This window comes from Alosa alosa, chromosome 1 (genome assembly GCF_017589495.1).
Source record: "Alosa alosa isolate M-15738 ecotype Scorff River chromosome 1, AALO_Geno_1.1, whole genome shotgun sequence".
NCBI classification, from domain to species: Eukaryota; Metazoa; Chordata; class Actinopteri; order Clupeiformes; family Clupeidae; genus Alosa; species Alosa alosa.
Genome location: NC_063189.1, coordinates 23,404,967 through 23,477,055, shown reverse-complemented (window position 1 = coordinate 23,477,055; position 72,089 = coordinate 23,404,967). Strand labels below are relative to the sequence as shown.

General features: G+C 40.5%; 3 protein-coding genes across 5 annotated transcripts; 1 reads left to right on the top strand and 2 right to left on the bottom strand.

Annotated features, from left to right (window-relative positions):
- The first annotated feature begins 3,467 nt into the window (after positions 1-3,467).
- On the top strand, positions 3,468-12,449 carry LOC125299306 (N-acyl-aromatic-L-amino acid amidohydrolase (carboxylate-forming) B-like). 2 transcript variants are annotated; one of them, XM_048250544.1, is made up of 7 exons: positions 3,468-3,591; positions 10,187-10,422; positions 10,696-10,891; positions 11,080-11,173; positions 11,280-11,387; positions 11,549-11,661; positions 12,071-12,449. In XM_048250544.1, exons 2-7 carry the CDS (start codon positions 10,187-10,189, stop codon positions 12,281-12,283), a joined length of 960 nt encoding a protein of 319 aa, XP_048106501.1. In that variant the 5' UTR covers positions 3,468-3,591; the 3' UTR covers positions 12,284-12,449. The 2 variants fall into 2 exon arrangements, with proteins under 2 accessions (XP_048106501.1, XP_048106506.1); XM_048250549.1 differs by lacking the exon at positions 3,468-3,591 and adding an exon at positions 3,598-3,662.
- A 243-nt stretch (positions 12,450-12,692) lies between these two features.
- On the bottom strand, positions 12,693-20,766 carry cldnd1b (claudin domain containing 1b). Of its 2 annotated transcripts, none has more exons than XM_048250560.1 (5): positions 20,432-20,766; positions 19,368-19,743; positions 19,006-19,113; positions 18,519-18,656; positions 12,693-15,450 (listed from the first exon to the last, which is right to left on the bottom strand). In XM_048250560.1, exons 2-5 carry the CDS (start codon positions 19,660-19,662, stop codon positions 15,230-15,232), a joined length of 762 nt encoding a protein of 253 aa, XP_048106517.1. In that variant the 5' UTR covers positions 19,663-19,743; positions 20,432-20,766; the 3' UTR covers positions 12,693-15,229. The 2 variants fall into 2 exon arrangements, with proteins under 2 accessions (XP_048106517.1, XP_048106525.1); XM_048250568.1 differs by having other exon boundaries at positions 20,321-20,435.
- Positions 20,767-31,440: 10,674 nt separating this feature from the next.
- LOC125295569 (oxysterol binding protein) lies at positions 31,441-60,869 on the bottom strand. The gene is given in 17 exon segments (XM_048244895.1): positions 31,441-33,022; positions 33,025-33,108; positions 40,271-40,500; positions 45,999-46,186; positions 46,437-46,532; positions 47,351-47,454; positions 47,996-48,116; positions 48,459-48,704; positions 49,538-49,705; positions 49,806-49,863; positions 50,118-50,232; positions 51,290-51,488; positions 52,028-52,139; positions 52,824-52,986; positions 55,880-56,088; positions 59,371-59,541; positions 60,642-60,869. Coding segments are annotated over 16 exon segments (2,283 nt in total). The 5' UTR covers positions 59,505-59,541; positions 60,642-60,869; the 3' UTR covers positions 31,441-32,966.
- Positions 60,870-72,089: the final 11,220 nt, after the last annotated feature.

The window sequence follows — 72,089 nt, the reverse complement described above, 5'->3', positions numbered from 1 at the left end:
CAGGACCACATCCTGAGGACGCACAATAAATTTAGTCAACATTGACCACAAGGGGCGCTATAATTAGTCACACTTTCTCGTATCAACATCAAACTTGGTACGTAGACTCGGGACCACATCCTGAGACGCACAATAAATGTAGTCACCGTTGACCACAAGGGGCGCTATAATTAGCCACACATTCTCGTATCAACACCAAACATGGTACGTAGACCACATCCTGAGGACGCACAGTACATATAGTAATGTTTGACCACTAGGGTGGCGCTAGAGGAACAGAAAGTGCTGATGCATGTCAGTTGCAGTGCAGTGCAGTTGAGAGAACCTGGGCAATGGGCAGGTGCTGCAGTAGAGACCTTTAGGCAATTTGCAGGCGAAGCAGTTGAGACCTCGGCAATGTCAAATTTATCTCCCATCTCGGCGGCTCAAGTATCTGCAACAACCTTGGCCCCCTCATTGCTGCTTGGCAGCTATATTCACACTTAAAACAATAATTAGGAAGTTTGAATCAAGTGGAAATGTGAAAAAGTTGCTTGGACAAATGTCCATGTTAATCTTGTCCCCATGCACAGTGGAAGAACAAATTCCATAACTGTATGTATACACCGCCACCGAAATAAGCTGCAAAATAAGCTCTGGCAGCCCCGTTTTGGCTGCTTGAACCTAGGAGGTATTCCAGATGCCCACTGGAATGTTCAGTTATATGTTACCTTTTAAAAGAACCGTTGGGAGAACATATCCCTATAAACAAATTAACTTCATTTGATTACACATTACTTTATCAAGAAGCGATAAAAAAAAAAAAATTGGGCTTGCCTCTGTTTTCAATGATGACAGTTTGTTACTGTTAGATGACAATTAATTACAAATATAAACGGCTTGAGTTTTTGAATGCTACAGGAACTTTGGAATCAGGTGCTATTATCAGATGAAATGAAAATTGACCTCTTTGGCAACAAACACCCAAGACAGGTTTGGCAGACAAAGAAGAATGACTCTACCAAAAAGAACCCCATGCCTAATGATAACTGTGGTGGAGGGTCTGTGATATTGTGGGCCTGTTTTTATTCCAAAGGCCCAAGGAACCTCATTAGGGGGAAGGTATCATGAACTCCCAGAGTACACTAAAAGTGGGTCATGACTAGATCATCCAGCAGGTTATTGAACCAAAATATGTCTGTCCAGATCACAACAGAAATGAACAACAGAAACTGAAGACGCTTCTGCCATAGCCATTTCTGGCCCCTGATCAGAACCCCATAGAAAAAAATGGATATGAATGCATGTACGAATCTACGATCTTGAGAGACTTTGAGAAGTCTCAAGAAGTCTCGGTAACACTTTACGGTAAGGGTACATGAATGCATGCATTAATTAATTCATGATTTATGTATTACTTAATTCCTTAATATCTCATGAATCAACAGAATTCATATTCATATTCTGTCATTTGTAACCTGAACAACACATAAACTAAAGCATTAAGCATGGTGGGAACATCATTATGATTTATGATTTATGAAGAATGATCATGATGATTTCTTTTTCTGCCAAAAATGTTGTCATCGCTACTCAAATTATGACAAGCGATTGAACACTTTAGTTGAGGGGCCACAAACATGATGAACTCATGAGCAATTAACCTTACATTCATGTAATCATGATGATCATGCTTAATAAATCATAATGATGTACCCATGCATGAGGTCATGAATGAGAGACTATGAACTCATGTCAATTCCTGGTGATTCATTAGATATAAAGTAATGCATAACTCATGAATTAATTCATGCATGAATTCATGATAATTCATGTACCCTTACCGTAAAGTGTTACCGAAGTCTCTTCTCTTCTTTATGGAATGGCATAGGACATTACGAACTGTTTTACTGGCAAAGACAGGCTTTTCCTAAGAACAACTTTAAGAAAACACTTTGAAAGATATTGGTGAATGAGGCCCATCATACTTAGAATCGTACATAGAATGTGACTACTTACAATAATACAGAGAGGAAACAGAGGTTGAAGAATATGGTCATTTTTCAAATAAATTTAGGAAAATAAATGTGTGCTCAAGACTATAGGAACAACAGCCCTATATAGACATCACTTACACACTGACATTTACCAGAGCACAATAGCTCCCCTACATCTGCAGTAAATAGTGCGGTGGGCAAAATGGAATATGGACTACCTTTCTTTCAAGACTCCACAGATAGGCTAATTTGATTTTAAAGGCCTGTGTCAGAGAACACGATGTGAGGAAGATAAACAAAAACTTGTGTTTGTTTAATCATTCAAGGGGGTTACTTAAAGGTAAACGACAACCCTGCTGCAAACACATTAGTTACAGTTGAAAAATCGGCAGACTTTAAACCCAATTTGGAACTCAGTCACATATTGTTAAACATTTGACCAACAAATTTGCTGAATTTAAAACACTGCTTGTTTGGTGTGAAAAAAAGCAAATCATTGAAAGCATTTATTTGGTTTCCACACTAAACTAGAATTTGTGGAGCAATAAGCTTTATAACTGCCATCAGTCTTTAATGTTGGCACCCCAATGCTTTGTACCAATCCAGCTTAACCAGGAAACCACTGACATTTAGTTATCTGGCAGAACCTCCTATCCAAAGCCATCTGGAGTCCTCTGAAAGAGCCATTTAAACAGACAAGCACTCAGAGGAAATAGAATCCTTGCGTTTGGCACTGTTATTGATACACTTTGCCAAACGAGTTGTCAGGATACAATGTCGATTAATTATACCATGAAGTGGTTGGGCCCAAATTAATTTACACAGGGATTTCCATCTGAATGGTTGTAGGGACATCTCAAATTCAACCTCTATGTTTCAACTGTCCTTTTTATTTGATATGGATTAGGTGAATGTGCAATTTTCTTTTATTGAGACTAATTTTATTTTATTAATTGAACAGAAACCCAGAGCAGTGGGCAGCTCCCAAAGAGCAGTTGGGGTTTAGGTGTCTTTCTTAAGAGCAAGGTTCAACCACTCCCCACGCCCACATTTTTCCTACCAGGAAGGGATTGAACTGGCTGCCCTTTTTATCACAAGTCTGATTACCAAACATTTAGGTCACGGCTGCCCCATTATGGAAACATTCAAATATACAAAGTCAAATGATAGACTTTTTTTTACATGCCTGCGTAAATAAGTATCAAGTAAAGTATCAAGTCTTTAGAGTGTCATCAAAGTCTATGTATATCTTTCGCACAAACATCCGAAATGAAACTATATGAGGTCTCACAGATCTCTCTGAGAGAGTCCCATAGTCCATTTGGTAACTTGTGATTCCATGACCCAAGAGAAAAAGTACCGCCACTGATCTTCTTCGAGTTGTTTATTAATAATCCCTGTGCCTCAGGATCTCTCTTGTCCCCTTGTTGGAATGACTCAGCAGACTGGCCAGTGTTTGCTGACAGGAAGCATGCTGGTTAATGTTACATCACAAATCTTGAATGGCCTGAAATCTGACCTGGGGCAGTATGGGGAGAAAGGAGGTGCTTGGGAGAGGACTGGGAAGTGAACACACGGAGGTGGAGACGTGGAGACACTTGGGACAGAGAGGAAGGTAAGTGCAGTGGGTGAGCTGAGGTTGCCTTGGATGTTGTCAGACACGTTACTGTGTGCTGCAGTGTCTGGGTATGCATTGTACAGTGTGGGTCTGCATGCACTTGTTTGTCTGGGTGAATATGGAGTTACAGCTGTTCCACTTTTATGAGCGAGCAATAGCACAATTTGAGCGCAGAAAAATATTTTGACCGAGCACACAAATTATATTTTGAGGAAAAATGAAACACGAGCACAAAAAAAACTTGTAGTTAGGCAAACAGGAATCTATGTTGTGCTCCACAAAAAAGAGAGAAAGAGAAAGAAAAAGAAAGAGAGAGAGAGAGAGCATTTACTTTAGTGCAGTATGGCAACATGCAAGCTCGGAGGGTGCTGTTTGAGGTCAAAGTTTGGTTTGTAAAATAGATAAGCAGTACAGACAGAGACAGAAAAAGAGTGTAGGACAGAAAGGTTGACATAATGAGAAGAAAGAAATGACATTCTGCGTATTAGGTCCTTTAATATGGTGAGGCAGTTTACTGACCAACCTTTTGTTTTCTTAGTCTGTCTTGGGTCAGTCTGCAGTATAAATAAATGGTTACTAATACATGTCACCAGCAGACATTAATAATATGGTGTTCAGTCAAAGATGATAATTCTCCATAGAAATGTGCCATTATGATACAGAACAATTCAAACAAACCTTGGATGTTAAGTGGCATGAACTGAGGGATAATTAGGGGACTAGATGACTATAATTTACAATTGAGTAAATTATGGGAGTCCATTTGCAAAGGTGCAAAGAGATGTTACAGGGTGTCATGGGAAATTACAATAATACCAGTATATTTGAAATATCGAATGTTTCCTAGTCTTTGGAGTGTGATCAAGTTAATTAACTCCACAAAACTGAAGTGGAAATCAGACGCTGCTGGAAGTAACCTATTCACTAGCCAGTGAGACATGAGTTGGTATTAACAGTGAATGTATGTTTTGTGCTGCTGCATAGCTGTAGAGAGGACTGCTGGCCATAAGAGTAAGGGAGAATGTGTTTGTTGATGTTGAGAAATAAGGAAAAACATCTCCAGATAACACATGCAATTAATTTCAAGTTCTGTTATTTTACAAACAACACCTTGATGAGCAGTGAATCTAATGCCAAATCCACAGCCCAAGGTAGAATATGCTGAAACGTAAATCAGGTTTCTGTAAATCAGGTTTCTGTCAATCAGGTTTGTAGGCCAAGTATACTTGCGTACGGTAGAGTATACCACATTATGCTCCAAAGATGCTATGGGGAAGCGAGGTGGCAACACTAAAGCACTTTTCTTCTGTCCCACGCACGCTATTTGTTTATCCAGCCCCGGCTTTGGAAATAACAATGTCCACAGACAAGGTAGAGTATGTTGTATGATTTTATGAAAGTATTGCGACATCAGAAGCAAGTCAAATTTGTAGTTTCTTATGTCTCATTCCATCGAACTACAGATCCGCTACCCGATCTAGCAAACTTGCAGCGTGGTTATAGCCGATAGAGCAGTGGCGATTCTAGACATTTTTTAACAAGGGTGGCACTGGTGAGGCACTGATTAATTTAAGGGTGGCATGAGGCAAAACATCCAGATAAACAGAAACAGGCTCAAGATGTGAAATTAGCACAAACACATTAGGGAAACCAGACGCAAACACCATGCTCATAAATTGAAAGAAAAAAAAAAAACATACCTCACTCACATAAAATTTCTTTGTATTTGAATAAAATAATACAAATATATTAAAGTGAATTATCTAAGTTGTCTGTCCATGGGCTATGCTGTGCTAAAACAAATTCCATCATGGGGACATTAAAATATAATCCATTTTATTCTATTCTATTAAATTAAGACATACAAATATACTGATCCAAGACATTTCCCCCCACAATGACTTATATCTATATGCGCATCTATTTTTGTAGCTGTTAAAATAATTTGACCTGCTTTTTTGTCTATTTGTTTATTTTCTTTAAAGTTCTCAAGAAACTTGAGGGTGGTATGAAGGAGTGTATTGTGTATGTGAGCAATTTCATCTTCCTAAATCTCAATATTATGATCACAACAAGTGTGGGCAAAATATTAATTAAATTTGTAAATTTGTATTTGCCAGTATTTTTAAACTACAAACCTATACAGTATTTTGATACAATTGTTTTCCAACTAAATAAAAAACAAATGACAACATACTATTTTGTATTTTAAATACATTTATCAGACATGCCTATCCCTGGCTTTTGACTACAGCAACTCAAGCTAGGTAGTACTGATTGTTTTGTGTTTATGTTAGTTTTGATCCAATTTGACAGCTTTGCTATGTTGCCCACCCAAAATGTCTACCAGCCCACCCAAATATAGTAGCCTAGGTTAGAACCAGCCCTGCCCTGCATGGAGACATATTTTACGATAATAATGGAGAAAATGTTAGCAAAACTTTAGGTTTTTGTTAACGGAATCTCCCTCCCTCATTCATCTATTTGCACAACAGCCCACATTCTGCGTTCAATCCAGGGAGACAAGTGAAATAAATGTTTTTTTTTTTAAAGCGGACATCGCCATAGGCACGATATTTAGGCTACCTCTGTTAGGCCTACAAAAAGTTGTGAATTAAGGAGTATTTCCTGATCAGGGAAACCTTTCGGTCCGCGGTTCTATAATATCATTCAATTGTGCCGCAAATTAACAGGCAGAAGTGGGGCGTAATTTAAATTCATGGCTCTGTAGACCAGCAATTTACTCGTCGAGGAGGCTCATAATTTGAGAAACGCTGCAGATCATAGACAGAGAAAGCTCTGGGAACAGAACGCAGGCATATGATTTTGTTGTCACACGCTACTATGGAAAATTAACTTTATAAAGTCCGGCTCGGCCAAAAAAAAAAAGATATATATATTTTTTAAATTATTTTGTAATTATTTAAGCAAAAGTGGAACGTGCGAAATGTTTCATTTATCGCTCATGATTGGGACGAATAAAACAGACATGGGGGACGAAAGAAACAGTTTAGCCTAAGCTATGTAAACTTCCCATAATTTCAATATTTTACAACAAATGCTTGTCTGGTTGAATGATCATACACGTCATCAGAATGTCGCTACCTGTAGCCTCGATGCAACGAGTGTTTAGTGAGTAGGCCTAAGCTTGATGAACCATAAATGAAAAGTTTTCTAGACATTACATTAGGACATTATTGCCATTAAACACTTTTACAAAAGTATAGGCCTAGCCTACAGTTAACACTTAATGACGTAGCAAATGTCGGCGACTTAAGTGTGTGATTAGATAGATATGCACTGGCAGATGCAATAAATAGATATCTCTGCGTGTTAGCACAAGCAGTAGCCTGTAGGCCAGTAAAGGGAAGCGTGTTTGCCACTTACATTTCTGACGTCTGATACTTCAAACTGCTGCAAGTGCATCAAGAACGGTCCTGCCTTAGACCATGTTAATGGCCAATCTAAGACTAAGATTTGGGGGTGGTACCTGGGGTGGCCAATCGAATCTCAAGGGTGGCCTGTGCCACACGGAGCCACCCCTCTGGCTCCGCCCCTGCGATAGAGGGTTGCAAAGCGAATGCAGAAGTGCCGTTCACCCTGTTACGAGTTGATGAACCACTGAAACAATTTCAGAAACATTATTTTACGGTTAAAAAAAAAGACTCTTTGGTGTTGCTTTAAAGTGAAACTATGCAGTTTTGGCAATTTCTTTGCTATTTTCTCACTTTTCGCTCGCAGGTTTCTCTGCAGAGCTCCCCCTACAGCCTCAGAGTATATGATTCACGACACTCCTCAATCGGTCAGTCTGCCGTTTTCCTCTTTCCCTGTTCCTCAGACAACGGTTCACTCACTGCCTGCTTCTTTTCGCTGGCTCTGGCATGACGAATGTCTGAGAAACTCCATCGCTACCTTATTCTAGTTGGTGCCTGCCGTGCATGTGTGTAGTGCAGTAAAGCAATTCGTTACATTGCGAGGCTGCAAGCTATGCCTGCGAGACTTTCTGTCTCTGAGGCCGCCGGCCCGCCCGCCGGCCTAAAGTTGCAAGGGTGGTTTTTCTGCTCACAGGCACTAGTGGGAAGCGAGACGGCCACCATTCATCCTGAAAAAAGTCATATAATCATTCCAATGACTTCGAAGCTGTTCAGTAAGGTAAATTAAGCTAAAAAAACCTGCATAGTTCCCCTTTAAGTTAACGTAAATTAACCTAAAAAAATGGCATAGTTCCCCTTTAGAAATAACAACTTCAAACCAATTTTGTTTTCATGTATGTGTGTCTATACACTATAATGAGTCAAGTAGAGTCAAGTTAAGTTTATTTATATAGCGCATTTCATACACTGAGGTCATTCAATGTGCTTTACATAAACAAAAGCAAATAATAATAACAAACAAAAGCATAGAAGGGCAACATAGTCAAAGAATAGTTCAAAAGGTAAAGATCATAATAAAAAGAAAACATAAAACACACAAGGTAAAATCATTTAAAAATAAAAGACACAAGGTAGAATAATTGTCAAGACAGATTCAGAAATTATAACTCAGTGCAGTTAGCAGAAAGCGTCTGAGAACAGTTTGGTCTTAAGTCTAGATTTAAAACTGGCTACAGTTGGGGCCTTTTTAATGTCATCCGAAAGTTGGTCAATTTTACCTTTGAAAAAAGATAAGAACTCAATGCTTTTATTAGCTGAGAGAAGTTCTGGCGCTAATTGTGATTTGTTAACTTATCAACAGTTGTGGGATTTGTTAACTTATCAACAGTGACTTGGTTGTGTGTGTGTGTGTATCTGTGTGTGTGTGTGTCTTTGTGTATACTGGGTGATAACATCGATATATGGTCTTTTGGGCCCCCACCGTCAACTTCAAGGCAGCACTGCCTGGAAGGCCCTAGGGGAGAGGTGGGCACAAATACATCAAAAACTATTTTGTTACAAACTACAAATACTGGCTCATGAAATGTAATATTAAAATAAAATACAAAATACTGAGGTGAAAAATACAAAAATACATAAAATACCCACACAATAATTGTGGTATTCCAACTTAACTACAAGAAACTACAAGGTGTATTACTGAGAACGTATCCCCAAGAGACAAGAAATACTATTTTCTGATTGGCTGGCAGAGGGCTAATAATTCTGTAGTTAGGGTTAGGGTCAGGGTTAGGGTTAGGCAAGGCAGCGCTGCCTTGAAGTCGATGGTGGGGCCCAAAACACCATCAATCAATAACATCCTTCAGCTCAACTGGTAGAATTTGTGCTAACAATATGAAGGTAATGGGTTTATAGGGAACAGAATAAGTCTGAACTGAAGGCCCCAAGAGGGAGGGAGGAAGTGTAAGGGAGAAAGAGGGAGAAAGGGTGTGTATGCAACCAAGACCTATTTGTATTTAATGTTAATTATTTATCCTGTGAATATGTTGTGTCTTAATGAACTCTGTTTAAAATTGTGTCTCTACTGTCTGTTCTATTAGTGAGACAGAAGACATTTTTCATGCCATGACAATAAAGTAAAGTCTATTCTATTCTATTCTATTCTATTCACTGTAATGTTTAGACCAACATGCTTCCCTTGTGTTAGTAGCATGTAACTGAACTTGAAATGCCAGAAACACCTCTTTAACTATTACAAAGGTTGCTCTACCTCCCAATGTGACTATGTGACTAACTGAAGACTTTAAGTTAATGACTCAGTTCTCATTTTCATTTTTTCCTTACACCTAAATATGGTGTCTAAATAATTTGGCCATGAGATCAGCATGACAATTGCTTGAATCGCTTTATCATACAGCCTAATGTAACAACTTCTGCTGACACTGGATCTAAATACAATATATTTGTAAGACTGAGTCCCTGTTGCGAGAGAAGGCTGACTGTGTTTGGTTTAGACACCCTGTTGAGAGGGAAGGCTTCTTGTCCTGCTGTGATGGAACAGCAAATCTCACAGCAGTATAAAGAAGAAAGACAAACAGAAATAGAATTTTTGTCACACATGGATCACAGCTGTTTTTCATTTTATTTTTTCATTTTGTAGGGGGTAGATTTGGAGGAACTTTCTTCATTCAGGGGAGAGGTTATGTTTGAGTCTTTCAAAAAAAAAAATGAAGGCACGGTGAACTTTATGACCTGTGGTATAATGCAGTATTACAGGATCATGTACAGTAATTTGAAATATTACAAGTGCAATCTAAATGGGATCTAATGGATTATGTCTGAAAGATTACTGATAGTTTCCTTGGAAGCGTGTAAGGGTCAAGCAGTCACATTCACATACTTTGCATTAGAGGTGCTCTCAATAGCACTGAATGAAATGGCCCAACAATGGGTTACATCAACTCCTTATGAAATCCTTTTCATAGCTTGAGCATGAAAATATTATCAATGGTTCACCTGATGTCAGTCTCCTGACAATATTTGCTGAAGGGTTCTGTACAATACATTCAGAGTTATTTCTGTGGTTGTGTATCCAATTAAAACAAAGTGTGAAAAACTAATTGTATTGAGAAAATAACAAGCAAATGTGTCTATGTATGTGTGTATGCACATCTCTTATGTATGTATGTGTTTATCTGGCTTTGGTTGTGTATTCTCAGATGGAGCTGTTAACTCTGCCAGCCTTACATCGCATGGCCATCTGTGGTGGTACCCATGGCAACGAGATGACTGGCGTGTACCTGGTGCAGGAAATGGCAAGGCGACAGAAGGAGGAAGGGGAAAAGGCGTGGCCTCTACCAATCATGCTGGTGCTTTCCAATCCTCAGGCCATAAAGCAGTGCAGGAGATACAGTGAGACAGACCTCAATCGCTGTTTCACTAGCGCCATCCTCAGGTGAGACTGGGCACAGGAGATTTTACAGACAGTCAATCTAGGCCTGACAGCAGATACACCCTGATATGTTTATATTTTTGCCCACAATTCATGCATGTATCAGAATGTGACACAACTTTTTGAGAAGTTTCATTGCTTTTTATTACAACCGTGAAATTGGAAATGCTTTTGTGTGCATTAAACAAACACTAGTATTTTACCACACCAAACATCTGTCTCCATTCTACTCCAATGTCTTCTTCCTGAATAATTATCTTACATATTTCCCAATAGTACCCCAACCACAGACAGCTCTCCTTATGAGTTAAGGAGAGCACATGAGCTAAATGCCCTCTTGGGTCCAAAAGATAGCAAAGAGGCTGTTGATATCTTGTGTGACCTCCATAATACCACGTCAAACATGGGAGTTACACTCATCTCCTACTCTCTGGATGAGTGGATCAGTCTTCACATCTACAAATATCTAAAGGCAAGGCAAACATTTCCCTGAGTCTGTGATTTGCTGTTCAGAGATATACAGTACATTTGATATATTGACATATTGATATATAGGCCTACTCATTTCTGTAAAGAAATACATTCCAATATGATTTCTCGCAGGAATCGGAATTTCATTTAATTTATTCAATACAACTTTAATTTCCACTTCATTTGCAGATGAAAATGACCTCAGTGCCAGTAAGATTGTTCATGGTAAATATCCCCAATAATGAAGCATACTCCCTGGAGTCTGTGGGCAAGAATGGCTTCTGTAAGTTATATGCCATTGGTTTACTCTGCATTACATATATGTTTGTGCTAGCTAGTTTTTAAATGCTTTATGAGTTAAAGTTATTCACGTTGTGGGTCTTTTACAGCACTAGAAGTGGGTCCACAACCACATGGTGTGCTCAGAGCTGACATATACAATTATATGAAGGAGGCCCTCGAGCTAGCAATAGAATGGATCAGCCTTTTCAATTCAGGTACCAAAATATGTTGCATCTTAACTTACCATATTTATAGATTTGTTTAGAAGCTAATAGTACAGGGTTGAAAGAATAGTTAGTCATTTCTGCAATTGTGCACCTTAAACAATGGACCCTTCAGAGCTTTGTCTTTTACTGTGATGTGATGTCTCTCCCAGGTGCTGTGATAGAGGGTGGAGAGGTGGAGGCACATCTGTTCCATAAGAGCATTGATTATCCTCGAGATCCTGACAGCCAACAAATATCAGCTGCCATACACCCTCAACTGCAGGTCTGACATGGAATATCTCAGGACACATTTCAGATAGTTGCTGACTAAAGGGGACCAGATCAATATAATAGCATCAGCTGTTTTCATGGAACAACTGCTGGAGTGAATATTCTAGTTTAATGGCATGGAATTTCAACACTTCCACACTATAGATACAATAACAATATTCAACAATGTTTATTAAATCATATTAACAAATGATATTATTAAAATTATTAATGAAATTTACGAAATTATCGGCAACATTTCCAGTTTGACACTGTAACGGCAAAGAGATAACACTACATGCAGCATATTAATGCTGAAAGCATGAAATTCAATGCAGTTACATTGGTACATGAGTAAATGGAGCAGGAGTCACATTTTGAAATGAAAGCATTCCATAATGGACAATCTCTGCTCCCTCTAGGACCAGGACTTCTGCTGTCTAAAGCCAGGTGATCCCATGTTCCAATGCTTCTCCGGAGAGACTATGTGTTACAAGGAGGACGAGTGTCTCTATCCCTTCTTTGTAAATGAATGTGCTTACTATGAGAAAGGCATCGCATTCCACCTGGCTCGCAAGACCACCCTGAAGATTCCTTCAGTGAAAGTGCAGATTGAGGACAGGGGAACAAGTTAATGATAACAAAATGCAAAAATATGCATAAGCACATATTGAAACCAAGCTCCACTCACGCTGCACAGTATATTGGCCAACTTGACCACATCACCTCAGGGGAAACAAGTGTAAATGTAGATAGTTTTTCTAATTGCACTTCACAAATAAATCTCATATATGAAATGTGCCTACAATTTGCAATATTTTGTGATTTCACAGGAATATAGTCTTATTTGCCTACTTATTTCAAATGCAAATACATTAATCTCCATTTTATATTGCAGAAGCTGCAGCATCAGCATTAGGTCTACTATGTTGTTGTCTAAAGAGGTCAACCAGTATAAAATTAAAAAGCCCCTAATACCCCGATCATGGAAAAACACCCAAAAGCCTATCCACTGGACCAGAAAAAGACACAAAAATGGTGAGAAACATTGCAAGCCTGGTATTTATTACTAACAGCAGTGTTCATTTGAACTGTATAAAGTATAAAAACACGTACAAAAACTCACTATTCAGATAATGTGAACTCTTTGAAGTGAGGTATTTGTCAAACCGATTTTAGGTTATTGCCAGCACGCAGAAGAAATCCGACTTATTGTCTACTTTTCCAAAGTTCTATCAGGCTTCCAACCACATTTACAATAGTCTGGACTGGTGAAAACACACTCACATATACAAAACAAAGTAGAGATCTCACAAAAAGACACAGGTTAACTGGAGTGGCACAGCTAGAAAACAAAAACAAATAGAATCTCAATAAATACTGAAAACATTAGCAAAGAGTGGTGTGCTGTCCATTTCTAGGCATTCAATACACATGTTTGACCACAGTGTGTAAAAATTAACCACATGACAAACCCAAATAGGCAATAGCAAGTACAGTTTCAAGACCACAAAGGATGTTAAACAAAGAAGTGCAACCAAAAAGAATTATATCCACAAAACAGCAGAAAACTATTTAGAGAAGAAAGAAACATAAGGACTAAAACAACTCTACTGCATCATTTGCTTAAAATATCAAAATGAGAAGGCCAATGTTACTGCATTTTATCCCTGTAAGGGTATGAAAGCACATGAGGGAAAAATGCACATACAAAAAAGGAAAATGTAAAATAAAAGATATATACTGCAGAAACAGGAACTCACACACACACACTTAACATTCCACCACACGATAAAGCATCAACATAGGTACATGCTATAACTAAGTGACTTCAGGTGTGCTTATGTTATGTGTTCTTAGCCCGTCCTATTTTAGCAGTGCTACAATAATGTAATTGGCTTGTCAATAGCACCACTATGCAGCAGGTTTTCATCTCCAACTTCATACTACCCACAATGTAGTCCCATCCAAAAGTAGGGGTGCCACGATTCTCCAAATTCTCGATTCGATTTAATTTTTGATTTTAGTCATGATTCGATTCTATTTTCGATCTTTTTTAAACAATATATATTACTATTAATGAATTCCTTATGTTATTTACTTTTTAGGTTGTAAACAGAACGAACATTAAACAGACGTGAACATAGTGAAATGAAACAACACAGAATGATAATTTGATTGTTTCAGCACACTACGACGAGACCCAAGGTTAGTCTTCATGGAATATGTACTTATCAATGTGCATTTTAGGCCTTAAAGTAATTTTGGATCGTAACTAGAGCCTACTTGAGTAGGCTAAGTTGATGTTAATTGACGTGAATGAACGGAATAATACTTCCACACCATGATCTCAGAGTAGCAAAAGGAGCTTTTATTTCGTTTGATTGATGTGTATATTTAACTGGCTGCAGCCTAAAATTAGAGGAGTGTTGACGCCGCAGTTCAGCACGTGTGTGTGTGTGTGTTTTTTCATCTTGGCATACATGCTGGACGTGACATTGGGGGTGTGGCTACATCGTCGATTCTACCTTTGAGTTTGAGGTTCGAGATTGAGATGTAATAACGATCGATTTCGATATAAAATCAAAATCGTGACACCCCTATCCAATAGTGTCAACATAATCGAGTCAAGATTTAACAAGTGTAAAAAACACATTTCATTAAAATAATTAAAGACTCAAGAAGTTAAGTGAGATTACATAAACACAGCTTTTCGGTCTTCAATTGTGTGCATAACACATTGATGTATTTGTACACTCTTAAAACGAATGTGCTGAAAACAACACAACTTGTATTGTTTTTAACACATCACTGTGTACAGATCAGGACAACAGTTTGTGTTGTTTCCTTTTTTAATTTGTTACAAAATATGTGTTGAAAATAACACAACTTGCGTTAAAAACAACACAACTAGCGTTGTGTCCAGATGGGGACAAAACATTAATTTTAAGAGTGTATGTATTAATCGGTCTAGCCATTCCATCCATCTTGGTGTTAAAAATGATAGAGCTGAATTTTATGGGATAAATACCCTCATGGTAGCGGACTGCTGCTGCTATGGAGGTGTACTCTTGCTTGGATGCTTTCCATGATGTTCCCTTGCACCAGTAAAACTTAAAACTGCTCAAGGGATTTACTGCTGAACAAAAAGCACAGATGTGCAGAGTTCTCTGGCTACATTTTAGTCATATTCCTGAGAGCCATCAATCACCCTGTAGCACATTCACAAACCCAAGAACTAAATGTATCCCTGCAAATATTTCCCTATTTTTGTATCTTACATTTTATTCATAAGATAACTGATCTCAAATTTAACCCCAGACTACGATTCATAAATTACCTATTTGATTGATTAAGTGAAAGAACAGCTGGACAGAATAAGGGATGAAAGATTAAAAGCAGGGTTTCAGGAAGTTAAAAAGGACTAGAAGAGTAATTCTGTGGAAGCTTACAGCTGTTCACATCTTCAGTAACCCCAGAGTGACTAGTTGTGGAGAGAAGCTCTTCTAGAAAAAGACAGCTGACAAATCCACTCCTATTAAGGGCCATGGTCTGGGCAGGTTTGCTGATGCTGCCGCTTCTTAGGCTACCCGGTAAGCAGTCATGCGGGTGTAACTCTTTCGGTGGCTGCAGGCGGCCCACAGGAAGAGGGCAGCAGCCATCATCTGGAGTGGCGAGGAGATGAGTGCCAGGTAGAGCGACCAGCCTAGAGAGCGGTCCACGACCTCTGGCAGCGGTGAGACGCGGTGCAGCAGGTCCATACCCGCCAGGAAACAGCACACTGTTGCTAGGGAGCACAAACCTGAGGAAGGTATCAGCAGGACAGGGTTGGCATGAGTATTGCTGCATAGGTGTGACGGGACTCCTAATCAGTGATGCCAGTAATGCGTTACTTAGTATTAATGAGTAATCTAACGTGCTACTATTTCCAAACCAGTAAAGTTACTTATCCAAGTCACTGTGCGTTACTATTTTTTGTCGTTTTCCTTAGTAAAAAGATATATTCTTTGCTTTCTTCTTGTCTCACCACGCAGCGACACAAACGTAAACAACAATGAGGGGAGGAGAGAGATGCGCATTTTAGCTATATAGTCATTATTTTGAGTTTGTGTCAGCTAAACATGACAACATTAAGGTACGTTGTACACTCTGTGCTGGCGACAAAGTGCTGTCTAGCTAGACATCCCAAGTCTCCCAAAGTTCTGGGAGTCTCCCGCATATTGATAGCGGCTCCCTGACGCCCGCAAATGAGATAAAATCTGCATCTGAGTTTAGTGCGTACGAGAGAGAGAGAGAGAGGTGGTGGTGCGTGTGTGGATGAAGCACATCTAAGACTCGCTAAATCAACCAATCAGTTTTCAGTGTAGGTGGGCTTTTATCTTTTTTCTCCCGATTAATCAGTTCAGTGTATCTAGGAACAGGAGTGTCAGGGCAGAGTCAGTGCCCCCCAAAAAGGAACATTTAAGACCCATTTCACATCAGACTACATAAGAAGTGTACCCTTGTCTCATATGGGTAAAACATAATGTTAGTCTTGCACACTGCACTGTTTGTAACCGTGACTTTAGTGTTGCCCATGGCGGGTTAAACAATTGCAAAAGACTTGTTGAGGTCAGTTTAAAAAGTGTAATTTCATTTGCATATTATTCAGGCCTATACTAGATGGCAAGTTGCCAAGGCTACAACTACCAAAATCAACATATTTTATTTCTATTCACAATTTATATCTATAGGGCTTCCTTATTTGGTGTACTGACTAGACATTATTGAACAAACATCTGTATTTCAGTATCTAAGTAGGCTAAAGAGATACCTCCCTGAAAATATTTTTTTCAGGTTGAGATGTCTGCTATACATTGTTGACATTACTGTTAAAATGCACTTTCAGCAGTAAATGTTACTGCTGAAAGTAACTAATAAAGTAACTTGTAATCTAACTTAGTTACTTTTAAAATCAAGTAATCAGTAAAGTAACTAAGTTACTTTTTAAAGGAGTAATCAGTAATCAGATTACTTTTCCAAGGTAATTGAGGTAACACTGCTCCTAATACAGAACTTTTCCTATTTTGTATGAAGGATTTCAGGATTTGTTCCGCTTGATTTTAGTTTGTTTTGAGGCTATTTTAGCAAAACCTGTATGATGTATTTGAAATCACATTTTTTTTATTGTTGTGGTATGAGTAGACTTGGCACAATTTGGAAATTATTTGGATACATATTCTCTAAAGCAGGTCCTGGTCTTAAAGGAACATGCCGACTTTTTGGGACTTTAGCTTATTCCCCATATTCTCCAGAGTTAGATAAGTCTATACATACCCTTCTGATCTCCGTGCGTGTAGTTACTTGGTTTGACGCACCCACTGCTAGCTTAGCACAAGTGCCTTGAAGTGGCCGGCTTCAAATAGCCTACACCTCCCAATAGTGACATAAGAACTCCAGAATTTTCCAACTGCAAGTAAGGGGCTGAGACAGCACAGCCTAAGCTGCTGAAGTGCCGCGAGGGCACAGCAAATGAACTTCAGAAACAATACATTTAAGCTCACGATATTCAGACCATCCCGATTAGCCACTACCGGCCTGTAATAGCAGAATCAATAGGCTATGTGTTGCACAAGGCTTGCACACAGTCGCAGAACTCTACCGTTTTATAAATCCAAAATGTTCGCACACACCAGACTTATGTGACGCTGGTGCATCCTCCAACTCCGGGCTGCCTTCGTTATCGCTCCCACTTGCCATTTCTACACATGATCTGAATCACTCCACACCTCCGCTTTCACGCGAAAGGGAAAAAAAAAAACTGTCTGTGGTCACATATGCGCATGAGGCTACATTAAGCATGCATGAGATCCAAATTCTCTTTTATACTACAAGCCATAAAAGCTTTAAATCAGTCAAAATAAGCTAGATGTCCAGCTGGCCTGGTCATACCCAAGGGTGTATAGTGTATTGAAGTGTGTGATGTATGTTCTTCATGGTATGTCTGTGTCTGATGTATGGACTATTTGTTTAGTGTCATATGTCTGATGTCCTGTCATAAAGTGCCTTGCGACTGTGCCGCAAACCCAACTTCCCCATGGGGACCATAAAGTTATATACTACTACTACTACTACTACATGAACTGTCAAAACCGTACGATGCACACATGCTCCAAACAGAGACAAGCGAACCGAATGGTTTGGATTTCTTTTTCATGAACCGTGCCACCCCTACCTAGCAGAGTGCAGCCTACACGCATCTGTACTCGTCTATTATTTGAACTCATTGGCAAAGTGAAACTAACTTCACCGTGGTTTCAATAGTCAACAACAAAATAGTTACCGTATACACAGTTAATTACTTTCACTATTGACTGACAATGGGTTACCATCGAAAACATAGCCTGAAAAAAAACACAAATCACCCCAATAATATTCAAATGACTGAATAAAAAACCTAAGGTCAAATATTATATCCTGCAGAGGAGTTGCTGCTTACATATCATGACAGTGCTTCAGCTGTGCTTCATATGCGCCTTTCGCTATAGACCAGGTTTTTCTTGCGTTACGCATAATGCGTTTCAGTGTCTTATCTTATAGTGTAAGATAGCAATTTTTAGATAATATGCCAAGACCACACCTTAGGTCGTTAATTGGCACATCCATGAGCACATCGTGTAATAAAAGAGAAGGACAAGGTGAAAAACTCGAGTGTATAATAGGAATACGATTTGCGTTGGGACAATAATACGCTTTGTGCCGGGTTTTGTGTTGCAAAAATGCTGCATCACATAAAAAGTATTAGACATTAAACAATAATTAACAATCCAAGTTTATTTTCACATTCTTTCTGAGACAGGGTTTCAAAAGAAAGAGAGCAGTAGTTCTCACCAGCCAAAAGATGTAGCACTCCAACAACTGATGTTGGGGTAAGGCTGCGACAAAGGCAAGCGCAGACTCCAATGAGGCCACTTAAGAACACCAGCCCTAAGGACACCAGAGGCAACAAGAACTGGCACCTCCACAGATCTGAACACAAAAAAAAGAGAACAATCCGCCTTACATATGAGCCAAGCCTGTGGCTTTGGACTAGGTAACTAAAATGATCCAGATGATTCAGACTGGTTTGCACTAAGACCACCCAAAAAGGCCAGTTCAAAAGCTAATGGCCAGGGTCTCAAATGTAATTGTGAGCAAAAGCTGTTGGGCAAGTAAGTTTCCCTTACACAAATTAAGCCTAGTCCTCAACTAAAAAAAAAGAGATTTTCATTGAAGTTTCCTTTTAGTGCGGGACTATGCTTACTAGGATAAATGGGAAACCAGCATATTATATTTGGATTATTGACAAAATAGTGTGTGTCATAGTGCTTAGACTCACAGGTGCGGATGAGGTCCTCTCCAGTGTTATGGTTCCCAGGCTCTCTGTACTTGGCCTCAAACTGTTGTGGCAGAGTAAAACTCACACACTGCGTCACCATTTTGGGTTCTGAGGAAACAAGTAGTTCAAACAGCATTTTAAGTAAAGACCCATCAGCAACATCATCATTCTGACCAAAAGAAACCTTATCAACTTGATATGCTTGTAAGACTAGGTTAGTTAAAATAAGAAGTTGCTGGTTTTTACAAGGTCCTTTTCTGAAGACTAGGCTACTTTCTGTTGGTCAATCTATTTTCACAATGACCATCCCTTTCAAAGAGAAGTTGTAGGCCTACTGGAAGAAGTTTCTAAGGCTTTTCTACCTGGTTCTTTGTACCAATGAGAATCGACAGGCACGAGAACACAGCGCCACCAGAGACCAAGCGTTCCATTGAGGCGAAATAGCGGGTCGCTGTACGTCTTCTCGTCCATCTCCTCTCCAAGAAAGTCCTCCCTTAAGGTCCGCAGCTCAGAGGCATTGCTGCTATCATGACTGATTGGGGGGCTATGGTACTGACACCAATGCTGCGTGCCCACCGCTACCGACAGGTATACACAGGCCAGCAGACTAAGCACCGACCCAATCACAAGAGCCGTAGCGTAACGGTTGTCCACCATAATGGCCAGGGATGAATGTGTGACGTATAATTTCACAAACTTGCAGGTGGTTTTGTGATGTCCGCTTTAGCTGGCACTGACCTGAATTTTGAGAAAAAGAACATTACATGGAATTACATTTCCGTCGACCACATCCAAGTTTATCCAAGCTATTATGACTCTACCCTCTTGCATTGCGCAATAAATTATTAAAAAGTAAACGTCAATATCAAATATAATGGAAGAAGGTAAACAAATGATGTAAGTTACAGGTGTGCCCTAAAGAAAGAGTTGCTAATATTCTGTCACTTGATAAAAGCATGGGTATAGGCTAATGTTAAATGACAATGCCCAACTAGCTATAACTGAAGACCCCCACCTCCAATAGAAAAAAACACACCTGGAAAGTGGTGCGTAGGTCAATTTGAGTTTGAGACCCCTAACGTTATAACTTAACCTTAACGTTACCAAGGCGAGGCAAGCAAACGTTAACGTTATAGAGGAGTTAGCTATCTGTACGTTAACGTTAGCGGCTATCTCCTCTAGCTCGCCTTGGTACTGTTATAGTTATAACGAGATAATACAAATCAAGCAATGCACGCAAACAGTGCTATTACAAGAATCATTATACGACCAGTCTGATATCCTAACGTGCTTAAAACAGCGATATCAAGCTTACGTTGAAGGAAACATCTGTTGTTAGCTGACAAAAACCTTAGTTGGCCACACGCGTAGCGTAACATAACTTAATGGACACAGACATCGGGTTTCTTGAATAACATAATCGTACCTTATCGCGAATGTAGACCATACATAACCTCACAAATGCAGTATCATAGCCTGAATCGGGTAGCTACATAATTTGTGGAACTATCTACTGACTAGCTAACTAGTAGCTAGTGCTAGTATGCGAGTTTTTTGTTAGGTGCGTTCCCAGTCTATGGTGATTGCGTCATTCTTCCGACCATAGATATTATAAAGCTTCCAACTGCACGCGTTCTTTGAAGTCGGAATGTGGGAACAGCTATTTTAGAGACGGTTCAGAGAATGTCTAATAAGGGGAGAACCAGAGCCCGTCTACGGAGAGCCTCCACACTCTCTATTAATCCCATACAAACCGAATTTGGCTGCAGTTCACCAGAGTTCACCTAGATGGCGATCGCGGGCGAGTCCAAAATACATGGGGTCCTATGGAGCTACATGGCTACATTTATTGTTTTCACCTATTTAACAACTGAAACCCTCAGATTTTATTTTATTTTTCGCAAAATGGATATGGATTATCAATCAAAAGTGAAATAATCCGGGAGTCATGTCTTTCGTTTTCTTACAGGTTGGGTCGTTGTTGCCCATAACAGGCTAGCATTGATGCTATGCTATGCTATGATCATGCTAATGAATGACGTCATTGACACGTTTGAAAGGCTTTTTAGAGCAATTAAGTGACTTTAAAAAATATAATACTCAACCAAGTGTATTGTCTTTGTCTCCCCTTTCAAATACAATATTTAAATTATTAGGCCCGCGAGCGCCCCTAGATGCAGTACCACACCGGAAGAGTTCCGAGAGTGAAGGTTCTCCCCTATAATATACATAGACGCCGCATCGACCGCTACTCCTTACTAGCGCTGACGAGATTTGGAGCCGCCATCTTGGACCGGTCATCCACTCCACTCAGTGTAATCTGTTTGGCCTGTGAGATGAGCTGTCAGCGCACTTAATTAATCATATCTCACTGAATACCGAACAGATTCTCACTCGTTTTTTTTTGCTGCAAAGGTCATACATGTAGCTATGATACAGGACACATGATTTAGCGTATTTTAATATTCATAGTGGGTTTAACAGTAATAGAATATTCTGATATATGATATAAAGTGACCTGACGTCCGATATCAAAACTGGGAACATAATCCATGTTTGACAGCATAGACAAAACTAGTTTGATACAAGTTTAATGAGTTAAATATAGTTCACAGTTGACAGAAAAGTTCCATCAACAGCATTATTCACAGAAAGGTTCTATAAACATTTAAGTGAGATCAGTGCCATTCAGACATCTGAGGGGTATTCCAAGTAGGCCTATGTGGTTTAGTGACAAACTTGGGTAAATTGACAGAATAAGTTGTAAACCTTCCAGTAGAAAAGCTGTATACAGGAAACATGGTTGTGTGTATTTTAATATTCATAGTGGGCTTAATAGTAATAGAATATTCTCATATATGATATATTATAAAGTGATGACATCCAATATAAACACTGGGAACATAACTAATCCATGTTTGACAGCATAGACAGAAACTGGTTTGATACAAGTTTTAATGGGTTAAATTGACAGAAAAAATCCATTAACATTTTCAGTTCAGTGCCATCAAAAATAAAGTTTGATGAACAGACATTGGTGTGGCATAAGTAAAGGAAATGGAGTAACTGGGTTCAATATCAACAGCATTTGTTAGACAAGTTCCATAAATATTGTAAAGGGCAAGTTTGTAGGTTTGTTTCTGATCCTTAAAAAACAGACATTGGTTTGGCATAGTAAGTGTAACTTCATCAATTCAAGACAAAAAGGTGACTTGTCACTTGTACAGTGTCAATGGGTTCATCAACAGCATCTGTTATTTACAGTTCACAGAAAGATTTCAGCCCCAATGAAGAGATTAAATAAATAAGAATTAAGAAACATTTTAGAAACTGCTAAGATCAGCCCCGTTCATTGCAATCAGTAAAGAATCGGGGAGTGTCTTCACAGGCTCAGTGAGACAGAGGTTACTGTCATGCAGTTGGTTCTATGATTTCGATAACTGGTGCGTGTAATTTTGTATGTTCCCACCTTGCTAAAATTGCTTGGGTACACTTTGGCTAAGAAAAAAGTGCTTCAGACAGCAGGTGGGCAAATAAGATAGCAGTACATAGTGAAACTGGGTAAACTCCCTAAAAGAGGACCGAGTCAACCAGACGATGGGGAAATGGGACACAGAGTGGTGAATGCAGGTGATGAAGGTGGAGCTCATAAATCAAATATTCAGTCACAGTGTAGCAGATGCCCTCCAATACTGCAATGAAGAGCTGCACCTTCCTCAGTTCCAGGGATGTGAGGAGACTATTCAGTTCATTCACAGTCTCCTTGAGCAAGGCAGTTGTTCTGGGGAGATATAAAATAAATAAATGAATAAAATGAATAAAGGAATTTGAGAGGCATCTTATTCTTGTTAGGGTAAATGACATGTGAATAATACAGTGTTGGGCAAGCTACTTAGACATTGTAGTGAGCTAAACTATCAGTTACTCTGCTACGAATAAAACACTACACAATACTACCACCCAGTCAAATTTATTATTAACACAAACTCAGCAGTAGGCTAGTTCTCTACATAGGAAGCTACTTTAAATTGTGCCAATTACACATGACAAGAAAAGTGTAGCTTGTGTGGCTAAGCCACTTGATAAATAAAGAAGTTAAGCTATTGAAAAGTTACTTTATTCAGAAAATAGTGAAGCTACCAACACGCTTAGGCTACAAGTAGCAGCTAGCGATTGCCCAATAATATAGGCTACAGTCTGTGCCACTTGTGTAAAATTCGCCAGCCAAATCTAGTATGATTTATTTCTACAATAGCCTTTTTGTGTCAGTTGTAATCTAAGTCAGTGTTATGGAATATGACTTATTAAGTCTCAGTTCATAGCCAGGTGAACACCGAGTAAACAGCCTAGCTAGTTGGCTACGATTCTCATACAGTAATATCAAAGATCCTTGCTCCTTCTCAACTCTCTGGTAATATTCTATTCACAAAATACAACCATTAGTACGGTAATGTTAAATCTTACTTGAGAAAAGTAAATCCCCCGAGCCCTGTTTGCGATGGTTCGTCGATTTGAGCAGGAACATGCTGCACAGTACTGGCATCTTGTGTCTTCTGCTGCAACGCAACGAGGAGTATGACCGGTCCAAGATGGCGGCCGCATTTCTCGTTTCCAGCAGCCAATGCGGCGTCTATGTATATTATGTCTATGGTTGTAAGTATTACATTCTCTGGGAGAACCTTCACTCTCTGAACTCTTCCGGTGTGGTACTGCATCTAGGGGCGCTCGCGGGCAAGTCCAGAATGAATGGAGGTCTATGGAGCTGTACCCCTCAAAATCTACTTTTCTCGGGATATAATTTTTTTTCAAGTAATTTGAATATTGTATTGACTGAGAGGGGGGTGACAGGAAAGGCAGAGAAGGAAAGAGAATTTGGCCAATAATGAGCAGTAATATATGAATGTTATATGTTGTTGCTTTTTTATTACCTTATTATTGCTGTTATAACACTATTTTGTTGTTTTAATGTGTTGAATGTAGGCTTATGCATTTTATATATATTGTGCTATAAAACTGTGCTATAATATATATATATGTATATTATTAATGTTATCTGTTGTGTTTATATTAGCATATTGTATTTAAATTATCAATGCTATTTAAATCTTAAAAATGTTATTTAATATATTTATATTACCAATGTTATTTATATCTTGCTGTTTGAATGTTATTTATACTGCTAAAATATTAAAATCATTATGCCATAACGGTGTCATGTATTTAGGCTACACAGAGTTAATACGCTACCAAGACTAATTGTCGATGTTGTTATTAGGCCTATTGTTCAAGTTGTGTAGGCTATGTCACTTTGTAACTAAGCCGTCAATTTCTTAGACTGTCCTAGCCTACTTTAATGCAGTAGGTCTAAAGTTGTTAGTGTTAAAACCCATAAGAAGGGATACATCTGGGTGGGAAGAGGTTGGCAGCTCGAAGCCCTTGAGCTGCCGGCGAACCGCCATATAGGCTAAATGAATAAAGAAAATGTTGGCAAAGCTGTGGCTCAATACGTATGAGGTTAGAGAGAAAGAGATATGCTACAAGCAGAAAGTGCAAAGAGCGGTTTCATTTTACTGCAAGCATTAACGCTGGCATTAGCGAAGCAAATTTTTACTCTGGAACCTCCGGAAAACACTGACGCTCAATGTCGATACGTAATGACGTAGCATGTGACGTCGCACTTGGATGTGGATGTGGATGTCCCCGCCCCGTCCCGCAGGCTGCATCCAGTCATTGCTCACATCGGGGAGTGACAGCAAAGATTGTTAAGGCGGAGAAAGATATTTCATCAGGAGCCACTTCCGGGAACCCGGATCGCACGAGGGGGGGCAAAATCCCCCTTTATGCAGAGCAGAGGCAGCGACTGCTCCATTGAAGTCTATGGGCATAGCTCAGAATTTCACCACATATGCTAAGGTCTTGGTTCTATAGGAAGGAGGAGTTAGGAATGAAGGAGTTAGGAATGTGAATTTCGGGCACATTTTCATGATCCTCAAACCCTTCTGAACATTTCAGGTACATTTTTAGCATTTTTGAGCATTCCAGTCTGGAGAAAATCGACCTTATATCAGGAGTGCGCCGGTTATATATGCAGTTGCTGTTGGCCGGTTGCAACGTACGCTCTTCAATACATCATCGACACGCCTCTTTATGCAGACAGGATTCGATCCCCATTTCGCGCCCATAGGGAGGGAAAGTAATCTCATCGCCATCTAGTGGTTGCGTTCCTAGAGTTTAGCGGAGTGGATGGGATTTTTTTTTTAGAAAAAATATATCTCGGTGCACATTGGGATCTTAATTTAATGCATTCCATATGTTAGGCACTGGGGTCACCTCTATTGCTTCAAGTGGTAATACCTTATTTTTAGGATCAGTTGAATTGTTTTGTGTTTTTGTCGTAACACGGTGATAAGGAACTACAGCTGCATGTGACGTCATTATGTTTGGGCTTTAATCTCTAACTGATCAATACGCAATTTGCTTAACTGGCTTAACATATTTTTGTAATAATGGAACGTGATGTAAACCGTGTGGTGATAACCTTTATGTCAGGATAACTGGTGTTGTGCTTCTACTCACATGAAGAGCTAGCTGTAAGTGTTAAGTGTCAATGCTAACCAGGCTAATAAACAAACCATGCTACCGTGAATAACGTTGAAGGGTAAAGTCATGTGACTTCTTTTGTAGTTCGTTTATGAAACAAAAGGAGCAATTTCGATTTTCTTAAATAAGGCAAAATAGTGTCTGACATTTTCACAGTTAGAATATTATTACTGTATAGACACTGAAAAATATTTTTGGTGGATAACATCGCTGATTTGGCTTCACAATATTTTTAAAAAAATAGGTCTATGGGACTTAAAGGGACACCAGGCAACGTTTTCGTGTTAATTAATCATCTTCGTAAGTCGGTATATGGTTAAATGACTCATTACGGGCTTAATGAAGGCTCTCTCCCGCCTTACTGCCTGTAGGAAGAATATCCCACTTGCAAGTTCGGTGTATCCTACCGCCGACCGAAGCAGGATCAGTTTACAGCACAGAGGCAGGCTAACGAAACGCTAGAGATTGTTGCAAATGTGTGTATAATGGCAGAGCCAGCGAAGAAGCAGCGAAAACCCTTGACGGAAGACGCAAAGAAAAGGAAAAGAGCTTCAGACCGAGCGAGGGGGAGTTTCGTAGAGAAAAAGCATCAGGCTTGCCTGGTGTCCCTTTAACATTGGAGCTGCTCTTCGATAGGAACGCAACCACTTGGGGCGCTGGTTTTCACTTTCCCTCCCTATAGACATGAACTACGACGAAGTATCTTGCTCCGCCTTAACAATCTTTGGTGACAGCACCTATCAGACCTATCTTTCAAAAAAATATGAACGGGAGTTAATGGAGAGATAACAATTATTTTTTGGTCCAGTTTGAATTGTGCCACAAATTTCACATATGATGTGTGTGAATTTAAAAGATAAATTTTCACGTCAAGAAAGTACTGTTGTTCGATAGACTTCAAAAGTTATGTTGGTTTTGTGCGAATCCGCTCAGTGGACTACATCTCTCGTCTCGAACGATGTACGTCACCAACGTAATTAACGATAAGATTAGCTGTTATGCTAGTTAACGGTTGCATCAAAGATTCTAGAGCGGTTGCTGCTACTGGAAGAAACTGGAATCCATGCATTTCCACTGAATTATTTTTGGAATCTGATTCCTTATCATACCTGTTCATTCTTACTCGTTGCTCAATTTATCGCGGACTAAATTCAAGATGGCTGCAAGCTTAAACTTCGCGGAAGATACTGTCTGTATAAATCGCCTTGTAAGTAAACTACCAGTGCTTTTTCAAAGTTCTCAATGTCTCGCTTTTAAATGTCAGGGCCCTCGGAAGTCTACCAATGAAGTGTGGAGATACATTGAGCCTCGTAAATGGGTGTAAAACAGTGATTTATTTGCATGGCTAGCCCGATGCGAAGCACCACTATTGAAAAGCTGTTGGTAGCATCGGGCTAACTAGCACCAGATTTTGGAGTGCAGGGGACAAGCCGAGATGGGCTATGAGACATACGTTCACACTCGGTATCATGTTTCAATACACTTTAGGTCAACATCACACCGGAATTCTCCTTTAAAACATATTACTTAATAACTTAAAACATATTACTTAGGCCTACTTATTAAGTAGGCTAGATTACTTAAGTAGGCTACATTACTTAATACACGGATGTAGGCCTATTTGCTCAAAAGTATGCATGAGGCACTTGGGAAAGAAGGATACTGTCAAGAGACAAACTGCAAATTGCCAAAGTTCATAAGCCTACTAACATTGGACATCAAAGTCAGCATAGCCAAATTGAACTAGGAACTGGGAAACTGATAACAAATATTCCCCAAGTTTCCCAGGTTTTGTTCCCACATGAGAGCTCAGGAGTACTTTACCTCTGGGAAAAGTTTTTTAATCCAGCTCTTTGTGTTTCAAGTGGGTGTGTCTCAAACATCACATCACAGAGGCCCTTGTAAAAAAACAAACAAACAAAAAAACAGTCATTGGGTAACACACTAAAGTGTCTCATAATGAAGTGATATGGTTGTAGAATTTTGTTCAAATGAATGAAAATAAGGAAATACTCGAGGCTATCTGCACAAGAAAGATGTAAGATTTTATACAGTTTTTACAAGGGTATCATTATCTTTTAGGCTAAATTCTGACGTCATGGTAAGTTCTCCTCCCTTGGTGGTTCCAGGTTTCATGGAATTCCGTTTTTGGGGGGCCATACAATAATAAATGAATTTATGTGTACATTTAGTCACTGTAAACAACTGGCCTGTAGATGGAGTTTAAAAGATGCGATAATTCAAAATCCCCATGTTATTTTCCCATAGGAAAAATCGCCAGATACCGGATGTCAAAGATGGCTGCTTTTTTGTAGGCGAACTTCAGAGGTCTATTAATATATGTGTAGGCTACATTGTGACTACACATGCACACACACACTCATGAACACACGCAAACACAAACATAATGATACACACACACACACATAAACAAACACACACAGACACACACACGCACGCGCACACACACACACACACACACACACACACACACACACACACACACACACACACACTCATTTACATACACAAAAGCTGCAAGAATAAGGTATGAAGACAAATTGACAAACGTGATTTATTTTTGTGGAGAGCAGGACTGGGCAGCGGTCACATTTTGTCAGGCTACCGCTCTGTGGTACTGTACATCTTTTATATAGTTTATATTCAATTTAATATTATGCACCTCTACTGAACAGTAGCGGTAATAGACAAAGCATGTACTAAGTCAAGTACATTCACATGCTACCCCTGTAAATTTTGCCAACTGGAGGTGGCCAGAAACCTTATCTGGTGACCATTGATTGGGACAGTAAGGAAAATGTTACACCCATGTACCACATAATTTACCAATTAATTTACTGACCACAAAATACCTCTTAATAGGTCAAGTTAAACAGGAAACGTGAAATGTTAAAGGTGCTCTAAGCAATGTTGGGTAACGTCAACCTCTATTGAAGTTCAAACAAAATAAAGAGCTACTGTAGCTTGCTACTCCCCCCCTCCCGTGTAATTGAAACTCTCCTAAACGTGCATTTCGTCAGTGATTGGCTGGAACAGTTTATGTTTTTATGGTCCAAGCTGGACCAAGTTGTTTTTATTGCTGTTCTTGGAGCCTGGGCTGTCCACAGAGACCATGGTTTTTTTTTTTACAGTGTATTCAGGGCACAGGCAGCTGGCAGATGGTGAGGTCATGTTTGCTCTATGTGACAAAAAATGTTTTAGCTTAGAAACGGCGTAACATCACTTAGAGCACCTTTAAGAAAAATAGAATAGAAAAATAGCATAGTTAAAAGTCTATTGAATGTCATCCGCAAGAAAAACTTGTCAGCGTTGCTCGTCTTGTGCACCATTGTAGTTCTCTTAGGTTTTCCGGTCTGTCAAGAGATCGTCATCATTATGGAAGACAATTAAAGACAAAATCTTGTTGTTCTGACTGTTCACAATATTGCCCTTATGCTTTTATTTACTATTATTCTTTGTTTTTGTTTATAAGCACATTGAATTACCACTGTGTATTAAATGTGCTATAAATAAACTTGTCTTGCCTTGCATATATGACCGCTAACAGTTGACAGCTGCTACTGCATTATTTTTGCTTCTGATTCAAGTCGTTCACAAAATTTTAGTTCATTCATTAAAATAAAGATGTGCTTCTGGTATATTTTTGCCATAGGATGTCAGATACCATCATACTTACTTAATCATTAAAGAGCACATGATTCACTGGGTTTATTTGATCTAATAACACTTCTTTTAGTCCTTGAGCCAGAGGGGTTGGTCAGTACAGTCTGAGGGGAATATGATTTTTGGCAAGGTGCATTGGTAGTAGTTTTTTGTGTTACCACCCTGTGTATATTATATGTTTATGCAGGGATATATCACAGGTGAATAGACTAAAATCTAATAGATATCCCCACACAGCTGATTATTTATGTCAATATTTTTTGTATTGGAAGTTTTCTTAAATATTATGTGTAAATATGTAAATGAGTCATTATCTTATATGAAATATGCAATAATTACATTTAAACATACATTTCATAATCAAGCATACATTTCAAGTATAGAAATCTTAACAATAAAGCTTCTTAACATTGGATAAAGCAAACATTTTTATATTTTAACACTTAAATGCATCAATCTGGTGCACTTTGAAAATAAATTCAGAGGTTAGACTTTCGCTATGGAAATATTTGTGCTATAGCCTAAACTATTTAGCACTTCTATATCTGGGAAAGTATGATGGTGATGATATTTGCATATGTCTTATGTCAGGATTTATATCAACAAAAAAAAAAGTTGGAGCCCATGTAGAAATTTGTTGCAATTTCTAAACCGGATTAGTTACTCAGGAACCGCTTACTATACAGAAGCATGCTTTATATCCTTGTATTCAGTATGGTCTCACAGTTGAGGGTTAATGTCAGAGTGAAAACCAAGCCAAGAATTGTTTGTAGACCTACGACACAGGATTGTGTCAAGACCAACATCTGGGGAAGTGTACAAGAACATTTGTGCAGCATTGAAAGTGCCCAAGAGCACGTATAGCCTCCATCTTTCTCAAATGGAAAAGTTTGGAACATACAAGTCTTCCTATATCTGGCTGCTCAGCCAAACTGAGTAATCTGGGATGGATGGCCTTGGTCAGACAGGTAACCAAGGACCCAATGGTCATTATGAATGAGATCCAGAGTTCCTTTGTGAAGATGAGAGAAGCGTACAGTACTGAAGGTCTGAAAACTTTCCAGTTGCACTGTAGGAGTATAACTGGAAACGTTAGTGTTTGTAAGTACAACTGAAGTAGAGATTGGTAAAGTTGTGAATATGAAGATAATAGTTTTTTTAAATGGCTGTCGGCAGTATTTTGATCTATTCAAAATACACAAATTCAAAACACCCACTGTAATAATATTTAACTCTAATATGTCAGAAATGAAAAATAAAGAATTTTGAACCTGACTTTATCCAGTGTTAAAGTTTCTGTACTTATAAAATGTGGAAGCTGTGGAAATGTTGTGGCGATATCTATTAGTTAAACAGCGAGTAAATCACACATTAACAACAACAGGGTCTTATGAACCTTTCCTCCAGTCTGACTTTATTCCATTGTCACCTAGTGCCACTGGTACACTCTGGGCACTTTGCTGCACCAACACAGAGGATGCAGAGGCCAAATAAAATGTAGAGGAAAAAAAAAAGTGTAGACAGTGTAAAACAGAAGGGAGAGAATGAATGGAATGACAAGGTGAGAGAAGAGAAAAGCCCCATGAAAAATGCAAAGAAAGTAAAAACAAAAAAAAAGACAGAAAAAATGTAAACTCACAAATGTATCATTATTTATTTCTTACATGAAGCAGCAGAATGGAAAACGGGGGAAACAGCAGAGAACCATTCACTGTCCATATCTAAATAAAAAAATGGAGGGGGAGGGGGAGGACCCCACACATAGAAACCCAATGGTCTAAATATGAAAAGGCCCTCTGTTACACATACCAGAGGAAAAGAAAGTGTTCACCCCACCAGAGAAAAACATGAATGACAGCAAAAATCAAAATAAAATCACCTTCCAAAGACATCAAAATTGCCATTATTGTACTTTTAGCTCTAACTACGAGTGTCATATCATTTTAATATTATAATTATTACTTCATTATTTATATATATATATATATATATATATATATATATATATATATATATATATATATATATATATATATATATATATATATAGAGAGAGATACATACATACACATACATACATATACACACACACACACTTGCAATATTTAGCTTTGCTTGGTGTTCTTAGTTTCTTTGTGTTTTTTTTCATTAAGTACACTTGAAAATAATGTGATTTTTTTCTCAGAACGTACAAGAAACACTGCACACATCTCACACACACACACACACACAAATTTGTTTTACAGTTGTCAACACTCGGCAGAAATCACACAAACCAACACACCTACACCTGGGTATGGTACAAATAAGACTACACACTAGATACATGTGACTGCAGCCCAACACCACTCCACATCGCGTCACTGCTCACATGGACGAGCTCCTCTGCAACATGTTGTCAAGGCACACATCACACTGCCATGGCCCTCTGCGCACTGTTACAACTTCAGTTGACCATAAACATGTCATCGTCTCTTTCTGATTCCTCTCCAAGCTGCACAAGCTACATTAGGTGTTCACAGCTCCAAACGCTATCACACTTAAGAATCAAAGACACTTCAGCAATGACACAATGAAAAGCAAACACCAGAAAAAAGGGAGCTATATCTTTGCATTGTGTCTGGCGGTCTCTCTTCGTGCCTGCATACAGACCTTTGTTGGCACCCACATCAGGCAGGGCCTTGGCAGTTCACATATCTACTGGAGTGTCTGCCCAGGGAGATTTAGTCTTTCCCATTGGGTGACAAGGAAGACCCAATATAAAAATGACCGGGCTTGTGTAGAAGCACACCTGGGGGTGAAAATAAAATATTTGGATTTGGCTTGCATGTTGGTTTTTCCCCTATAGGGCATGTGATGGGCAAACCAAATGAAGGTGGCAGACAGCAAGTGTGGAGGTCTCATTCTCGCACCAAACATAAGGTGTGTGTGCAAACATAGGCAGGAGACAGAAAGACAGTTAAACTGACGAGATGTTCTGAGAAACACACACACACACACACACACATACATACAGCACATCTTTAATCCCTTCATATGCAGCACCCCCTTCCTCTTCTCAGGGAAAAGTCCATACCCAATGAAAGAGGAGAGCAGGGAGTGAGCTGTTGAGTTTCAGTCAGAAGTGTGGTGGGCTGCAGACTCCCAGACTCACTCATACTGTACATTAAAGTGATGCAATTTGCAAAAAAACAGTGTTATAATCTCTAGTATCTAAGAGGTCCATCTACAGGAGCATGACCCCTTCCATTCTAAATCAGAGATGCAGAAAGAGAGAGAGAGAGAGAGAGAGAGAGAGAGAGAGAGAGAGAGAGAGAGAGAATAGAGGAAAATGTGCGAACAAAGGGGAGGATGTGGTGGTGGTCTTGGTGAGACGATGAAGTAGTCAGGTTTGTTACTCATGAGTATTTTTTCTTTTCTTCTGCCTCATATAAAAGGTAATGAAGGCACAGCAAGAGGCTCCAGTCTTGCTGCATGAACAATTCACTGTTTATATATTCGCAGCCCCTCCCCCTCAAAAGGGAACAGAGCAACCCAGTGAGACTTCAGGGAAATGGTGCGATGCTGTCAGGGTTGTAGATAGTTTTGCAGTGAAACTTCCAGGTCGTCCTCTGGTGGTCCAGGTGGTCCTCTGCGGCGGTGCCGGACATCAGGGTATCCCAACTTCTCCGATGTGCTTAGAAGATGTCTGGGCAATTCTCCCAGCTGCCCTGCTCTTTGGCTTCCCAGTAGCCCCCTTATAGAGGTGCGTTTGCTCCCCAGTAAACGGGTCGTCAAAGTGATCAAACCATAGAGCCTCGTAGTTGTCTTGGTGGACACCTAAAACAGAACAAGGGGAGAGTCAATGAGTCAGCTGCTCTATTTTGGCTGTAAAGAGTTGGAAAGATGAGGTCACGGAGGGTGACATGTCTGCGGTTCCACAACCACAGAGGCAGGGACACTGTGACATTGCTGTACCCCTCACTGGGTGTAGCTATGTGCAGGGATAGTGGGTGGGACAGGAAGTCCAACAAAATCTAGCCTATCAACACTAGAGGACTGTACATGACTCAGACATAACAAAAGCAGATAGACAGTCAGGAAGACAGTCTGATGACAGAAGACAGATGGACAAGGGGGACACAGAGAATGTTACTTGCTTTTCACCAGAGATCCATAAGGCCCCTCCATGCCATCGACTGATGGGGAGAAAATACAAGGACATGTATGACAAAACAAACTAACCAAGCAGTTAGGGGGGAAAAAAGGCATTCTTCCAGTCCAACCTAACAGACTTTAGGCCACATGCATCAAGCGTATAACGATGTAAATCTATGCATATTATGTATAATTCTTCACAAAAGTACTCGTTTCTCTTCATAAAGAGATAAATTCTCTTGTGTGGTTTATTGCATTGAGCTTGTGTATGTGTTCAAAGTTACCTTAGCATCAACATGCTATATAAAATGAATGTTAAACAAATATACTGACACTGAATTCTTACTAAGATCCTCCATTTTAATTGATATTTTGAAAGCTGTGTATTGTGCATCATTCAGTTGTGCTATGTTTGTCTCCAATAATAATTAATAATAATAGCTGATCGTTTTTGTGTGGTGTATGTATCAATATGAGTATGTAGTCAATTACTCAGCTTACTGTAAATACCTGCTGCCTGACAGTGTTGCAAAACAAATTCTAATATTGGCTTACGACTCCTAAATCACTTCCCGTAACTGCCAACTGCGAAGTTCAGTGATGACAGTAAAATGCACAATAAACAATATGTGCACATTAATTGCAGTGATTCATGCACTGATTGTTTGGCTTGTATCAACGTTAGTTCCTCTTGGTGTTGCTGCCAAGTGTACCTTACCTAAAGACAATGCACAGAGGTAAGCATTTCCTGACAAGCATTTTCTCTGTAAAAGCAGGGCTTAATTTGAGCCGGAACACGCCGGAACATGTTCCGGCACCTCCGACGTTGGATCCGGAACCTTTTTTATTGGATCCGTCAACTCTTACGTCAATATAAAAAATAAATCGCCTAAACGAAAAATAAATTACTGTTTGTGTAGTGTACAATGTTGATAGCTTTCTTATTAGTCTTTAGAAATAGGGGAAAGACCAAACAGGATACAACAAGCTAATCGAGGATTTGAAAGTGCTTTATCCACAATATTTGCCACAGGAGGGTGACGCGCTGTTCGGGGCGAGAGAAGTTGAGACGCTCTGCCAGCAGTTTTGCATCGATAGCCCGCGGAATGTCATCAGGGCTTTCATGGAATACCACCTCTACCATCTCCTCCCCATTTGCCTTGTCGGCCCGCCGCTTGCCCGGTTCAACCCCTTTCCTTACGTGAGGTCATGGATTTCTAAAGGACATAGGTGTAGAGAAAGAAGCAGGGTAATGGAGGCCGGGGGTTTGGATGCTGTATGGGCCATTTTGGACAAGTAGGCCTAGGCTACGATACGAAGAAATCGCGCTTCCACGCTGTATCTAGTTGATCATGGGTGTGGGTGATCATCATTGCAATATAGGCATATAGCATATTTTAGCACCGGCTATTAGCCCCTTGTTGGACAGTTTTGTTGGTTCGCCTGTATCTCCTGTTTTCCCGGTCTGTGTGCCCGCTCCCTGTCTGTGTCACATTATGTGTCAGTTCGATGCGTTTTGATTAGGGGGAGGTGTCCAGGGGGGAATAGGGGTTCATATTCAGATGTGTCAATCAGAAACTACTAATCATTCCACGCTGTATCTAGTTGATTATTGATTACTGGGTGGTCATCATTGCAATATATAGCATACTATAGCCTATATGTTTTTATTTCGGCCTATGCGTAGTGTTTGTCTATAGTTTTTTTCGATAATTTGATAATGGATAATTGCTGTTTTTTCTTTTTTTTTACATTTTACACCCATGCAGTGCAGTGTGTTGCAAGTTCTGAAGTTAGTAAACATTGCCCTGGTGTACACACCACGTTGTTTAGTTTTTTTTAAGTCAGAGCTATGTACGCAGGTTTTTTTGTTGTTGGTCCGTAACCTCAAATCCCCGTTTTGAGTCGCCGGGGATTTGAGCTTTGCTCTCCGGCACCTCCCACTTTACAAATTAAGCACTGTGTAAAAAGCATTTCATGGGTAGAAAAGTGTTCAGCCCGAGTTGAATGCATACGCAGTGTTGATGCATGTGGTCCTATGTGTAGTACAATTTCTCAGAGAAGTGAAGGGGTAAGGATGGATGGAAAGGTAAAGGGTTGGTACTTGCTTTGATATGACGATGGGCCAGGCAATGTCTCAGCTGCATGATTAAAAAAGAAATCACAGACATGAGAGAGAAAGAGAGAGGAAGAGAGAGAAAGAGAGAAGAAGAAAGAAGAATTGAAGTGATGGTAATGTAAAAATCAGAGGAAAGCAAAAAAAAAGAAATATGCAAGTAAGCTGTGATCACAATGAATGTGCTGGAGTGATATGAAGGAGTGCCTAACTCTCAGAGAAAAACAATGAGGACTACTTGCTTGATGATGAGATGTCAGAGGATGTGGTCTCCTCTATATCAACTGAAGGTCAGAGAAATGAAGGTAGACATGGAGTAGAATGAAAGGGAGATGGACATTAATGCCAAAATAGGTAAAGAACTGATAAGTCAACATTAGAGATGTAAAATTACGATGGAATGGATCAGTGACTGAAAAAGGAAATGGCCGATTCCAGAGCCAGTTTGTTCGGATAGACCATGTACAATGATCAGCGGTATATTTAATTTCAAACAGGCGCAATCTTTTCCGATCATTCATTCAATCAATAAATAAATCATTCTATCTATGAATCTATATCAATCTATCTATGAATCTATATCAATCTATCTTTCAATCTATATCCATCTATCAATTTATCAATCTTTTCTAGTGTAATGGTTGTCAAAACATGCAGCAACTCTTATCTTCTGTATCAATTCATGGTGCATTAATATAGTTATTACTACAGTGTTTTACAATGGCTTAGAACGCAATTCAGCAAATCATAATCAAAGCTGATCCAACAACTATTGTCAGAGATAACACTGGACACATCTTTTCTAATGGCAGGTGGGCAAGAAGAGCTTTGATTAGCAACAGTGGGGCAGCCGTGGCCTACTGGTTAGGGCTTCGGGCTTGTAACCGAAGGGTAGCCGGTTCGGTCCCCAGTAGGAAAAATGTGGGCGGGGGAAGAGGTCTATCACTGCTCTCCCACGCCCACATCCACGACTGAAGTGCCCTTAAGCAAGGCACCTATCCCCTCACTGCTCCCCAAGCACCGCTGTAGCAGGCAGCTCACTGCTCCGGGTTAGTGTGTGTGCTTCAACTCACTGTGTGTTCACGGTGTGCTGTGTGTATTTCACTAATTCACAGATTGGGATAAATGCAGAGACCAAATTTCCCACACGGGATCAAAAGAGCATATACTTACTTATACTTAGTTTCAGTTTAATACTATATCAGCACCTATGGCTAGATCATGAGCTAATTACAGTAAAGGTAAATACATTGTTTCCTGACTGCTGATGTGGTTTATTATCAGCTTGTAAAGGTTAGGTAAAGTAGGATGTAACGTTAGGAATCCCTGTTCAATGTGATTGTGTTAACTTTGGTTAGGCTGGACCAGTGATTTCACTGTCTACGCCTATTACAATTTTAGGGTTGGAAACTCTTTAACAACAACTGAGCAAGTCTGGTGCCATTAGGCTAGTACAGAGCAGGAAAACAGAGTAAAATATGGCAAAAAGTAAAAAACTGGCAAAAGCATACTATAAAAATGACAGGACAGGGGTTCTTTACCCTTTAATGAAAAACATGGGTAAGCCTTGAACCTGGCACCTGTTATATACATGGTCTGGTTTGAAAAACAATCCCTTGGATCCTTTGGATCAATCAGTAAAAAATAGCAGCATCTTATGTCTCTGTGACCCTGTTTACATTTGATTATAAAATATGACTTCACTGATAAACAGAGACACCTCACCATGTCTATCATACTTCCATACTATGTCCAGGAGACCATACACAGTGTTCAGATTTTTTGTTACCGCCTATGTCATTGGGGGCCAAGCAGCGAAGCTGCGAGGACCTCATTGTGTTTCTACGTTTCCCTATTATTATTATTATATGCAATGGAAGTCAATGGCAGCCCATAGAACCGTCTGGTAAAAAATTGGGAAATTTGGCACACTAATTGGGGACGGTCCCATGATTCATGTCACCAAGTTTCATGTCGGCAACTCGAACCCTCTAGCACCACCAACAGGCCAAAGTTGGAAGTGTGTTCACCACGTAACTTTTGACCCGAGGGTCCGATTTTCAAAAGTCAGGTATCGTTGGAATCCTTTGGACCAAGCCGAAGTTCAACGCACCCTATGACGCCATTTTCCGCCATTTTGGATTTCATCAAAAACACTTAAAATGTATCAGGGTCACATACTTTCTCTGATTCCCACCAAATTTTACACAGATCATCTTCAGACCAAGCCTCACAAAAGTTATCACTTTTCGCCTTCGAAGTATTACCGTCGCCGTAACAGTCAATCAAAATTTGCGCTTAAGCCGCCAAACAGGAAGTGACCTCATATCTCAGCAACCCTTGCAGTCATCAAATCCAAACTTGGTATATGGACCCATGACCCCATCAGGAGAACGCTCTAGAAATTTGGTGACCTATGACCTCTAGGGGGCGCTGTAAATCAGTAACATGCCTTTTGGACTGTAGCTGCTGTTGTGCCTAGAATTACAATGTACTAGTGGTGTCTGGTAATACCGTGGAAGATCCTTATGTCGACAGATGGCAATTCATAACATCAACATAATTGATTTGGCCGCCATATTGGATTTAATCAAAACCACTATCAAATTTCCCTAGGTCACAAATTTCATCGGATCCTCACCGATCACAGACCATCTTCAGACCATGCCTTATCAGTGCTTTGATTTCCATAACAATTGACGGAAGCGTTTGCCCGTAGCAGCCAATCGAAATTGGTGGCGAAGCCGCCAAACAGGAAGTGAGCTCATATCTCAGCATCCGTAGCATCTATCAAAACCAATTGGTGAGCAAACTAAGTACATTGACTCCTGACCTAATTGGGAGAACACACAACCAATCTGGTAACCTTTGACCGCTAGGGAGCGTTGTAATTAGCAAAACCTTTTTTTGCCCGTAGCTGCTGAAGTGTATTATTCTGCCATGGAAGTCTATGGCAGCCCATAGAACCGTCTGGTAAAAAGTTGTGAAGTTTGGCACACTGATTAGAGACAGTCCTGTGATAAATTTCATCAAGTTTTAAGTCGGCACCTCATACACTCCAGGTTGGATGTGCGTTCACGCACCTAACCTTTGACCTGTCGCTCTGAGTTTTCAAAAACCAAGTGTTGTTGGTGTCCTTGGACTAAGCTGAGTTCAATGCACCCTATGATGTCAATTTCCGCCATGATGGATTTTCCGCTATATTGAATTTTATCAGAAACACTTAAGTTTTCATAAGTCACAAATTTTGTCCAATTGACTCCAAACTTGATGCACATCATCTTCAGAGCATGTCTCACAAATGCATTGCTTTTTGTCTTTCGAACTAAAACCATTTGGCCATAATAGCCAATCGAAATTGGTGGCGAAGCCGCCAAACAGGAAATTACCTTGTAACTCAGCCAATCTTGGGTTGTTTGGCATGGAACTTGCTGTGACTGCTTAATGCTATATACCTGATGCAACCGCATTGAGTTACATGACAAATTTGGACTACTGAACTGACTGCTTGGCCCCCCTCATTGCTGCTTGCAGCTATATTTTCCATTAGAATTGTCCAATGAACAATTGATCATCCATTAGGTTTTATAAAACAAAAGATATATGGCCAGATGTGGCCAACACAACACGAATCACCATATTAGGACCACAATATGGCTTAGCGGTCATTTACACTTGTAGTTTGCGTTGTCCACCCTGATCATATTGCCAAAGACACATTTTAAATCAGGTGTAAAGATGGTCAGAGGTACACTGGATCACTGTGTGTGTGTGTGTGTGTGTGTGTGTGTGTGTGTGTGTGTGTGTGTGTGTGTGTGTGTCGCAGACCAAGTCAGGCATAGTATGGTTTGGAACTGCTTCACTCTCAACATACAGTATGTAGGAACACAGGCAAAGAGGTGTGCAGAGGGAGAGATGGGTGGATGAATCGGGCAGTATGCTGGGTGATACAGGGAGAGATAATCATGAGAGGAGTGCTGAAGAAGCAACAGAGAGAGAGGGATAAGGAACTGGACTGGGAGGAAGAACTGAGGCTAGTAGAGAAACAAAGGTGAAGAACTAAAACAGGCAAAGAGAAAATACTTGCTTTTCTCAGAGGTTTCAATAGGTTCAGATGAAATCTCCTCTCCATCAGCTACAGTAGATAGATGGATATAATATGGAAAAATCAAAAATGGATAAATGACCTAAAATCAAAATGCCACTGCCAACTAAGAAATATATATATACAGAAATTCCACAGTTTTTATCACCAGTTGTCCAGTTGCGGCACATCCTCTGGAGAGATAACGAGCTCAATGTTTTTTTGTGATGAGCTGGACTCTTAGACCCATAATAACTAATACCATAATGGCTGGTGTTGCTCCTATATAAATAGTACTAAAACTATTGGAAGAGAGAATAATAAGAGGGAAAATGTTCTTGTCAAATGTAGGCTTGGATCGGTGTGTGTGTTCTTGTGCAAACATATGCCTATGTGTATGAAGAAGGCAAAAAGAATGCGAGGCAAAAAGGAAAAGAAGTACTTGCTTTTCAAAGGCGTGTCATTAATGGAGTCCTCAATGACAGCTTGAAAGAGAGAGAGAAAGACAGAGACAAGAGACGGACGGGGTGAACGACACAGACAGACATAAAGACAAGTTCACACATCAACTTGAGAGGTTTTTTTTGGGGGGGGGTAAAAAACACTCTCGTTCCACTCACTGCAACCCTCTCTCTCCTTCTTACCCTCCTCAGCTGGGCTGGCTGTGCGGGCCGCCTCTCTCTCCCTCTCGCGGCGGACGGTGCGCTGCTTCTCCTCCAGCCGCTGCTTCTCGGCGTTGGCCTCCTCCCAGCGGCCCTGCTCCATCATCCGCTGGTCCGGCCGCCGCCGGCTGTCCGTTGGGGCCACTCCGTCCTCCAACTCGTTCAGCGTCAGTGCCAGTGTGGAGAAGTAGTACATGTTCTCGGCCCCCTCCCTAGAGCACAGTGAGCAGAGGGGGTGAGGATGAGCAGAGGACAGATGACGAGACATGGTGGAGGTTTCATGGTAATAAAAGCAAAGCATTCATTTAGGGCCATGCCTGGGGATGAAACATTTTGTAATCAACCATGTGCTTCTATGGATATGCTTTACAGAAACGGAACCTTGTGATACGATCACAAAATAATAAAACTATTATTAATATAGCTGCCAAGCAGCAATGAGGGGGCCAAGCTCTTTGCAGATACTTGAGCCGTCGAGATGGCAGATAAATGACATTGCCGAGGTCTCAACTGCTTCGCCTGCCAATTGCCTAAAGGTCTCTACTGCACCACTTGCCCATTGCCCAGGGTCTCTGAACTGCACTGCACTGCAACTGACATGCATCAGCACTTCCTGTTCCTCTAGCCACTCTAGTGGTCAAACATTACTATATGTACTGTGCCTCCTCAGGATGTGGTCCCGAAGCCCACGCACTAAGTTTGGTGTCGACGAGAAAGTGTGGCTAATTATAGTGCACCTTGTGGTCAACAGTGACTAAATTTATTGTGCGCCCTCAGGATGTTGTCCCGAAGCCCACGCATCAAGTTTGATGTCGACACGGAGAAAGTGTGGCTACTTATAGCCCTTGTGGTCAACGGTGACTAAATTTATTGTCGCCCTTAGGATGTGGTCCCGAGTCCATGAACCAAGTTTGCCTCCGATATCTGAAAGCCTTGCCAAGATATTAGCTCATTTCCTGTAACTTAATTGCCCCCCTAGTGGTCGAAAGTCGAAAGATTTTTCGGTGTCCTCAGGATGGTGTCCCAAGTCCATGTACCAAATTTGGTGTCGATACAAGAAAGTGTTGCGAATTATAGCGCCCCTTGTGGTCAACGGTGACTTCATTTATTGTGCGTCCTCAGGATTTGGTCCCGAGTCTAAGTACCAAGTTTGGCGTTGATACGATAAAAGTGTGGCTAATTATAGTGCACCTTGTGGTCAACGTTGACTAAATTTATTGTACAATGAGGGGGCCAACGTCGTTGCAGATACTTGAGCCGCCGAGATGGGAGATAAATTTGACATTGCCGAGGTCTCAACTGCTTCGCCTGCAAATTGCCTAAAGGTCTCTACAGCACCACTTGCCCATTGCCAAGTTTGGTGTCGAAACGAGAAAGTGTTGTTAATTATAGCACCCCTTGTGGTCAACGGTGAATAATTTTATTGTGCATCCTCAGGATGTGGTCCCGAGTTTGGTACCAAGTTTGGTGTCGATACGAGAAAGTGTGGCTACTTTTAGCGCCCCTTGTGGTCAATGGTGACTAAATTTATTGTGCGTCCTAAGAATGTGGTCCCGAGTCCATGTACTAAGACTGGTTTCGATACATGAAAGGGTTGCTGAGATATGAGCTCATTTCCTGTTACTCTGATGAAAATGATGAATTTTGACCTGTTGGTGGCGCAGAGAGGTTTAGACCCAAAGGTGTGGAAATTGGTGTGCGTGATCATCGCCATGCCCTGACGCCTCCTACCAAATTTGGTTCGGATTTGTTAAAGGGTTGCCGAGTTGCGAGTTCACTTCCTGTTTCTCTAGCGCCGCCCTAGTGGTCAAAAATCTGACCAGTAACTTTTGTTGGGCTTTGTCTAAAGATCATATGTGCCAATTCTTGTCAAGATCAGTTAAAGTGTCTGGTCTCTGAAGGTTTTCTTGCTTTCAAAAATGTTAACTGTTGGTGGCACTAGAGGGTAAGACTTAGTGGCATGTACGTTGGTGTGTGTGGTCAGGGCCATGCCCTGATGGCATGTGCCAAGTTTGGAATTTATAAGTCAAGGCACTGAAGAGATATGAGCCGACTTCCTGTGTGGCGGCCTTGCCGCCATATTTGATTGGCTCTCACCTGCCGACACTTTTGAAATTAAAAAATCTTCTAACTTTTGTGAGGCTTGGTCTGAAGATCATGTGTGTCAAGTTTCGTGAGAAGTTTTGAGACCCGTGAAACTTTTGGAAAGTTTGCACCTTGGCCTGTTGGTGGCGCTACAGCAAGCATGGCAAAGTCTTGGAAATTGGTGGGTGGGGCCGTACCTTTTGCCTTAATCAACTCTGCAAGTTTCAGCTTCATAGGTCCAAGTATTGCGGAGCTACTTGCATTAATGTTAAAAAATTGATGAGTTTTGACTTGTTGGTGGCGCTAGAGATCTGAGGTCTATACATTGATGAAAGTGATCAGTGCTATGAGTAGAATAAGTGCAGGGCTCTACACTAACATTTTTTTTCAGGAGCACTTGTGCGCCCAAGTTAAAAAATTTAGGAGCACAGACAAAAATTTGGGCACACAGTCAGTTCTGTACTTAACTTACACATAATCTAACATTATACTGCAGCTAACAGTTAAACATGCCAGTGCACCAATTGCGAATATTAAGAATGACTGACAACATTTAGGCTACAGGAAACAAGATTTTAAAGATCAGTGCCTACTTTATTTTCAGTCTGTTCTATTTTCCTACATTTTGTTAATGTAAAATAATATAATACATTGCCATATATTGCATTTAGCCTGTATATCAAGTATCCTGCCAAATGTAGGCCAATTTATTTATTTGTGAATCCATCTATAGCTAAACCAAATATGCCCATGGTGACCTCTGACTGCATACTGCCTAATACTACTACTAAAACAGTCCATTTTCTCTTCCACAAAACCCAACATAGGCTAATCAAGGATATGTTTTATACTTTTAGTTTTTATTTGAAATATCTGCATTGATGGGGGCAGTAGGCAAACGTTAGGCCTACTTTCGTTTTGCACTTCAGTTTTTCAGAATTGCGCTTGTATTCGGTGTAAACAAACAAGCATGCGTGGTAGTGTTGTCACGATACCAAAATTATGACTTTGATTACGATACCTGCCATAAACATCACGATGCTCGATACTGAAACGATACTACAGCGAAATCCTAAGATATCTGGAAAAGAAAGGACTCATACCTCCTCCAAGTGTATTGAGTCATTTGTGTTGAATTCGGTGCTCTTTTGTAGTGTGCAGGTCAATTCTGGGTTCTAAAACTTCTAAACTTCCTACATAATTATTATTTTTTCTAGTCAGTAAAATAGTAGGCCTACTTTGTGTGATTAAGGCCTTTATTGTTTGTTATAGTTCATTTGTTGTGTTGTGTTTTGGCAATAAAGTAGCTTTAAATAGCCAAACTAGGCTAGATCAAGGTCAGTGTTGATATTACTGCATGCAAATCACTGAATGCTATGCCTAATCTTTAGGCCATCTGATGTACAGTATAGGCTACCCTAGGCCTTCCAGTGTTCATGGGATTTCATTGACAGTTGCAAAGGGAAAAATGTGAGGATAGTCTTCTTTACGCCCAGTGTACAAGTACGACGTTCCAACGACTCAGGTCTTCGTCAGATAGGCCTACACCATTACCTGTTGCAATATATCTGTGTGCATTACATTACGTCTATTTCTTTGATAACATGATTTGCTACCACGTAACAATAAGCCGCTATTATGATGGTAATATGCTGTGGGCTTTAATTAGATTTCGGTAGCCCATCGGCCTATCCTACATCTGGGCAATAATTATTGAACAAATTGCAGTCTACATGCCATGACAAAAATTACCAGTAGTACTGACCGAGTATGAAATAGATTGTTTGGTAGTGTTGGTAATGTTATTCTGGCGTGAACATTGCGCTTTCATCACGTTAGCACCCTATGATTACAGCTCGTTATGTCTCGTCAAAATTCATTGATGAAGGAAGGTTCGCTTTATCCCAGAGAACCATACTCGTTTCACTTTCACAAAACAGAAGAGAAGAACTTGGCACTAACCATGTAGTTGTGTTTTCTATAGCATATTCGTTAACCTGTCGTTCTTTGAACTCTTTAAAAATGTTGGGATATGTCTGCGAGGTGTTTAGCCAAGTTCCATGCGTAGCATACTGCTTTTAAATGACTTTGAAACATATTTTACAAACTGGCCTCTGTGTACCTGATGGCTTGCCTTCACTATTCGCAATGTATCCAAAATAGTTCCAGATTTCACATCACCTTTTGTTTTATCCACAAGGCCGAGGACTGTCGGCAAAGAACTATGGTGACGCTGCTTGCAGCTCACTCACTCAGAGCTGCCTGTTTGACCGCCCACTTGCCTAGATGCGTGCAAGGAGCAGTGAGAGCAGCAGTTCACACAGACACAGAACGTTATTATTTTAATAAAGTATCGATTCTAAAAACGTCGGAAATCGTATCGTTTTTTGCGTGAAGGCATCGTGATACCTTTTTAGTATCGATACACCGTGCAACACTAATGCGTGGAAGCCTGGAGTTGTCAGTAGCGTTCTACCTTTGAATAAAATGGGAGTATTACGGGAGGCTACTTTTGTGCCGGTTCGCTACAGCTATATTTTGCATATTGCAGCCAATACGTCAACTGGGCTAAAAGGCATGTTAGGTTACCTTTCCTTCTCTCACTGCATTCTCAGAATCTCATCCTGTTCCTCCTATATCCAATGAATTGATTGGATAGAAGAACTAATTTCTTCAATCTTTGCATCTTGGCTGGCTAGTCTAACTTTCCGCTTTTTCTGCGCGCTCTTGGATTTGAAGCGACTACTAGCGAGTCACAACACGAAACTGGGTTGATGGGAGGTGTAGTTTTTATGCTGCATTTGCGACGTGATTCTATGGTTTGCACCAGTAATGTTTCTCGATGTTGCGGTGTATTTTGTAGACAAACATTGACATGGTTAGAAGTAATTCGCACCAGTGCGCCTAAATATTTTTTTGCACTCGCACGGCATCATTTTTACTTATGTGCGAGTGAAATGGGCGCACTGTAGAGCCCTGAAGTGTGCCAAATTTCACAACTTTTCACCAGACGGTTCTATGGGGTGCCATAGACTTCAATGGCAGAGGAAAGATGTTAAATAATAATAATAATAGGAAAAGCTAGAATCACTATGGGTTGCCACGCAGCTTCGCTGCTTGGCCCAATTATTATTATTGTGAAATCATTCATAAATGTTTTTTGAAAAATTAAGTTATTATGAAAGACCATAAAACAAGCTTTCAGATGATCCCTTTATCATGACCAACATACTATTTATTCAAAGTGTTCCGATTGGAAATGTGATCACTTAAGGTGATGAAAAAAGGAGGCGCACACAAGGCTTGTGTGGAAAAATGTGTATTGTTTTGTTTTGTAACTTTTCGGCTACAATACACATTTTTCCACAAGCCTTGTGTGCGCCTCCTTTTTTCATTACCTTAAGTGATCACTACTTTTTGGGAGCGGACGGACCAAGCAATACACGGGTCAAAAGTGTAGGCGCAGACGCCGACCTTGCTGTTTTTTCCTTTAACGATTGGAAATGTCAAAATCAGAAACTCCAATTACGTGACAACTGAAATGTGCCAATTACGTGACAATTTATTTGACTTCACAGACACATTGTGTCATGTATGCTTGCATTATGTACACACACACACTCACGGCAGTGGGGTCTTTCTCCAGATCTCGCGGGCCTTCAGTGTTTGGTAGACGGTCTTCTGGCGGCCCTCTGTGCCGTTCTCGCCTCCCCTGCTGCTCTGCATGACACGGGAGAACTCCATCTTTTCATCCCATGTGCCCGAGAGGACATAGTGTGCCTTGCCCTCCTTATCTGTTACCACACCCGTTACCTGCGCAGAGGGAGGGAGGCAGCCAGTGATGGGGAGAGAGAGAGAGAGAGAGAGAGAGAGAGAGAATGATTGACTTTTAAAAAACCCTTTAATACACCATGTCAGGTTATATGAGAAATGAGATCTTAAACATCAAATCCTTATCAACTGTAATCACAGCTCCCCTGATACACCAAACTTTTTCAAAGACTGGGATGTTGTCCATTAGCTTAAAAAGCATGTTTTCTTGTAATTCCTGCCAGGGGCTCACCTTTCTGGCCACATCTCTGGAGAAGTAGCTGTATGGAGCAAACTTAAGGTGACAGCGGTCTCCAGTCTTGTGATTAATAATATCTATTTCACCTGACTGAGAGAGAGAGGGTGGGGTGGGGGAGAACATCAAGAAATTCATTTGTTGAATTGAAATTATTATAATTATAATATGACACCACGCGTCATTGCATATCAGAATCTGACTTTCTTGATTGACTGTTCACATTATATGTTGCTAGTAAATCGGATCGGATTTGTATGACCGGGTGGCGATTCTCATTTTTGGTCTTACATTGGTTGCTATTAGGGGGGGAAAACATCGGCTACAATATGAACATTTTATAAGAACGTGTCAAATACTCAAGTCATACTGTACTCAACAAACAAACATTGAATGTGGATTTAGGTAGACTCCATAAAGAGTAGCTTGTTAGTTAATGAATCAACAATGAGTGGATTGTTACACCCCTAGTTGCTAAAGTAATGATGTGCCTCAAAGTAATGTTGACATTTAACAAATCAACATGGAGGCACATCAAATTTGCCTACATAATACATAACATGTACTACATAAAAAATAAAATTCTGTCTGATGAAGAGCGTGTAGCTCGAAAACGTTTACTTGGTGAAATAAAAGATAAAGCAAAATGGGAGCAAGTGTGCGGACATTCAATTTTATTTTTTTGATTGTCTGACCCTTTTGTCCTGCACCTGCGTTTTGGATGTGTGCACCTCTACCTTAGCTAAATGTACTACATAGCAATTTGCAGCCGTGGCACAGGATTTATATAAGTAATGAGATGGTGTCAGAGATGGAGGCTCTCTCATCAATACTAAGGGACATTATTGCACCTAGAAAGCAGATGCAACAAGATCTAAAAAGGAGTTTGAAGAGTTTGAGTTCAAACTCACCTGGTCTATCCACAGCTTGCCAACTATGATGTTATGCACAGTGGTGGTGACTTTCTTCCAGGTGTAATGATTTTCACTCTTCTCAAAAATACAGTGAATGGAGCCTATGACAAAAGAGGGAGGAATACCTTAGGCATAAAGCATGAACATCTACCTATATTACTGTGCTTAATAAAACATTTCTTCACTGATTTTGTAACACAGAACGCTGTTTAAGTCACATACTGTACATACACATTGAACTAAAGGTACATTTTACAAAGTCAATGTAGCCTATAAATGCATTATATAATGCATCATGAAATTATGGTATTAGTCCAGTTCTAACATGATACCCTAAAAATGGGGACAACCATTAAATAAGGTCATTTGAATCTTCTTATTTTAAGGGTGGGTGGGTTGTTAGTTGTCTGTGTGTAAAATGTGTTCCTGTAGGCACCCCTGGAAGAGAATAGTCTCTCCAGAGAAGCTAGATACTATAGGTCCTCTGAGGGCAGTCACATGCTGTTGGTCTCAAAATATGGATCATTCAGAGCAAAACTGTGGTGGCAATCGTTCGGTCTCATGGACCCAAAATTATGGGCCTAACTTAAGTTCTAGACCCAGTGCGAGCATCCACACCCAGACAGGCATTTACACACTCACCCAGAGGCATGATGGAGAGGTATTTGCCCCTAAATTTGCTGGCAAGTGTGATCTCTTGTCTAAGGGTCCAGCCTCGGTCTGAGATGGCATGATGGGCCGCTGCTGGAGGGTGGTGGCTCACCTATGCAGAAACAGATTCAATGGGGCGTTTACAAGAGGAACAATTTTCAATTCAGAGGCTTTATCAGCCAGAAGTCTTGATTCCCACGCAGGCACTCAGTGCACTACTCGGGTAGCTGGGGCGTTTACAGGAAGTGGTTGCGGTTAGTGGATCGAATCTGATGCAGCCTTTGCTTCGCATCATCAATTTCAACCACAAAAAAGATATTTCCTTAGTGGCAGCATCAATCATAGACTATAGATTTTCAAGATGACTTAGTCACTAGTCATGTTACCATTATGCTAAGGCCACACCAATAGTTGAACAAGTGTGGATATAGGAGGGTGCCCCTAAAAAACGCACCTGTTCACAAAGCGAGCGGTAGCCACTTTCATGGCGGCGGTCTAGCTCAAAGGTCTCCCCCAGCAGAGGATTGAAGGGCTTGCCCGTGCGGTGCACAGTGGTGGAGTAGGAGGAGACGGTGAAGGCTGCCACGTAACAGAGCTGCTCCAGAGAGCTCTGGCACTTAGCTGCCTTGTCCAGCAGCTCCGAGTACTCAAGGTCCTCAGACAGCCGCTGCAGCATGGAGATGGGCTCGTTGAAGTTCACCTATGGACAGAGGAGGATAGAGGAGGACAGAGGAGGAGGGAGGGCACCACAGAGAGGAAGAGAGGAAGAAACAGAAATAGAACAGAGAGGAAGAAACAGAAATCAAGGAGTAGATAATAGGACAGAGAGAGGAGAGAGAGAGAAGGATGGGAGATAAGGGACACAAGATAAGATTGAAGGAGTGCAAGATTAAAAAGGAGGTGGGTGAAGAGAAATGAAAGGATGAGAAGTAAAAGAGGGATTAGTGGAATCGACACTGGCGAGTCATTTTCTGTTCCTAGTCCTCATGTACACCTGCATCCATACGTCATTAGTCACTCTGGCCTAATCATCTCTACACAGCTATCTCTCTAATCTCAAAGCATTACAATCCCATTAACAAACAACAGAGGATGTCTGAAATGATAAATCTGCTTTACCCAAGAGGTCCAAAGACTTTTCGAAATACTCATCTTCTATATTCATTACGATAATTGTTAATGATTAAGGATTTTTTTCTTAACACACAACCATCAACTAACAAGATGTCTAGTACAACAAGAAAACAAAATAAACAATGCTAATTTTACAGGCAATTCCACAGCTAAAAGTTCACTTAATCATTACTTTTTTTTAAGGCTATGAACTGAAGGATCCTCACATTTATTAAATCTCTACTATAAAAGCAAATCAATACACATATAACCCTACTGAATTATTCATGGCACAAGATAAAGTAACATTACACAGCAAGACAATCTGATTACGCAGTTCTACTTTAGAAAAGGAGCCACTGGCTGTCTCATTGAGAACCATACATAATACAGTGCTTAGAGAAGAGCGCCGTGTCTTACAGGCATGGGGATCTTGGAGAGCTCTTTGCCGATGCAGTTCTTCATGATGCTCCACAGGTTGAGAGAGTAGTTGGGCTTGTCAGGTATGCGTGTCCGCCTCTTCTTCACGGGCTCCAGCTCCTGTGACTGAGGGGAATCCGGATTGGACGCCAACGACTGTTCATCTATCTGCAAATAGCCAATGAGCGAGAGTTATGGCTAATATTACACTTCTGTGTGCATTTTCATTTTGAAGCGTGATTTAGCGACCGCACATCCAAACGCTTACCGACTGGTCATCCATTCCAAGCTCACTGCTGATGCCGCTGACATTGCTGCCCGATCTCCTGACAGAAAAGTTGTGAGAGAGCGAGAGTATGAAGAGGGTGAAGAAGGGGAAACGAAAAAGACAGGACAGGAGGAGGGGAAAAAACAGACAGACCGGAAAGAAGAAAAGGGAAGAAAGGGGGAACAGAGGGCACACACTTAGGTCCAGTAAGACACATATATAAGACAAACTCACTACCACAAGAAGGAACTGAGAGGAAAGAGTGGGGTAAAAGTGTGGAGACTGTCAGAGAGAGGGACAGTGGGAGGAGACCTGTGGTATTTGGGGTCGGCAGGGACGGTGATGAACTCCTGAGGGTCCTCCATGGCGTCGAAGAACTCGTTCTCATCATCCTCGTCACTGGCATCTCCCTTCCCTGAGCTAGGTCCTGACACAGCAAGAAAGCAAATGGGGTTAAGAGGTTAAGAGAGGCCAAGACAGATATTGAATATTTAGCTATGTGGAACAGTGCACATGAGCTGCAGAGAACTGTCCACCAACAGTGTGCATGAGCTATAGTCAACTTCCTTCTTTATTTTCAAGGCAGAAACACTGTGAGAAGACCCACTGTGCGCAAAGCTGGGTTGCATTCATCTACACAGAGCATTGTAGCATTCTAATGAGTTTCACCATAGGATGCTGCACCAAATTATATCATTCTGTCACATACTGTAGAACTCCACTGCTGTAGGAATCAATCTGCAATGAGTAGTGGCGGTTAAGTAGTGGTGGTCTGAATGAGGAGTAATTTTCTTGACAGTTAGTGCTGTGGTTGTTCCATGATGCAGCACTTTATGTCTCTCAAGGCCCTCTCCATGATGTCATCCTGCTGGGACAGCCATTACACCGCTTAAACCAAAAGTATACTTCAGCAAACAAAGTCTGTTTGTGGCCTGCACATAATACGGATGACGCAAATGCCTTCATCCACACAGTTCTATCCATGCAGCACCAACATGTTGTCTATATGGACACATGTGTATGCAAGATCTGGCCTCAGAATAAAGAAAAAACTAAATCTATTACATCTTTGTCATTATTCATTCAACAGATACTTTTATATGGGGTGCCACTGATAGAGCCTGCGGAACTACTGATATAATGAGAGTTTTGTTAATTTCATGTTTCAGCTAATTATAGCGGATTCGATTTATTACAGTTCCAGGTGGGTAGCAACTGCCATTTATGTAGAGATGTAAATGGCTATGAGGGGGCAGACAAAACTATGTAGTTTAAAAAAAAATAACAGTCTTTACTTAGAGATTCACATGACACAGACACTTTTGCACAGAAAGTCTCAGCAAAAACAAAGAGTAAGCTAAGAGTAAGCAACTCCTGTGTATTGCAGTACTACGTAGTGTAATGGCATTCCTTCACAGTACATGCTATGTGGACCTCCTCTATGGGCAGTATCGGTTTGGGCAAGCTCTAGGCGCCTGTGTTACCTTTGCCATCTGCGTCGGGGTTGCTCTGTGAGGGCGGCAGCACGGTGGCGCCCCTGAAGGCCCTCTCTAGGTGGTTGTGCTGCTTGGCAAGCTGCTCCAGCGTCTCCTCCAGACGCACACGCTGCTCCCTCTCAGCCTGCAGGGCCTTCTGCCAGCGCTTGCTGTGGGCCTGAGCCAGAGCCAGGAAGTCCCGACAGGCCTGCACATGGACAAACACAATGAGTTAGCGCAGGACTGAGAGTGAACTACCTACAGTGCACAGAAGAGGGTGCTCCTGGTGTGGCCTGGTGTGTCACATCTGTCCATTCATGAAGTTGGGAATGATGGGCTGTGTCCGAACACCTCTTTAACAGCTCAGGATCTAAAATTGCATGGATGAGCTCAGGATGGAGTGTTCTCATTGGATAAAACAGGATGATAAGGAAGTATAAGTGAAGTGACTGGTATTTAGCAGAAGCTTTTATCCAAAGAGTCATGGACTAAAAACGGTGGGATCGGAACTCGAAACCAGGCCACTGCACTACCACAACCCATAAGACAAGAGGTGATATGATACAGGCTATTAGAGGGTCCATGGAAACTATCTTTGTAATTGTCCTCCAAGTTCATTCAATGAGAGCAAATTATTTTATTATTAATATCAATATCATTCTAAGTTCAAGGAGTTGGTACCATCCTTAATAGGAGTGAAAACACAGGTACGGAAGCATGAGTCTGGTGCATTCGGGCGTGACTTACATTGATCATGGCATTGGAAGTGATGCGAAAGAGAGTGGCCCTCTCAGTCACCTGCCGGATCTTATCACCTGTCTCTCCACCTAGCTTCACTCCCTCCAACTCTGACAGGGACCTGAGAGAGAAAAACAGTAAGGCAACATTCAAAGAACCACACACATTTGCATTTACATCTTTCTCCCTACCTGTCAATCACCTCTGAACATGTAATCTTTCAATTTCTAAAATGTTGACTTTTCCAAAAATGAAAGAAAACACATTTTCACGCAAACCACCCATTTCCTGCATTTGGTTGCAGAAAGAATTGATTGGAGGCCCCAAAGTAAATAAGTTCACAACTACACAAGGGGCCCGTTTCCCCGACATGGATCGATTCTTGTTCTAGACAAGAGATTTTGAATTAAAAGCTCGACTGAAAAAAGCTTTTAGTCTGGGACTAGTCTTAATCCGTGTATGGGAAACAGGCCCTAGGTGTATAAAACAGACACAGTGAAAACAGGATTTGCTACAGCTGCTGCATCTTTGCATTTTTTTTTTGTGGCCACAAGCCCTCTGGCCCAACTCGCGCTGATAGCTGCAGTTAACACCCAGGCCAAAATGACAAGATATGGTGAGAAAAGACACACCAGGAGACTAAATCGATGGTTACGTATGTAACCGCGGTTCTATGAATTTCGGATGACCACCAGAGGTGGTGCTTTCAGCACCTGGATTACCATCTCCTGCACGTGAATGTGATGTAAATCCAGGTGCTGAAAACACCGCATCTGGCGGTCAGTAGAAATGAAATATAACGGACCTTTGCAGAGCCGAGCCATGTTTGGCAATGAGGTCATTGCAGGTGCTGAGGTCCTCCACCTTGCTGCCGAGTGTACGCAACGTGGACTGAACCTCAGAGTTCCGTGACGACCCGCTCTGACCGGCGGGGGGAGGAGTCATGGAGCACTCATCGCCAGAGTCATCTGTGGCAGAGGAGAGAGTGAATGTATGGACAAATAAGAAATAAAAACCACGAGGAGTCATATCCAGGTAACACATACAGTGTAAATATTTACAGTTTGATTCTTGTGACAGATAAAGCTGTTTTAACTTCAAAAGGAATGAAAACACATAGGGATGCACGATGATATCGGCCAGACATCGGTATTTGCCGATAAAAGCTTCATAACTTAATTATCGACATCAGCCGATATGGACATTTCTGCCGATGTGCCTGGCCGATATGAGCACCAACAACATACTTCAACATGTTGGCTGTGTGGCCAAACCAAAATAGTTGATTACACCAACTATCACTACACTACAATTCATTACCTTCTTTGCTTACTACCCATTTTCTCTCCAGATAGCACACATTGTCCCTTATCCATTACCTTTGACATTACTTCCTTTGGCTTGTCAGTGCCATTTCAATTGTAATGCGACCGGCAAAAGAGCACCAGACAGAAAACTACTTGTTTACAATAACCTGATTAACAATGACTTGAATCCAAGATGGTATTTACCAGAAACTGAGAAACACCAAGTGGTTTTCCTTATAGTACTAATAAAATTATAATATTCTATAGTTTTCATTGCACCTTTAAATAGAACAATACAGAACAACCATTCAGATCTCAGCTACAGTTCAAAGGTTGCACGGTCACCCAATAAATCAGGGATAGAAAGCACTGTGACCATATCAACACTACGTGATAGTATACAACCTGGAGGAGTCTATCAACTCTTAGAATATAAATAAATAGGTCAGCAGCAGGCAACTAGATACAGTTTGCCGAATCCGCAGAAACAGCGTCATGACCTAAAATCGCATAGGTCCCAGAAAGATCCGAATTTCATAGCAAACTATACAAGTTGACAAAAAGAAGAAATAAAAACCAACACCCAATATCAGAACTGCAGCCACAGAAAAAAGCTACAGGTAAACAAAATAAAACGCTGTCTAGTTCCAGAGTCTAGGAGATTAAATTATCTTTCCCTCCTGATGTTGTAGATTGTAGATTCAGGAACAGTAATAGTCCTTAGTTTGTGGATGTCTGTGGTCTTGTGGTTAATAATCAATCCATATAAAAGGTAGCCAGAGATTGAATCATGCGGTAATTGAATCATGCGGTACCCTGAGTAAAATAAAGTTAATTCTAAAAGAATTTGAAGAAGCCCTTTTATGATTTTATTTGTTATTACTGTTTGCTTTTGTTTATGTAAAGCACATTGAATGACCTCTGTGTATGAAATGCGCTATATAAATAAACTTGACTTGACTTGACTTGAAGCATTGACATGAGACAGGAATAGAGGCAATACACCTGTGGTAGAAATGTAGACTTTCCGAATAGCCAGAGTACTTAGTCTGTTGAAGCTTTATTATGGACTAATACTGTACAAATCTCTTCAAATGTTTTTCAGGCCAAGGACCCATTGGCTGATAAACATGGTGGAGGTTAGAGTACAGATTAAATCAGCTGTCGGTAACCTGGCAACTGCTTTTTGTATTGCTATCTTGATAGGCCGTCCAAAACTAATTTAATACCTGGTACCTTGATGCCTGTTACTATGGCAAGTAACTTGATAGACAGTGGATGGCAGCGATGCAGTTGCCTTCAGTTTCGGACAGACCCACAGACATTCTTACCCGCAAATACAAGCAAAATAGACACACTGTCAAGCAGGGCTCCGAACTGGTTCAAGGAACGAAAACGAAAACCGAAAACGAACGGAATTTTACGAGGAGCGGAAACGGAAACGAAAACAAAATGGTCTTCAACTGTTCTGGAACAGAAACGTTATTCTGAAATCCACAAAACCGGTTAATAACGTTTTTTTTTAGTTCTCTATATATTTTATAAAATTTCTCGCGAAAAGCATATCCTATGTCAGGGAGACTATTTCTGGTTGTGCTAAAACAAGCCCGCATCTACACTGTTAATGTGAGATAACAAGCCACTATGTAGCCAACTACTGTAGGCTTAACAGCCTAATAATTTGATTTCTGCAGTTTGAAAAAAAAAAAAAGAATAAATGGACCTTTGGTCCAAATGTGTATATTTTGTCTTACTGTTGTAATGTAACCTATACCTCGTAGCGTAGGCTACTGAAACTGATTTGGAAATTGTTTGTAGCCTATGTGTAATAGCCTATTTTGCCTGTCCACGCTTTGTCGTTTTTAAAGTCGGATTTGAAATGTTTTGCTTAATTATAGCCTATTCTATGTAGAAGAGTTAAACAGGAAATTTGAGATAGGCCTTGTCAGCAACAGACAGGTTCGTTTATAAACAGGGTTGGAATTATAGCGCAAGGCTTTGAAGATCTCCATATGGATAAAACTTAGGCTACAACCAGGTAAGGAGTTTAGCACGATCCAGAAATATTTTTGATAAGAAATTATTTATAGGCATAGGTTAGGCCTATAGTAAGTCTGTAGGCTATGGGATGGATAGCCCATCTGAATGTTTTGGATGCAGCCTGTGATTTATTATTTTTGGGCATAGCTACGATATATAGGCTAAATCAAGAGGAAATAATGAGTATGTCTATTCTAAGGTAAAGTCCACAAAATAGACTTGATAGGCCCGCCAAACACTGCCGGAACTTTAAGAACGAACGATATTTTGCGTTCGAACGGTTCAGGACCGATATGTTGGTGGCGGAACGCATGCAAGAACGAAAACGTTAAACATAGGCCTACCTGAACCGTTCGGAACGGAACGTTTGAAAAATTATTTCGTTTTCAAGCCCTGCTGTCAAGCCCTGAATAGATGAGCACTGATGAGCGCAAAAACACTCTGCGCATCAAATTCAAGTTGTGTTGATTGATGTCTAACTGCCCCCCCAACCCCACCCAGCCCAGTTCCTGACCTGACTCTGCTTGCATCCGGACAGCCTTGGCCTTGGCCAGTTCAAGTGCGGTGATCCATCGCTGGCGCTCTACCTCAGAGCTGGCCTTCAGGTGGTAGGTCTGTGCCCCACCATTGGAGATGACAAAGTTGCAGGAGTCTTCTACAACAATGTTGGCCGTGGCTAGGTTTATGGTACCACGGCATGTGTGGCCCATTTCCGCTTGGGTCCTGCAGGGGAAGACAGACAGACAATGGAGCTGAAATATCAAAGGCAGAGCAGGTTGTTATGGTTCACAGTGAGATAAGATATAGATATATAAACACGTCATCAACTATATCATCAATATCACTATTATGACAAATTGGCAATAATGTGAAGGAATTTTACTGGGATATCAATAACAATACAACATGGTCTATTCCTAATGTAGGCTAATAAGGATAACGAGGCACATGAAAATAGATAGGCCTATATCCTGATGATAGAAAGCTGATGCAGTGCTAGTTCAATGTTTAATGACTGACAGTAGTAGTAGGTAAAGATCTATTCAGAACCTAGACTGCCTACTCAAGTGACCTAGGCTAGTAAGCATTACGGTAATCTATATTTGCTTGCATGGTGTTTCAGCATAGCTCGGCAAGTCACCACCAAAACAGTAGAGAGTCTTGTAAACTGATGATTACTCCAGACAGGTGTTGCCGCTGATGTTTGAGAGACAGCTGAGAAATATCAAAATTTTTGAAAACTTGATTTTCTGATACAGGGTCATTCCACGTCAATTGAACCAGGGCCAACACACTTAGGTCTCAAAAAATTCTGAAAATATTACCAGGTGTACCTATGTTATCCAGGAGACACACTGTAAAATTACTCTTATGCAAAATCTATACTTTCCAAGATACAGCCTATTTTACAGGGGGAGGGGGGTGTCGATTTTGGTTGGCCTCTTTTTTTTGTCAAAGTTCACAAGCCCACAGCGCAATAACTAAACCATGTAGGAGGCTCAAATTTTGCTTGCTGGTACATAAATGAGAATAGTATGTAGCAAAATCGTCACGCTTGGTCTGGATGATCCTGCATGGTCATAGTTGTCCCTCAAAGTTGATCAAAATTTTTGGCTGGGCTCTGTTTAGTCCTTCAGATGACATATTTGTACTCAACATAGGCTCTTGATTTATTTTCCTTACTGAGATAAGTAGAAACACTCTCACAAAAAGCAATGAAAACAACAGAAAATAAATCCCTTCAGGGTCTGAACAGCAGACCTCACAAGTCTGAAAAATCATTTTGTTATCATTTTCAGATGCCTCAAACACCTTGTGGGAATATACAAATATTTTTTAATATGTTTTTCTTTATTCTCCATGACCCCTTCTTTTTAAAAACACCAATTTGACTTGTCTTATGAAAATCTTTCTTTTTTATTTTCCACCCTGAACATGGGCAAAATGCCCCATTGACATCAATATGTTTTGTGTAGAGTTACCACAGTGCCACCTGTGGTTGTATAGAGTAACCTGTGGTAGCTCTATACAAAACATATTGATCTCAATGGTGCATTTTGCCCATGTTCAGGGTGGAAAGTGAAAAAGAAAGATTTGCATAAGACAAGTCAAATTGGTGTTTTTAAAAAGAAAGGCTCATGGAGAATAAAGAAAAAAAAAAAAAAAAGAAAAAAAATATTCCCACAAGGTGTTTGGGTGCTCTGAAAATGAGAACCAAAATGATTTTTCAGACTTGTAAGGTTTGCTGTTCCAGACCCTGAAGGAATTTATTTTCTGTTCATTGCTTTTTGTGAGAGTGTTTCTACTTATCTCAGTAAGGAAAATAAAGCAAGAGTCTATGATGAGTACAAATATGTCTTCTGAAGGCCTAAACAGAGCCCAGCAAAAAACTCCAATAAAACTTGTATCAACTTTGAGGGACAGCTATGACCATGCAGGATTATCCAGACCAAACATGACGATTTTGCTACATACTATTCTTATTTATGTACCAGCATGCAAAATGTGAGCCTCCTACATGGTTTAGTTCTTGCGCTGTGGGCTTGTGAACTTTGACAAAAAAAAGAGACCGACCAAAATCGACACCCCCCTCCCTCTGTAAAACTGGCCATATCTTGGAAAGTATTGATCTTACCTAAGAGTAATTTTACAGTGTGTCTCCTGGGTAATCACGTAGGTACACCTGGTAATTTTTTCAGAATGTTTTGAGACCCAAGTGCGTGGGCCCTGGTTCAATTGACGTGGAATGACCCTATAGGCATTTCTCACGGTCGAAAACATTCTAACATTCTATTTTATCCGATTATTTCAATATATCGCCCTGGCCTACTCTTCCTCTACTTCACACTGGCAATATAGCATGTGAACCATCTTTGCCAACCCTGGAGAAATTCACAGAGCTACATCACTCAATGGCCACATTAGTTCCATGCCAGCAAGACACACAAACTTGTCCAGCGCCAGCATTCACAGGGGACAAGCTAAAGTGGCTCAATTAAGGACTGGACTGAATTATGCAGATGACTGGACACTGAACCTGAGCACTGAAAGCAAGATACAGTTCCAACTATAGGAGCACTACAGTACTCAATTCAATTCTCACACTTAATCAGCCAATGAGAAAAGCCTTGTACACACAGGATCCAAAGTGCCTAAAACTTGCTGAGATAGTGGAACATTCTTAACACAACAGTCAAAAAAGAAAGGAGCACATTAAGCAATAGTTAAGCAGAACAGAGATAGCTCATCAGTATGTGATGCAATGAGCTACTTGACTTTATAGGTGAAACCATTCTATATAATGTTGCAGCAAGTAACGTTATTTAAGTTATGTAAGTCATGTAAGTCAAACTGGAGCACCAACCAGACAAACAAGCACTGAAACTGTACACAAGAGTTGAGTCGCAGCTCTGATGCCAAGCAGGAAGAGCATCTAAACAAGCTCTAGATCCTGCTGAACTACTTTGACCACTTAAGACTGTAGTCACATGATACTGTACAAACTAGATCTTACAAAATATGCCAAGCAGACTCAGAGGGCCGTATAGATTTTGCCTGGCAGTCCAAGTCACTTGGCAAAACAGCTACAGCTATGGCAAAATAGACTATTTTGCAAGCAAAGCTGTCAATTGCTGTTTCTGGACAGAGTTAATGATGCAGACACGGAACTCTGTATATTGTTGCTTTGCAAATAAAAGCTGAGGACATCTGCTTCAGCAAAGTCTATGCGACCAACTAAAATGCCATTATTAGCCAAACTGCATTTGTGTTACAACACAACAAGATGCAGTTCTTAATGCCCTGGCTTCACATGAAGACACACTAACACACAATTTCACAAAGGTGACAAAACATAATAGCTGCAAACCCATCCTATATGAGGAAAAACTCATAGACCGCAAGTAGACCACACAAATGGCGTGTTGCTAAACTCGCTGTCTATAAAGCTTTACACTTTCCTTGTTATTAATATAAACAACGCAATGTATTTCATATTTTACTTACCTGTAATATGACAGCAAACCATTGCTCAGAACGAACCATCGTCGCTGGTAACCCTTGATGTAATTCGTCCATTTGAAAAGCCAGCCTTTGTAAGTGTCTCCTGGTGTCGGAGTGGGCGCCTTGGGCTCCGACATCACGATAGCCCGTGGCTTCACAATGTGGTTTTGAGGCCTGCAAAATAAAAGTGTCCAAAACAGTGCTCGTTGACTGTCGTTTCCATGTAACACTAAGATCTATCGGTTACCAAATGTAAAGCCCGTTCTCAACCACCTTACTCCAATCAATTTCCTGGGTAACAATTCTACGTGGCAAGCACCTTCCTTAAAACCATGATAATGTTACAGCAGTCGGCTTTGGTGCTCAGCTTCAGGTTGAAAATCTCACAACCAATAACTGTTGTGACACGTTTATCCCTTGATTAACAACATTGGCTAACTGAAAACCTTTTGTAATACCTATATTGTTATTGCAAGAAATGCTAAACGGATAGCCTGTGGATGGAAGGATTTGATGGTCATCTACTTCTCTGCCTACAGAATTTCGCCTACGTGTACAAAGACGGCTAATATCAACATGGCTAGCGAGCGACATTTCTGCCATGTCTAGGTTAACGTTAACTATTCGCTTGATGCGAATGAGCTTTACGTGTGTGGTAGGTGAACGCATACAACGGTCCGTTAAGTTTTACTGTTAATTCACTGAGAGTGTCGTTCGATTATTGTCATGATCTACCAGGGGAAACATTTGTATTGAACAAGCGGTGAGGCCTGTTTAAAAAGTCCCAGGCCTGGGAGTAGAGTACATCAGTACAGGGGGTTAGCGGCAATGACAACCTAATAACGTCAGCTACCAATGTAGGTCGGTGTGTGCAGAAAATATCAAGGCTTAATTACATTTTCTCAACAATTATAACACTAAATTGCTGGTACGTCTGGTTAAAATCCTTTGAGTACAGATTAATTTTATTGAAGTTAACGTTGCATTCCAACGAGTAAGCTTTCTGGTAACTGTTTGGCTACTAGCACTACAGCACCGAGGTCATCTTAGCTCCGGTTCTTGCTCCCTGCCTTGCTAGCTAATGTGCCTTCTAGCTAGATGGAGACATTTCAATTGACAGTATGCTAGTTAGCTACCAACCTGGGTTATCAGGAGTTGACAGTTCTGTTTATTGACTTAATTCAGCGGCAAACATTAAGGGAGGACTCCAATAATCGAAGTTTATTCATAAGACATCATATTTGATGTAACTGAGGCTTGCCATTTCCACTTACCTGTCAACATACAATCCCGTGGAAAGAAGGAAGTCAGCCTGGTAATGTCCACTCGCGTGCAATTCTGAGTGCAGACTGCCCTGCACTGTTACACCGCCCACACCATTCCAGGAATGAGACACATTCTCCTTGCAATCCCTTCCTGTGATTTCGTTTTTCGTAGGTTTTAATCGTGTTTAGTTAAATATTATTGTGTCAAAACCTATATAGTCAAATAGTTTTTCAGTCTGACTTTAATGTGGGGTAAAGACGATATGGTCCTCGACTTCTGAAAATGACGTCTAGACATTTGAAATGCATGATCTATGGCAAAAAAAGTGACCAAAAAAAGGGTCTGATTTTTTTCGGACTTTTCAGATTTTCTTAGTTTTCACATAAGGTCCGGGGTCAGGAAAAAAGACAGATTTTGACAAATTTCTAAATATGTCAGATATTGTCCAAATTATTTTTTAATAATGTTCAGAAAATCTGAAAAGTCCGAAAAAAATCAGACCCTTTTTTTGGTCACTTTTTTTGCCATAGATCATGCATTTCAAATGTCTAGACGTCATTTTCAGAAGTCGAGGACCATATCGTCTTTACCCCACATTTACCCCACAATCTACAAAATGCATTTGCAATTTGCATAGCATCTTGGGAAATTTGTAATCCAGGAACAATTATTGTGTTAAAGTAAGTAGGAAGGCCTTAGTTGAATGTCATAGCAGCCCCTTGACTATGAGAACCAAGAAAAAATGTGTCCGCCTACATAGCCTACGCTGTTGTAGGCTAATTTCCTATCTATTTCTTGAATTTCCCCTTGGGGTTCAATAAAGTATCTATCTATTTATCTATCTATCTATCTATCTATCTATCTATCTATCTATTTAGGATTTAAAAACATCTTACAATTTATTTATTTAATTTTTATTTGTAATTTTAGACAAAAGGACCGTTTTAGTGTGAAAAGGTAACCACAAAAATAGACAAAAATGAACAAATCATGTTTGTAGTGGTATTAAATTAAAGACGGTCTAAGCTGGGTAACTTCACTTCTGTTGACGTTCAAACAAAACAGAAAGCTAGCTTGCTACTTCCTCCCCCTCCAGCAATCAAAACTCTCCTAAACAGCATCTCTTCGGTGATTTGCTGGAACAGTTTGTTATGTTTTTATGGGCAAGGTTTGCCAAAGTTGTTTTGTGGCCGTTTTTGGAGCCTGGGTTGTCCACAATGATCGTGTTTTTTTTTTTTACAGTGTATTCAGGACACAGGCAGCTAGCAGATGGTAAGGTGATGTTTGCTGTAAGTGGCACAAATGTGTTAGCCTAAAAAACGTATGACATAGCTTAGAGTGGTAAACTTGGAGAAACCAAATCAAGGGGAAAAGGCTAGGCTATTTATTCATTCATTCATTAATTATTTCATGTTTTTCTTTCATCTGTGATCATTCTTTTTTTTTAGTCCTACTCTTCTTCCCCAACTTCTTGAGGCATAGGTTGATAGTCCTCATCTCTGTTATCACATGAGAGCTCCAAATCTGCCACCCCCTCCTCCATTGTATAGCCTAATTCTCTCCTAAATTTTCCAAAAAATCCTATGATTTTGGTCCTGGTGTCCATTATAATGGACGTTCAATAAGGCACTATAATTTATAAATGTAAATAATTTCACTTCTTTCAACTTTAATCATATGATTTCTGACATTTTTTTATTAACAAGAACATATATTTCATAATAAATAGACAATATTGGCTTCTCTTTCCTTATCTCCTTCCATAAAATTTGCTTGTTTCAATGTCAGCCATTTTTGAGAAAAAGAAAGAGGAGGTTCCCAGCAACCAGCAGCAATTCAACTAAAGCCACTTCTCAAAAATAATAACCTGGATGCCTCCATGCTGAACAATTACAGGCCCTATCCAATCTACCTTTTTTGGCAAAATTATTTAAAAAAAGTAGTATTTAATCAATTAACCACCTTCCTAACATCAAATGGGTATTTTGATTACTTTCAGTCTGGTTTTCGGGCAAATCACAGCACTGAAACAGCTCTCATTAAAGTTTTCAATGACATACGCCTCAACACAGATTCAGGTAAAACATCAGTCCTAGTGCTACTGGACCTTAGTGCAGCATTTGACACTGTTGATCACAATATTTTACTACACAGACTAGAACACTGGGTTAGATTTACAGGCATAGTTATCAGCTGGCTAAAATCATATCTACAAGAAAGGAGCTTCTTTGTTGCCATCGGAAACTGTACCTCAACACCAATGTCCTTGACCTGTGGTGTTCCCCAAGGGTCGATCTTGGGGCCACTATTATTCAACCTCTATATGCTCCCACTTGGACAAATCATCCAAAATAATTTGATTTCATACCATAGCTATGCAGATGACACACAAATTTACTTAGCTCTGTCACCAAACGACTATGGTCCTCTTGAATCTATGTGTCAGTGTATAGAACAAATCAACACCTGGATGTCTCAAAATTTTCTTCAGCTGAACAAAGAAAAAACTGAAGTAAATATAGCTGCAAGCAGCAATGAGGGGGCCAAGCAGATAGGCCGGAGTAACCATGGCAACGAAATGCTGTTAGCTCAATGCTGCAATCAGACGTATGGCCATAAGCTGTCAAAGCAAGTTTCACGTCTAGCACGTCAAAAGTTACAAGGCAAAATGCATTTTTGCTAATTGCAGTGACCCTAGAGGTCAAAGGTCACAAAATTTCTTCGGCATTCACCTGATGGGGTCATGAGTCCATGTACCAAGTTTGGTTTTGATACATGTTTTTTGATACGTGTTTTTGATCAAATCAAATATGGCGGCCGAATAAATTATATTGATGTGACAAGTTGCCCTCAGTTGACCTAAGGACCTTTCACAGTATTACCAGACACCATTAGTACAATTTAATTCTAAGCACAGCAGCAGCTACAGGCCAAAAGGCATGTTTGTGAATTACAGCGCCCCCTAGAGGTCAAAGGTCACCAAATTTCTCCTGATGGGGTCATGAGTCAATGTACCAAGTTTGGTTTTGATACATGCAAGGGTTGCTGAGATATGAGCTCACTTCCTGTTTGGCGGCTTCACCGCAAATTTTGATTGGCTTTTACGGGTGACGGTAATACTTCGAAGACAAAAGTGATAACTTTTGTGAGGCTTGGTCTGAAGATGATCTGTGTCAAATTTGGTGGGAATCAGAGAAAGTATGTGACCCCTGATACATTTTAAGTGTTTTTGATGAAATCCAAAATGGCGGAAAATGACGTCATATGGTGCGTTGAACTCAGCTTGGTCCAATGATTCCAACAATACCTGACTTTTGAAAATCGGACCAACAGGTCAAAAGTTACGTGCATGAACGCACGTCCAACTTTGGCCTGTTGGTGGCGCTAGAGGGTTCGAGTTGCCGACATGAAACTTGGTGACATGAATCATGGGACCGTCCCCAATCAGTGTGCCAAATTTCCCAACTTTTTACCATACGGTTCTATGGGCTGCCATAGACTCCCATTGCATATAATAATAAATATAACCGCAAGCGGTGATTTACGGGGTCCGAGCAAAACGAACATGAGGTAGCATAGCTTTTTAGTTTTACATATGCTTTGATTGTTTGGGCACAATTGTTAAAAAAAACAAAAAGATCGGATTTCGGTTATCGGATCTCAGTTACCAGATTTCGGCTATCGGATTGGATCAAATCTTGAAAATGGGTTATTCAAAGGGAAACAAGGATCCTGAAATTGGATTAGATCACATAATCTATTCTTGGTTTTGATCTGGATAAAACCTTCACTTTGTGTTGTTCAAAACTTTTGAGTTGGATTGGAATAAATTTGATGCATAAAATTAGGATTACCCTGTGCTGTAACATTATAGTGTGCTAACCTCCACAACCTAATAGTATTCTAACAGTAGTATTCTAGTGCGCTAATCTCCACAACTCAATAGTATTCTAACAATACTCTATTCTACAGCACTATGCATTTGTCATGGATAAGATGAAGGGTCTGATAATGGAAGGCAGTGTTTCCCACAGAATGGAATTGTATTTGTGGTGGTAGGTGAAGGGGGATGGGGGTGGGTTCTGTGTTGGAGTCAAGATGAACAGCCTATAATTATACAGTTATACTTTCCTTGCACGACAAGTCCTGACTAGTAGCTGTAACGTTATAGTGTGCCAACCTCCACAACCCAACAGTATTCTTAACAGTATTCTATTCTAGTATGCTAACCTCCACAACCCAACTGAAGGAACTGTAGGGGCGCATGTGGGTCGAGGTAGAGTGAGTGTGTGGCGAGCAGGCAGAGCCTCGGTCAGAAGGCTCAATGGTATGGAGTGATGACACGGAGATGGCAGGTTTCGGTGCAACACAAGTTAACTTTATTTGAGTTTCAATTCATCTGTTCTTTTGTTCTTTACTTGTATGTGTGCTGCATCAAAGAGGAAACAAACAGAAAATGGAGTAATCAGTGAAATGGGGTAAATCAGTACAGATCCCAACTCACAAACAAACCAATTGACATTTGAACAATAAACTGAAATCATATGGCTATATAAGGTACAACTAAACAATACTTGACATCCCAAGTCAACCAACATCACCTAATCATCTCTCACATGGGACTCCAACACACCAAACCAAAAAACAAAGACCTTAACTTTACACATGATGGCAGAGCTACTCTACAAACTGATAAACATCACAAAAGTCATAGTGAGGGTCATTAAAGTGATGACTTACGTTAACTCAAAGACGCACACAGAGCAGGACACACTGGAGTGCTGGGTTGAGATGAACAAAAGAGTGAACTGAGGGCGAGCAAACAATTTATCCTGGTCTGAGCCCCTGCTCCGGAGCTACAGGGTTTCCCAGCAGGTAAACTGGGTGTGGTAAGGTGGCAGAGCCAAACAATCCTGCAATTTCTCCACAGCACTTTCACCTCAAGCCCTCCTTACACTGACAGACTTTGGAAAGATTTGCAAAGATTTGGAAAAGATTTTTGAAAGACTACAGTCTCAGACCCTCTCACATCTAAAGACAAGTAGTAGAGTTTTAAGTCACAGATTATGACTTTGCAATGACTAGGGATCTTGCAGGGTCACTATTTACAAGACTGCAACACGATTCCTTTAAATTATTACCCATTGTGCAATAGATAAACAGGAACTGAAAATTATAGCCTACTAAACTCAAAGGGTAAGGCAGTGTCTCTGCAGCATTGTTTCATCGTGACATCCTTAACCCGATATAGAGTTGTTCTGTCAAGTGGAAGAGCCGACTAAATAACATTATAAGAAATGACAAATATTATAAGAATAACAAATAATTATAGGCTACAGCTGTGTCGGAGTCAATAAGATAAACAGCCTATAATTATACAGTAATACTTGCCTTGCACTACAAGTCCATATTGACAAGTAGCTGTAATGTTATAGTGTGTTAACCTCCACAACCCAACAGCATTCTATTGTAGTATGCTAACATCCACAACCCACTAATGCTTCAAGTGGGATGTGAACTCTCAACCTAAGGATCACCAGTACAAGGCATTATCCCACTGAGCCACTGTCAATCCTACATGTTGGCCAGTCACATTCACATGGTGAAAATGTGTATTGGTAAACACACAACAAGAAAAACACCAAGCATGGAGGGGCAATTAGACATTTGTAGAGATGAACACTAATAGATGAAATATAAATATGATAGACTTAATGATGAAGGAAAAATAGTAAACAAAGAAGTTCCCCTGAATGTCATAGAGTGTCTCGGCATTCTGATTCTTGGCAACTGATGAGTGTGAATGTTGATTGGCTGATGTCATTCAGGTGCTGTTCAACAGTGTGAATCTTAAATGACCAATAGCATGTGCAGCTTGATCCTAAAGTTCTAACGGGGATTCGAACACTCAACCTAAGAAACACCAGTACAAGGCATTATCCCACTGAGCCTCTAACAATCATACACATTGGACAGTCACATTCACATGGTGAAAATGTGTGTTGGTAAACACACAAGAAAAACTCCAAGCATACATTTGACAATAAAATGAAGGGCTTTCCTGAAAGAGTACACCTGAAATCTTTTTTGAAATTCTGGGGCAATTAGACATTTGTAGAGAAGAACACTAACGGATGAAATATACATATGATAGACTTAATGATGAAGGAAAAATAGTAAATAAAGAAGTTCCCCTAAATGTCAGAGTGTCTCGGCATTCTGATTCTTGGCAACTAATGACTGTGTATGTTGATTGCCTGATGTCATTCAGGTGCTGTTCAATGGTGTGAATCTTCAATAACCAATAGTATTCGAGCTAGAGCCTAAAGCACTACCGGGGATTCAAGCCCTCAACCTAACAAACACTAGCACTAGGCATTATCCCACTGAGCCACTGACAATCCTACATATTTGGCAGTCACATTCACATGGTGAAAATGTGTGTTGGCAAACACACAACATCAAGAAAATTCCTAGCATACATTTGACAATAGAATTAAGGGCTTTATAAAAAAGAGTACAGATCTGAAAATGTGCACTGTTAATGGTATCCACATAATGATGGTTGTATGGTTGTTCTCCAAGGAAAAAAAATACTCATATAGGAATATAGGTGATATAGGAGAAATGGGCTGAGTGGTCGAACTTTATTGGTCTATATCTCTGAAATGGAACAACATATCCAAATTCTTTTGATAACTTTTGTGAGGCTTTGTCTAAACATTGTCTGTGATAATTTTGGTGAAGATTTGATAATTTTTGAAGCCTGTGAAACTTTTTATGATGTTTGGCTTTTCTCTGAAATTGTGGCAAAAGTAAACATTTTTAGAACATAAGACCAGGGCCAAAAAGATGCATCTAAGTTTAGAGATTAATATTATGAAAGAATTTTGAGTCTAGGTCAATCTGGTAAGGAGAAATAAGCATTTTTGACAAGAGCGCCGCCTTTGGGTGCAGTACCCCAAATTTTGGGTTATGGGTAGTGGGGGGTACTGGTAACAATACTTGAAAATGTAAAGTTTCTAGGACTTACGGTTTATAGGAATATAGGTGATCTAGGAAAAATGGCCTAAGTGGTCTAACTTTATTGGCCTATATCTCTGAAATGGAACAAAATATCAAAATTCTGAGCGATAACTTTTGTGAGGCTTGGTCTAAACATTGTCTGTGAGAATTTTGGTGAAGATTTGATTATTTTTGAAGAGTGTGAAACTTTTTATAATGTTTGGTTTTTCCATGAAATTGTGTCAAAAGTAAACATTTTTAGAACATAAGACCAGGGCCAAAAAGATGCATCTAAGTTTAGAGATTAATATTATGAAAGAATTTTGAGTCTAGGTCAATCTGGTAAGGAGAAATTAGCATAATTAACTTTTTTTTCCCCAATAGCGCCACCTTTGGGTGCAGTACCCCAAAGCTACGCTGCTCGGACCCCTAATAATAGGAAAACGTAGAAACACAATGAGGTCCTCGCAGCTTCGCTGCTTGGCCCCCAATTATATTCGGTAAAAAGGAGGAAAGACTTAGGGTTGCCACTCTCCTTGCACAAAAGGGTTGAAGGCAAAGGATACTGTTAAAAAGCTTGGTGTATTAATTGACAGTGATCTAAATTTCAACAGCCACATGAAAGCGATTCAAACTCATTCATGCATTTATCTCCAGCAGGGTTGATTACTGCAATGGACTGTTCACAGGCCTTCTTAAAAAGACTATTAAACAGCTTCAGGTGATACAAAATGCAGCAGCTAGGATTCTAACAAAAACTAAAAGAACTGACCACATTACTGCAATTCTTAAGTCCCTGCACTGGCTTCCAGTAAGTCACAGAATTGACTTTAAAGCACTATTGCTTGTTTATAAATCAGTAAACGGAGCAGGACCTAAATACCTATCAGACATGCTTCAGCAGTACACACCTTCTCGTTCTCTAAGGTCCCAGGTGAAAAACCTGTTAGTAAAACGTACTGTTAGAACTAAACATGGTGAAGCAGCTTTTAGCTGCTATGCGGCTCAGCTCTGGAACCAACTTCCGGATGACATCAAAAAGGCCCCAACTGTAGCCAGTTTTAAATCTAGACTTAACTGTTCTCAGATGCTTTCTGCTAACTGCGCTGAGTTACAAATTCTGAATCTGCCTTGATAATTATTCTACCTTGTCTTTTATTACTTTTTTACTAATTTTGCCTTTGTTCTTTTTATTATTATTATGTTTTTGCTCTGGGTTAACTTACCCAGGTTTGTCACTACACCATGAACAGTATTTGTGGGAACTGTGCAGTTTGTTTTGCATAATTTACCTTAACTTCACAGCTTCGGAGTCATTGGAATGGTTATATGAGTTTTTCTGGGGCGAATGGTGTCCGTCTCGCTTCCCCTAGTATGAGCAGAAAAACCACCCTTGCAACTTTGGGCCGGCGGACTGACAGACTCAGAGATAGAAAGTCTCGCAGCCTCCCAGTGTAACGAATTGCTTTACTGCACTACACACATACACACCAGGCACCGGCTAGAACAAGGTGAGTTTCTCAGACATTGTCTGAGACCGTTGTCAGAGGAACAGGGAAAGAGGAAACAGCAGACTGAACGATTGAGTAGTGTCATAAAATATATACTCTGAAGCTGTGGGAGCTCTGCAGAGAAACCTGCAAGCAAAAAGCGAAAACTGCATAGTTTCTCTTTAACATCACTGCTAAAGTTCATTGCTGAAATGAAGGCCTATATTGTGTTATGTGCATGTGGTCTACCCACTCCAACGTGACTACCAGTTGTTTATGATGCAGTGGCCAGACTTCAGGAAACCAAATGAACAGAGCACATTACTCCTAGCTCATTTGCATTGGCTGCCAGTCAAATGCAGAATTCATTTAAAAAATGTTTTATATTTTTGGTTTTAAATCCCTTGTCAGAGCAGCGGCAGAATACATCACAGATTTCCTAGCTCCATATTCCAGCCACCATTCCATGTCAATGCAGTAACGTCATCCTCAAAAGTCACAAACTATAGGGAGCGGTCAGTGATTTCAGTACTGCTCTGGCACCCTCTTGTGGAATTAAAATGGCCTGACAGTGCAACACTGAATTTAATACAGGGTAGCACTGGGAAATTGAAATGCTGGACTCTGGTCTGGAGCTCTAATAATAGATATACTCTATATATAGGTATAATAGACCAATTTGTCCAGAGGGTTGAAATGTTCAGAACAATGCAGATACTTTGAAATTAATTGGACTTCGTAATAATGTTCTACAAAAAGTCAACATTACGTAAAACTTGTGTTTTGTCCCCAAGTTACCATTAGCTCAATGTTGTTTTCTATCAAAGTCAAAGTCAAAGTCAAAGTCAGCTTTATTGTCAATTTCTTCACATGTTCCAGACATACAAAGAGATCGAAATTACGTTTCTCACTATCCCACGGTGAAGACAAGACATATTTTACCAATTTAGGTCCACAGACAAACATAACATTCAAGTAAACAAAAAAGTAAGTAAATAAGTAAATAAGAGGGCACATATAATAATGAAAAAATAAGAGCAGCAAAATGTGGTTGAAATTGTGCATAGACAGTCAATAAAAATACTAGTGCAAATTCAGGCCAATAAAAGGCTTGGGTAGTTCTGTTTGACCTAAGTAAGAAGAAAGTGGCATAGTGGTGCAAGTTATGTAAGAGCAGCAGAAGTGTTGTGTTTCAGGACAACAACACCAGTTGTAAAAGTGTGCAAGTGTGCAAGTGTGCAAGTGGAGTAGTGCAGGCGACCATTTTTGGGTCCAATGTCCAGGATGTTATGTAGCTGAGGGTGGAGGGGAGAGGAGGAGAGAGTTCAGCATCATACGGCTTGGTGTATGAAGCTGTTGGTGAGTCTGGTAGTCGGGAGCGCGAGGCTTCTGTACCTCTTCCCAGAGGGCAGTAGATCAAACAGATTGTGGCGGGGTGACTTGCATCACTCACAATTTTGAGTGTAATACTTGGAGGTGAGGTGGGTGGTGTAAATATCCTTCAGGGAGGGAGTGAAGCACCAAAATCCTTCCAGCTGTGTTCACTATGCGCTGCAGGGCTTTCCTGTTGTATTCAGTGCAGCTTCCCTACACAGCGATACAGCTGGAGAGGATGCTCTCGATGGTGCCTCGGTAGAATGTGGTCATGATGGCTGGTGGAGCACTTGCTTCGCCTGAGTTTCTTAGGAAGTACAGGCGGAGCTGAGCTCTTAAGCCAGTGATGCAGTGTTGGTGGTCAGGAGAGGTCTTCACTGATGTGCACCCCAGGAATTTGGTGCTGCTCGCTCTCTCCACCACAGCACCGTCGATGGTCAGTGGCAGGTGTTGGGTGTGACCTCTCGAGGAAGTCAACAACAATCTCTTTGGTCTTGCTGGCGTTCAGCGGTTGTCCCTGCACCACGTGGTCAGATGGTCGACCTCCAACCTGTATTGAGTCTAAATTAAGCCCCTTGGTGATGAGACCCACCAGAGTTGTGTCGTCAGCAAATTTCACTATGTGATTGTTGCTGTAGGTTGCAGTGCAGTCATCGTCAGCAGGGTGAAGAGCAGCGGACTGAGCACGCAGCCTTGGGGGCCCCTGTGCTCAGTGTGATGCTGCTTGAGGTATTGTTGCCAACACGTACTACTTGGGGCCTCTGACAGAGAAGTCCAGTAGCCAGTTGCAGAGGTAGGTACTGAGTCCCAGTTTGTCAAGTTTGCAGATGAGTTGTTGTGGTATTATGGTGTTGAATGCAGAACTGAAGTCTATAAACAGCAATCTCACATATGAGTCTCTTTTTTTTTTCCAGGTGGGTGGGGGGCTGGGTGGAGGGCAGAGCAGATTGCATCCTCTGTAGGCCGCTTGGCTCGGTATGCAAACTGGAAGGGGTCAGGGTGGGGGGGAGAATGGCTTTGATATGTGACATGACAAGCCGCTCAAAGCACTTCATGATGATGGGTGTCAGTGCCACAGGGCGGTAGTCATTGAAGCAGGATGGAGCAGTTTTCTTCGGCACAGGTATGATGGTGGCAGCTTTGAAACATGATGGGACGATGGCTTGCTTCAACTGATTCATTAAAAACCTATCATGTTGTCCCTCTATAATTCTATGTCTCTAGAAATGCCTTAGGAACGCACATGTTTGTTTCTACAGGTCAAAGGCAACCCCCTCCCATGTTATACCTCTATAATGTTTGGCTACAGGATAATTCATATTTCCAGCTTGAATGGCATACCTATGTTCAACTTCTCTGTCCCTTAGCCTCCATTTAGTGTGGCCTACAGTAATAGCCAGAAATGCATGCAATGGTATACAACTTGGGTGGTATTATAGTTAATAAAGAATGAGAAAATGAATGGAAAAAAATAATTATTCTATGGCCAAACATTATAGAGGGACAACATGATAGGTTTTTAATGAATCAGTTGGTTTAAAGGAGAATTCTGGTGATGAACATGGGGGCTCATGAACCTACTTAAAA

Excerpts from the sequence above, each read along its gene's own strand:
- cldnd1b (XM_048250560.1), bottom strand. The coding sequence starts at position 19,662 with ATGGTGGACAACCGTTACGCTACGGCTCTTGTGATTGGGTCGGTGCTT. Across the intron at positions 18,657-19,005 it reads AGAGGACCTCATCCGCACCT|ATCTGTGGAGGTGCCAGTTC; the intron begins GTGAGTCTAAGC and ends TTTTGTGTTCAG. Across the intron at positions 15,451-18,518 it reads AGTGCTACATCTTTTGGCTG|GTTTGTGCTCCCTAGCAACA; the intron begins GTGAGAACTACT and ends TACCTTCCTCAG.
- LOC125299306 (XM_048250544.1), top strand. The coding sequence starts at position 10,187 with ATGGAGCTGTTAACTCTGCCAGCCTTACATCGCATGGCCATCTGTGGT. Across the intron at positions 11,174-11,279 it reads TGTGGGCAAGAATGGCTTCT|CACTAGAAGTGGGTCCACAA; the intron begins GTAAGTTATATG and ends GGTCTTTTACAG. Across the intron at positions 11,388-11,548 it reads GATCAGCCTTTTCAATTCAG|GTGCTGTGATAGAGGGTGGA; the intron begins GTACCAAAATAT and ends TGTCTCTCCCAG.